General features: G+C 44.3%; 2 protein-coding genes across 6 annotated transcripts in view; both read left to right on the top strand.

Annotated features, from left to right (window-relative positions):
* SORT1 (sortilin 1) overlaps window positions 1-9,458 on the top strand; it is a 117,473-nt gene extending 108,015 nt beyond the window's left edge. Inside the window, exons 18-20 of the mRNA XM_068269510.1 lie at window positions 526-632; window positions 2,194-2,314; window positions 7,380-9,458. Coding sequence (XP_068125611.1) covers window positions 526-632; window positions 2,194-2,314; window positions 7,380-7,394 — 243 coding nt within the window. The 3' untranslated portion in view covers window positions 7,395-9,458. The remainder of the gene's footprint in view (window positions 1-525; window positions 633-2,193; window positions 2,315-7,379) is intronic.
* A 7,089-nt stretch (window positions 9,459-16,547) lies between these two features.
* On the top strand, window positions 16,548-53,851 carry NFYA (nuclear transcription factor Y subunit alpha). 5 transcript variants are annotated; one of them, XM_068265531.1, is made up of 12 exons: window positions 16,548-16,661; window positions 31,804-31,900; window positions 33,594-33,677; window positions 35,444-35,587; window positions 35,720-35,851; window positions 38,141-38,246; window positions 38,471-38,631; window positions 38,712-38,885; window positions 44,128-44,235; window positions 50,142-50,223; window positions 52,698-52,738; window positions 52,825-53,851. In XM_068265531.1, the coding sequence occupies exons 2-12, from the start codon at window positions 31,829-31,831 to the stop codon at window positions 52,882-52,884; spliced, it is 1,164 nt and encodes a 387-aa protein (XP_068121632.1). In that variant the 5' UTR covers window positions 16,548-16,661; window positions 31,804-31,828; the 3' UTR covers window positions 52,885-53,851. The 5 variants fall into 5 exon arrangements, with proteins under 5 accessions (XP_068121632.1, XP_068121631.1, XP_068121634.1 ...); XM_068265530.1 differs by having other exon boundaries at window positions 38,465-38,631; XM_068265533.1 differs by lacking the exon at window positions 33,594-33,677.
* Window positions 53,852-72,089: the final 18,238 nt, after the last annotated feature.

The following is a 72,089-nucleotide window of genomic DNA, read 5'->3' as shown; positions in this document are numbered from 1 at the left end:
AGCACACATCAAAACTAAGAGAGATTTTTAACTTCAGTATTGCCTTTTTGGCTTCCTTCTAAACTGTTTAACACAGGAGAATAGAGGTTTAAATTAGCTTCTGCAGCCTGACAGTTACTCTTTAACAAAAGGTTTACTACACCTCATAATACCAAATTGAAAGAGCATGTTTAAGATCGATCTTAAACAAAGCAGAAGGCTTAAGCCCAATCTACATGATACGATTCTTTATACGATTCGATTACGATTCAATTTACGATCCGATTAAATCCAACATGTCCGATCAGGATTCGATTCAATTCGATTTGCCATTGTTTTGCAATGGCAAATAGTATTAAATCAAATCGAATCCCGATTGGACATGTCGGATTTAATCGGATCGTAAATAGAATCGTAATCGATTCGTATAAAGAATCGTATCATGTAGATTGGGCTTTATAACTTTTAAATTCCTACAGCAAAGAAATATTTTGCCTGCTCACAAAGGTTGTTTTACTTACACTGGACATTTTCTCATTTGTCTAGGTCAACACAGCGAACTCCATTCCTGTCATTTTATCTGTAGTTGTTGTTGTGTTGGTTGCTGTTGCTGCAGTCATCTTGATAATCAAGAAATACATTTGTGGTGGCAGGTATGTATTCTGCGGGTAATCTATGTATGCAGGTTGGGTGGTGGTTTTCAGTAATTACCACCAGAATGTGTGTCCATAGAATCAGCTGTGGAAAGTGAAGTGAGAGTTCTAGCTTGTGTATCTAGGTTCAGTTGCACATAATCCTTTCTCATGCAATCTCATTCAATTAGTCCATAGAGGGATTGCACTGCTGTGCTCCATAGAGACCAATGAAAGTGGTCCCTTGTCAATTTTGTAGCTGTTGAAAAGATCTTGTACCACCTTAGGGGAAGATGCTATCTGTATCCATTTATACTTTGAGGCAGAAAAACAGAGTTAATGAGCATTTAGACAAAGATGACTATTGGAGCAGGGGTTAACATACCCTTGCTGATGTGGTGTTTTGTGTTTTCCAGTTAATCGCTTAAAACTCCTCCTTTCCCTACATTAACCAGCTCTGTGGTGGTCTCCCTACTCCCCCCCCCCCCCCCCCCCTTTCAATGATTCTGTATACTAAGGTTTCCTGACCCCCCCCCTTCCCTGTGAATGGGGCTCATGTGCCGTAGCTCTGGCCTGATGCAACAGTGTAATTGCGCAGCATGGTGCTGGAAGAGATCAAAGTCCACCTAGAGTGACACCATGCTGGACAGGATCTGACACCGGCGCCCCTACTGATGAACCCAAATGCACCCATGTAATATCTAAATTGCATGGCTCAGCTGCAGGGTTGGGGCCAACAGATCATAGGGGTGGATGCTGTGCTGGATTTTATCTGGCAACAGCGCCCCTAGCGGCAGTTATTGTTTGCTTTGTTGGACTATGTCCAATATTGGATATATGCTGGAAAAGACCAATGTCGAACATAGTTCGACATAGGATTGAAAATGGTTAAGTTGCTTCTATTAGTGATGTGTAAGTTCCTTTAGAATGGCATATTTAGCTAGTGGATAGTCAGCTATGTTGCTACAAACCACTGCCAGGAAGTTATCTGTAGCTAATAAAATATTCTTATACATTTGTTATGATTTGTTGCTTTGATGTGGACAAAGGGCTATCACCAAGAGTTTGTCACCAGTATAAATGTACTTTTGCCTATGACAGTTTAGGATTATAGATTACTAGTAAAAAGGCCCGCCCGTAAAACGGGCACTAGGTCACAGCTGCTACCCTCCGCAATGCGCGCACATACGCGTTCCGCTTGCTCGTTCCCCAACACTGTCTGAAGTATATGCACACAGGGAGCTGCTTGCTTGGCAGTTGGAAAAAGCTGTTATTTCCCACAATGCAATGAGAACCTCTGTGAACCACACACAGCAAAATGTCAGATCCGGCCCTGTGTCCTAACTGCCCTGGCTGCGCACATGCTCAGTACAAAAAAGCCAGGGACACACAACCATTCAGTTGATGACGCAGGGACACTTGCATTTTATTGTATAGGATAAGAATTGTTGAAGTATAAAAGCGGCTACCAAGTCTGAGCGCTCAGTTTGTAGTTTCCATGGACTTTTTAAAGCTTCCTGTAAGGTTAAACTTGGCAAATGTCACATTTGGTTGTACTATTTTTTTTTTTCCCCTGTAACAGGTTCCTTGTGCACAGATACTCTGTTCTGAGGGAGCATATGGATACACACGGAGATGAGCGCTTAGAATCAAACATTGGTGAAGTTCGCAGGAGCAGTGGCTACCATGATGACTCTGATGAGGTGATTTGGGGTGCTAGCAAACCTGGTACCTGATGGACATGGGTGGTTGGGTTTACATGAAGCGGCCAGGCGATAAAAACCGCAAAGGAGAGCCACGAGTAACTGGGCAAGGAGACTGAATGAGCTGTGTGAAACCTTATGCATAGCAATAAAATATGAGAGAGGGTGCTTTAGTGGGTTGGGTGGTGGTGGTAGTTAAATCAGAAACCAGTTGGGCATGGCAGACCAGGATGAAAAGCCAGGAATGGTGTAGGAAGGTGAAATTGCACAGAGATGGGTAACCTCTTCGAAGAGAATCTGTACTGTCCAATTTGTACAATAAAAAAACATACCAATAGTCACTGTGATCACCTGGATCCCTCTTTGCCATTTCTGCCGCTCCCCGCCGCGATCCTGGCTAAACCAGTTTTTGGCAGTGTTTTACAAACAAAAAAACATGGCCACTAGCCAGGAAGTGGTGTGTGTGTGTGTGTGTGTGTGTGTGTGTGTGTGTGTGTGTGTGTGTGTGTGTGTGTGTGTGTGTGTGTGTGTGTGTGTGTATATGCATATACAGTGGTTTGCAAAAGTATTTTACATTTTGTCATATTACTGCCACAAACATGAATCAATTTTATTGGAACTCCACGTGATGGACCAATACAGAGTGGTGTACACGTTAGAAGTGAAACGAAAATCCTACAAGATTCCAAACCTTTTTATACAAATGAATAACTGCAAAGTGGGGTGTGCGTAATTATTCAGCCCCCTTTGGTCTGAGTGCAGTCAATTGCCCATAGACATTGCCTGATGAGTGCTAATGACTAGAATGCACCTGTGTGTATTCTAATGTCAGTACAAATACAGCTGCTCTGTGACGGCCTCAGAGGTTGTCTAAGAGAATATTGGGAGCAACAACACCATGAAGTCCAAAGAACACACCAGACAGGTCAGGGATAAAGTTATTGAGAAATTTAAAGCAGGCTTAGGCTACAAAAATTTCCAAAGCCTTGAACATCCCACGGAGCACTGTTCAAGCGATCATTCAGAAATGGAAGGAGTATGGCACAACTGTAAACCTTCAAAGATCAAAGGCTAAAAAACAATCGTGCTACAAGCTCACAGTCCCATAAGATGAAGAAAACTTCCAGGTAGTCTCCTAGGACAGCTCCTCCACGGCCACTGTGTCAACACTTAAGACAAAAAAGAGTTCCATAGGGTAGTATTGTCAAACTCGGGCTTCCCCTTCACCAGCAATATGCACCAGAGTGATTACCACATCCAATTTACAGGCACCAAGTGAGTGTAAGGCACCCCCCCAAATAGCCTGCACTCACCCAGTTAACCTCTTCAGCAAGAGGTGTATAATAAGCACTCAGGGGGGATCAGAACATCAGATTCATCAATCAGCCTTATGCTAGGGAGTCTGTTGCTGACATCGATCAAATCCACCACTAGGACTTAAATAGGTAATAATAGTGAAGTACAGTTTTAATAAAGTAAAAGCAAGCGGTATTGCACTTACAAACGCCTGAGGTATAAGAGCATATCACAGATGGTGTACCCGGGAAACCGCACCCAATGCATCTGCCTCCGCCCGTTCAAAAGAAGCCAAACCGCGCTGCCATAGATGATTGCCTCTCCTCGCACCTCTCAAGGCTCCGCCCACAACTGTAAACCTACCAAGACGAGGCCGTACACCTAAACTCACAGGCTGAACAAGGAAAGCGCTGATCAAAAATGCAGTCAAGAGGCCTGTCAGGAACCGACCCGCAGCACGCCTGCGTATACGGTTCCCGACTGCGGGTTTGACCAGATCAAGAGGGGAAGCAGCCTTAGTCGAGCTACCACAAGGCTGTGACCACTCAAACACTTCTCACTGCCACCAATAGCTGTTGCTAGACGCGTCCACTCTGCTGTCGAGTACTCAGCATGCAATCCGCGTTTTCGTATTCGGGTCAGCTTTGCGCTTTAGGCCGAATACGGGAACGCCACACACACAGTTGCAATCTTACACTGTAGTGAAGCAAAACCACTAACAGTCATTCCGAACGATACTGTTAGCCACTCCGAGACTTCCCACTCTGCTGTCGAGTGCGGAAGTGCCCCATACACACAATGCAATTACAATCTTATACAATAGTGTTGCTCAATCATACAATCAGGCATGGACTTCTACACCGTTACACTTCAGTCGCTTCTACTAGGCTATGAGTGTTAGTTTAGTACAGCAGAAGTCAAACTTATTAAATAACTGTTTAATATTCCAGGAAAAAAGTGGAACAATGCAGAAAATAATATAAAGATTTACAAAAACAAAGTAAAAAGTTACAAAATAAAAGTTTACAAGGATACAAGCACAAAGATAAGTTTGCATAAAAATAAAATGGGATAAACGTTAATTGAACTTTGGTAAAAGGTAGAGGAGATGAAGCTTCAGCACTCTCAAGATGACAGCAGGGGACTGGACTTGACTATGATCAGCATGGGACTGTGGCAGTGTAATCACCTCCAAAAGCGTGCACAGGCTATATGGCAGCAAGCAACTAAGTGTGGGAGGGAGAGATGAGGTGGAGCCAGCACTGCGAATCTGGTGATTTATTGATAAATAGGTAAAAACAGATGCACTTACAGTCAGCAAAGTCAGATGCAGAGCGGGAAGGTGGGCGCCAGGTCCGCAGGGGGACATAGACCTGGCGCCCACCTTCCCGCTCTGCATCTGACTTTGCTGACTGTAAGTGCATCTGTTTTTACCTATTTATCAATAAATCACCCGAATCGCAGTGCTGGCTCCACCTCATCTCTCCCTCCCACAGTTAATTGAACTTTTACCAGCGCAAATGTCCAACCGTGGAGAGACACGAGTTTTCCGATTTTCCTCTGGATCATCTCTAGCGATGAGCTACTCTCGGGAGAAGATGATCTGTGACTGTCCTAGCTGCTGTTTTATAGCAAAATGTGTGCCCCGGGGCCACCCCAATGTCCCAGGTCCAGGAATAATCCAATTTCCTGTTTAACGTGCGCAACTTCAAAGCGTTCCTGTGTTAGTTTTTGATCTTTTCAGAGAACTTCCATAAACCCAATTTCCACAGGTAAAACTATAGTCTAGTCCACACATCAAAAGATTGTGAAGTGAGCTTCCTGGCTGTCATATGTAAATTCTTGGCCCTGTGCTGGTTTGAGCTGCGTCAAAGCACACTGCAGCCAGTCCAGGTGACAATTGCTCCCAAGCACAATACACATCTGAGACAGTATTTCCCAGAAGATCAAAAGGTAAGGACATGACTGGCTATGGGCATAATTAGCCATCTCCTAATTAGAGGCTAGGTAGACAGTCCTTACTTGAATGTCTAGGTTCATTTGCCTATTCAACGTAATTGACCTATTCAAATGCAGACAATGGTAATACATGTACATACAGGAACTCCATGAAGCCTGCTGCCAGCCTGGCATACCTACACCTCTGACATAATATACAGCAGATAGAAAAATGAAACATATGGCTTCCATGCGATACCATACGGCTGCTATGTTCTGCATATTACCATACATATCATCACCATCATCGCGTATATCCTCACAAGGCTCGTGGTGACTCTGGACGAGCCGCAGAGATCTACAGCTCAGGTGGGGGAATCTGTCCATAGGACAACTATTAGTCGTGCACTGCACAAAGTTGGCCTTTATGGAAGAGTGGCAAGAAGAAAGCCATTGTTAACAGAAAAGCATAAGAAGTCCTGTTTGCAGTTTGCCACAAGCCATGTGGGGGGCATGACAAACATGTGGAAGAAGGTGCTCTGGTCAGATGAGACCAAAATGGAACTTTTTGGCCAAAACGCCATGCGTGGCGGTAAACTAACACTGTACATCACTCTGAACACACCATCCCCACTGTCAAATATGGTGGTGGCAGCATCATGCTCTGGGGGTGTTTCTCTTCAGCAGGGACAGGGAAGCTGGTCAGAGTTGATGGGAAGATGGATGGAGCCAAATACAGGGTAATCTTGGAAGAAAACCTCTTGGAGTCTGCAAAAGATTTGAGACTGGGGTGGAGGTTCACCTTCCAGCAGGACAACAACCCTAAACATAAAGCCAGGGCAACAATGGAATGGTTTAAAACAAAGCATATCCATGTGTTAGAATGGCCCAGTTAAAGTCCAGATCTAAATCCAATCGAGAATCTGTGGCAAGATCTGAAAACTACTGTTTACAAATGCTGTCCATCTAATCTGACTGAGCTGGAGGTGTTTTGCAAAGAAGAATGGGCAAGGATTTCAGTCTCTAGGTGTGCAAAGCTGGTAGAGACCTGCCCTAAAAGACTGACAGCTGTAGTTGCCGCAAAAGGTGGTTCTACAAAGTATTGACTCGGGGGGCTGAATAATTACGCTCACCCCACTTTGCAGTTTTTTGTTTTTTTTTTAAATGTTTGGAATCCTGTATGATTTTTGTTCCACTTCTCATGTTTACACCATTTTTTGTATTGGTCTTTCACTTGGAATTCCAATAAAATTGATTCAGGATTGTGGCAGTAATATGACAAAATGTGGAAAACTTCAAGGGGGCCGAATACTTTTGCACACCACTGTGTGTGAGAGAGAGGGTTTCTCAGCATGTGCAAGGCAGCTCCCTGCTCTCAGCCTCACAAACTGCAGCAGAGACTGTCTGTGAGGGGGCGTGCATAACTTGTATGTATTACAAGAGAGGCAGCCCATTCCTCTCTGGGTCGACAAAGAAAAGAAGATTAGATATATTACAGAGACAGTGCAACTAGAAAAGGCTGCAGTAATCCAGACCACATTAGAACAGGTATAGGAACTTATAGGATAGAAGAAATGAGGCTGAAAATTTTGTTACAGACCTAATCCGTGTGGACATTTGAAGTGTAACTAAATAACTTGGTCCTGGTCTATGCGATTTCTCAGAGGCAATGTTTTACACCTTATCAATAACTTACATGTACCATTCTCAGCTAGCTGAAAATAACTCTCAATAAGTTGTCCCAAATAAGTTTGGTAAGACTTTTTTTTTTTTTTTTTTTTTTTCCCCTTATCGGGAGAAAGTGTCTTACCGGTCTGTCTTTACCTTTCAGGATCTTTTGGAATGATTTGTTCAAGTTTTGGGGTAACATGGTAAGAAATGATTAAATACGGAGTCCTCCGGAGGTTCCTGGCTATGTTTTGAATGATCTGTGAGATGAAGCTCCAGTGAAATGAGGTGCACAGAACAAGGATCCTTCCCTCTGCCGGGGACAATGGTGGTTGTGCTGTTTCAGGACTACCCTCTGACGATGAACAACTCACACTGACTTGATGGAACTCTGTAATACCAAGTTGGGGAGCTGTACTTGTGCAAATCTCCCTTATCCATTGTTCTTAAATGGCTATTTTTTTTTTTGGGGGGGGGGGGGGGGGAGATCTATTTTTAGCAAGAATTGATTGATTTAAGTATAATCTATGGAATGCAACAGTTAATGATTGTAGTAATTTTCATGCTGATAACGTCATGCCGTTCACACACCTGAGGGGTCATCTAACTCAGGAGGGGTCATCTAACTCAGAGTTCCCCAACCCTGTCCTCAAGGCCCACCAACAGTACATGTTTTGCAGAATACCACTCACATTCACAGGTGGGGTAATTAGTGTCTCAGTACCTCAGTGGATTTCCACAAAACATGCACTGTTAGTGGGCCTTGAGGACAGGGTTGGGGAACACTGATTTCTAACTACGGTAACTAAAATACAATGTTGATTACTGCTAGATTCCAGTGAGTTGGATACACCCTCTGTTCACTTACCATAGTTCCCGTTACAAGGAAGTCTCACATATTCTACTGAATTAATTCTAGTATAACTGCAATTAAAAAAACAAAACTTTTATAATGGCCCCAATATGTAGGCTGACTTTATAAATTCAGAGCTTTTATTCACAGTTGGAGAATCCATTATACCATATGGCATTTTCATATAAAAAATATCCTAGTAACTGGGTAGGGGGTCTTATTTTGTCCTATACCAAATAAACGGCTGTTGTGTTTTTTTATCTGGATTACTGATTACCGCATTTAACTGATTTAGCTACCAAATCACTGAGCCTGTCTAGTTTTTTTGTAATTTTATCTTGTTCATATATTATAAACTTTAGCACTTGGAGCAAGCAAGATCTGTTTTATCTGTATATTTTTTTTTGTTTTATCTGAAATAAAATAACTTGCTATTGCCTTGGCCTATGCAGGCCACAAAATCACTGGCACATAATGCATAAAGCAATACAAATGAAGGTGAAAGAACAGCGGATAGCATTTTCCTTTTTTTATATTTAGCCATTAGTAAATGCTTTATAGCTGATCACTTCGAGAACATTAACTGTTTTTAAAAATGAGCAACTGCTATGTGTAATATATAAAATTGCGCAGGTTTTTGTGTACAGGGGATAAATTAGAAATTTGTATTTAAATGGAAATGATGGTAGCTTGCTATATTTCAGAGCAATCTAATATATATATTCTTATTGTTGCAGATTTTTGTGGCTTGTAATTAAGCTCTTTTTTCCCTTACTTTTATTAATGAAAATTTCACTAAGCCATGTAAAGTCAATAAAAAGCAATATTAATAGAGTGCTCAACATTGCTGCTTCTGGTGTGGTAAAATGGTATTTCTATGCTGTGGTATGGCCTCCGTTTTATAATCTTAAGATTGAATCTTTGCATGTGGGCACTATCCATTTTACCCACTTGGTGAAATAGTGCTGAGCCCCTGTTGCAACTAATTTTGAGATGGCAGTCATGTGATTGCTGTGGTTTTTGGGTAAAATAGTGCTGAGCCCCTGTTGCAGCTGGATTTGAGATGGCTGTCATGTGATCGCTGTGATTTTAGGGTGATGTCCAGGATCTTAGGATTGCAGGCTGACAGCATGTGGCCACTTTGTCCCCTAACACTGGCAAAAAGACTGACCACAATAGTAGATAAAGCTATTGTAAGCACAAGTTGGGGAAGGAATTCTATGCTTGAATAAAGTCAATGAGCTGCTTACATACAAGAATACTAATCATAGTAGGGATACACTGGGTACAGGTTTGCTTTAAACATTTTATTTCCTACTTGTTCTCTGGAGCTGTATTATGTATATTGTATGTGTGTATATAGAGGAGAAATAAAGCCTGCTAATAACATGTAAAGTGTTCACTTCTCATGTGTTCCCGAAAACCTAATATGCATGTAATGCAAGTACTTGTAATATTTTATACTTTTTAAATTCTAAAATAATTTTTTTGATCATGCAATTAAGGATTGAGTACATAGGCCTTATACATGATTGGGTGTAAAAAGATGCATTAAAGTACACCTGAACTGAAAGGGATAGGGAGGCTGCCATATACAGTATATCAGTTGCCTTTCTGTCCTGGTGCTCTCTTTGGCTGCAATAGTGTCTGAATCGCACACCTGAAACGAGCATGCAACTATTCCAGTCAGACTTCAGTCAGAAACATCTGATCTGCATGCTTGTTCAGGGTCTATGGCAAAGCAGGATCATCACCAGGCAACCTAGGCATGTGCTTGGGGCCTAGTGGATGTCAAGGGGCCCACCTACCACCTTCTTTGACCTCTCTCCAGTTCAGCTTACCAAAAGGACCACAAACCGGACCCAAATCTACTACCTAATCCATCTCTGGTCTATGGCAAAAACTATTTAGAGTCAGAAGATGAGTAGGACAGGAAATAAATATGGAAGCCTCCATATACCTCTCAGTTCAGGTGTACTCTCGTAAAGGATGCCTGTAACCACCAGGAGAAAAAAGTTACACACTCCCCTAAGAATAGGGAAGGTTCTGGACCCCTTAGTCTTCCCAGTCCTCTCTGTATTCCCTCCTTCTACCGCTGGGCCTGGCTCTGTCAGAGAAACCTTCAGGGCTCCTCGGAAGGCTGTGGAAGTTCTCTGATCTCTGAGTACCTCTGAAGATGAACGGCTCTGTACTGCGTGAGCATGGACTTGCGCATGTGCAGTATGGAGCCGCTAGTCTTCAAAAGTACTTAGAAACAGAGTTCTTCCGTAGCCTTTTGTGGAGACCCTGAAGATGGCATCCTCCTTCTCCATATAATACTTAACGGCTTGGACTCCTAAGTCATGCTTAATATTTGTGTACAAAGAGGCTACATCGGCCGTCACCATAATATCATTTTCTCCCATCTTTTGTCCCTCAATTCTTTGTAGCATATGCTTGGTATCTTTAAGGACATTCGGTAAGTTTGCTACCATTGGTTGCAGGTACTCATCCAGATACTGTCCCAATCTGTGTGTCACCGACCCTATATCACTTATTACTGCTACTGCCAATAGAGCGCGCCCTAGTGGCTGCTGCTCTGCTCTGGCGCTTTGAGTCCGCAAGGAGAAAAGCGCAATATAAATGTTATTTGTCTTGTCTTGTCTTATTATGGGTCTCCCCGGTGGGTTCACTTTATCTTTGTGTATCTTTTGGACCTGGTATATTATTGGGATGCGTGGACTGTCTGGGATAATACATTTAAATTCTTCATCTGTCACCAACCCTCTGTCTAAGCCTTCCCTAAGTATTTCTCTCAATTCCTTCATATACTTACCAGTCGGGTCTCCCTTCAGCAGGGTGTAAGCTTCCCTATCTGCCACTAATCTGTCCATTTCTTTCTTGTACTGAGTCTTAAGGTCCGTACACACGCCGGACTGGAGGCAACGACGGGTCTGTCGTCACCTCCCGCTGGGTGGGCGTTCCAACGACAGTCCGGCGTGTGTACGCACTGTCGGCGGACTGATACGGCTGTTTCTGAGCGATCCGCCGTTTCCTGGCAGAGGGAAGGAGGTTGTCGTTCAGGATTTCACGATACATGGCTCCGTCCATTTTCCCGTTAATGCGATTAAGTTGTCCTGTGCCCTTAGCAGAAAAACACCCCCAAAGCAAAATGTTTCCACCCCCATGCTTAACGGTGGGGACGGTGTTTTGGGGGTCATAGGCAGGATTTTTCTTCCTCCAAACACAGCGAGTTGAGTTAATGCCAAAGAGCTCTATTTTGGTCTCATCAGACCACAGCACCTTCTCCCAGTCACTCACAGAATCATTCAGGTGTTTATTGGCAAACTTCAGACGGGCCTGCACATGTGCCTTCTTGAGCAGGGGGACCTTGCGAGCCCTGCAGGATTTTAATCCATTGCGGTGTAATGTGTTTCCAATGGTTTTCTTGGTGACTGTGGTCCCTGCTAATTTGAGGTCATTCACTAACTCCTCCCATGTAGTTCTAGGATGCTTTTTCACCTTTCTCAGAACCATTGACACCCCACGAGGTGAGATCTTGCGTGGAGCCCCAGAGCGAGGTCGATTGATAGTCATTTTGTGCTTCTTCCATTTTCGAACAATCGCACCAACAGTTGTCACCTTCTCTCCCAGCTTCTTGCTAATGGTTTTGTAGCCCATTCCAGCCTTGTGCAGGTCTACAATTTTGTCTCTGACATCCTTGGACAGATCTTTGGTCTTTCCCATGTTGGAGAGTTTGGAGTCTGCTTGATTGATTGATTCTGTGGACAGGTGTCTTTTATACAGGTGACTAGCTAAGACAGGTGTCCTTAATGAGGGTGACTAATTGAGTAGAAGTATCTAACCACTCTGTGGGAGCCAGAACTCTTAATGGTTGGTAGGGGTTAAAAAACTTATTTCACTCAATGAAATGCAAATCAGTTGCTATCTTTTATTTAAAGGATACCTGAACTGACATGTGACATAATGAGATAGACATGTGTATGTACAGTGCCTAGCACACAAATAACTATGGTGTTCCTTTTTTTCTTTCTCTGCCTGAAAGAGTTAAATATCAGGTATGAAAGTGGCTGACTCAGTCCTGACTCAGACAGGAAGTGACTACAGTGTGACCCTCACTGATAAGAAATTCCAACTATAAAACACTTTCCTAGCAGAAAATGGCTTCTGAGAGCAAGAAAGAGGTAAAAAAGGGGAATTTCTTATCAGTGAGGGTCACACTGTAGTCACTTCCTGTCTGAGTCAGGACTGAGTCAGCCACTTTCATACCTGATATTTAACTCTTTCAGGCAAAGAAAGAAAAAAAGGAACACAGCATAGTTATTTGTGTGCTAGGCACTGTACATACACATGTCTATCTCATTATGTCACATTTCAGTTCGGGTATCCTTTAAGGTTATTTTTTTCGATTTTCCTTTTGATGTGCTATCTGCCACTGTTAAAATAAACCTACCATTGAAATGATACTGTTCTGAGACTTTTCATTTCTTTGTCATTGGACAAACTTACAAAATCAGTGAGGGGTCAAATAATTATTTCCTCCACTGTATATGGAGGGGGGCTTTCTGGCTACCTATACTGATGGGAGTGGGGGCTCTCTGGCTACCTATACCGGAGGGTTGGAATTTCAGATGCAGGCCAACTCAGTATAGGTAGCAAGATGCAGATCCCCCTTCCAAGCATGGGTAGCCACAAAAGCCTCCAGTATTAGGCAGTCAGATACAGTTCCCCCAGTATAGACACCCTGAGAGTTCCCAGTATAGGTAGCCAGAAAACTCCTCCACTGTATAGGTAGCCAGTGAGCCTACCCACAGCATAGGTAGCCAGAGTTGCTCTCCTCTTAAGGGGCCCATACACTTAACAATTTTCCTGCCGATATACAGCAGATTCGATCACTGTGATCGAATCTGCTGTGAAATCGTTGTGCAAACGCTGAGAACGATCAATTTCCGTCTGAAGTCGATCGTTCCCGTCGATCCGTCCGTGCGGAAGATTTTTCTCGATCGCCAGCGGGTCGGGAGTGCGTCGATAGCGGCGTTCAAATGTCCGACCGACGCTAGCGGCAATACATTAGCTGATCCGGCCAGCGCGTATCCCCGCTGTCACCGCTGCTCCTTCTCCGCTGAGCTCTGGCAGGCTTCACTTCTTCCTTTCCCGACAGGAAGTTTAAATAGTAGAGCGCCCTCTACTGTTTAAACTTCCCCAGACAGGAAGTACAGTGAAGCTGCAGCCCTGGAGCCCGGAGCAGAGAAGAAGACAGCGGGGACCAGGGGACTCGGGCCGGCCGGATCAGGTAATGTATGCGGGGGGGGGGCAGCAGCGTCACAGATTGAATCGATTTCATGCTGAAAACGATTCACAATCTGTTTGCAGTAAAGGCAGCCATACGATTCCTCTCTCATCAGAGAGGGATCTATCTGTTGGTCGATCTGATGGCAAATTGACCAGTGTATGGCCACCTTTAATATAGGTAGCCTCTCCTTCGTACAGGTAGCCAGAGAGCCCCCTACTCAGTATAGATAGCCAGAGAGCTCTACGGCATCCACACACTGCCTATCTTCTTCCTTTTTAGGCATCCTCTCATTGGTAACTGATTGATAGAATCGTTCCGAAAAAAACTGAACCTTTCCCTTAAAGGATACATCCAGGGTGTTAAAAATAAATCTACTTACCTGGGGCTTCCTCCAGCCTCTGGCAGCTTATGTGCCCCTCGCCGCAGCTCTGCTCCCATCCGGTGGCCCGGGGTCCCCTCCGTTGCAGCAGCCGACCGGGGTAGGCAGCCTCTATGCCTGCCACAGGAACACCCCGAATGCATCCTTTTAAAGTATACCAGAGCCAAAAAGATGAGAAGCATTCTCATTCGTTCCCCTCCTTTGCCTGCTAAATGCCCCCGGCAACCTCTTCCGGGTCGCCGGAGTCAAGCACCAGTGTGCAGGCGCTGGCCTGGCTGTGTGCATCCAACAGCGTTGGACGCAAATCGTGATATGCACAGAGCGCTCTTGCCCGTGGTCAAGTGCTGTAGGGTGCCAAGAAAAATTGCATGCCAGACAAGCATGCCTAGAAAAAAAAGAGCAAAAGACATACTTTTTTATTTTTCACACATTGGTCCTTCCTTCCACCTCTAATCTTGTGTTTATTTATTTGAAGATAAGTAACATAACAATTTACAGATTAGACATAACATTGTGCACAATGAAATGAGGTTTTTTTTGCAGGTCAATATAATACACACTAGGTGATTTATGTCCGTTTAAAAACGGGTTCTAGGTCTCTTCAAGCTGCCACCACCACCAGACAGTACGCATGCGCGCGCACCTGTCCGCCTGGCTCCCTGACCCCATCCTCCTGTCCCAACGGCTATCCGTGCTGCGCAAATGAGCAGTAGCATAAAAACACTGACACAGGGACAGGATGACGCAGGGACACATAGGATTTTATTATATAGGATTAAGATGCACATTCAGGCTGGGAACACACTAAGCAGAAACGTTAGCATTGCGTAAAATGCAACGTTATTGCGTATAATGGTAAGTCAATGGGATGCATGAAAATACACGTGTATGTGTTTTTTAAAGAGACTCTGTAATTAAAAAAAACATTCCCTGGGGGGTACTTACCTTGGGAGGGGGAAGTCTCAGGGTCCCAATGAGGCTTCCCCCATCCCTGTAGCTGCAGGAAATCCAGCGCTGGCTCCCCACGTAGCATCCAGCAATCCTCGCTCAATAAGCCTGACAAGGCTTGATATGTTTACCTTACCTGGTTCCAGTGGGTGGTGCTGTTGCGGATCTCAGCATGGAAATAGACGGAATTGGCCGATTCCAGTCGGGACCGCTCTACTGCGCAGGTGTCTTACGTCTGCACAGTAGAGCGGACCCGACTGGGATCGGCTCCTTCCGTCTATTTCCGTGCTGAGATCTGCAACAGCGCCACCCGCTGTTGTGGTGGCTGGATGGTGTAATGGTTAAGGGCTCTGCGTCTGACGCAGGAGACCAGGGTTTGAATCACGGCTCTGCCTGTTCAGTAAGCCAGCACCTATTCAGTAGGAGACCTTTGGCAAGTCTCCCTAACACTGCTACTGCCTATAGAGCGCGTCCTAGTGGCTGCTGCTCTGGCGCTTTGAGTCCGCCAGGAGAAAAGCGCGATATAAATGTTATTTGTCTTATTTCCGAGACAAGAGCGGCAACTGCGCATGCGCTGAAGCTGGAAAGGTAAATATTTACATGCTCGCCGTTCCTGGACCCGCAGCGAGATCATCATGAGACAGAGGAGGACAAGGGAAGCCTCGATAAGATCCAGAGGCTTTCTCTCCCAATGTGATACTCCCCAGGGGCATATTTTTTAAATACAGATTCTCTTTAATATAGGTCTTTAAATGCTGGTTTTGGTTGCATATTTTCAAAAACGCATAAAAAACGCACATAATGAAAGTCAATGGTGACACAATGTATTGCGTTTTGTATCTGTTTTTGTAAAAAAAAAATAAAAAATATATATATATATATATTTTCCGATGTATATCTGTTTCCTGTTCACTTTCTAGTAATTTGCATAAAATGCATATGAAAAACACACGTAAATGCACAAACGCACATGACAGAAAATGTGACCTTTCACACACTGCGAAGTGTGCACCCAGCCTCATGCTACAGTTTTTTCATCAGATGCGTTCTTTTAATGCACTTTTTACAATTGTAAGTAATCAGAAGGTAATTGATTGTTCAAATATCTGACTTTCGGATGGATTATATTTTCTGTTTCAATCGATCGTAGCATTGTTTACATCAATTTGCACCACACACTGCAGTTTTCTGTGCAATTCAATTGTAAAAAGTGTGTTGAAAGATCGCATCTGATTAAAATATTGCACCGTTAATGGGCTCCTTTCGCATAACCAACAGATTTATAAAAAAATCACATGCACTCTAAATTTGCCTGTGTACATGAGAGGAATAAAAAGTACTGTGCCAGACGGTTTATCAGTTAAAAATCAGTGAGGCCGTCTCCCTAAAAATTCCCTCTCACGGTAAAGGGCATGTGTACAGTGAATTGTATATATGCCTTTATTCATGTATATTTGCATTGATTACACTGTGCAAGTTTTTTTTTACTGTCTATAGATGCACGTTTTCAATACAGAGTTGTTTATGCTATTTAGTAACTGAACGCCACGATTTGCGTTTACTACACAACTTCCGCTTTCATATCACTATGATGCTAATCCTTTCAGCATGCTGTTGACAACGGCCGTACGTCCGCAGTGCATTAGGTATCAATTATTATATCATGAATGATTGCCCAATGCCCATACCTACAATAAAGGCGAGAAACACGCCTTCCGCCACGCCCTACAAGTTGCTCAGGCGTCAGCACTCCCAGGCGCATGCTCACAGGAACACCAATGGGGCGGGCTGTTTAGAAATGTTAATTGCGCCTGCGCCATCTGGGACGCGTTTCATTGGGCATGCGCAGTTTGTATAGGTTTTCGGCGCCTTTGTCCATTCGCCATTTTGTGTATCTAAGCGCTGATTGGGCTCAGTCCTCCGGTTCTGGAACCAATCAGATCGGAGAGAGGAACCGAGACCGGGAGAGGTGGTGAGTAGGACCGGGGGAGAGAGCCAATAACACAACGGGGAGGGAGAAACATGACCTGAGCCGCATAGCCAATAACACCCTTGTATAGGGCAATAACATAAATAGCCAATCGGTGATGACTAAAGGGCCAACATTTGTCCAAAGCATGAGAGTCACTGCTCAGTGATTGCTGTGCTAAGGCAGCTGCTTGGCTGATGGGCAATCTATGTAGCTGGGCTCTCAGCTGGGGGGATTCGGGTGATCTGGACATACGTGTGATTAGTATTGCCTTCCACCCACATACATGTCCTATACAGCCATAGCGAGCTGATATGCTTCTGATGGGGATTCTGCAGACGGTCATACTGAGATCATATGGCGCTATTACACGCAGATTGTCTTCCTTCATATAACAAAGACATTTTACTTTGTTTAATGTACAGATTTTTAATAACTGTTAAAGTTGCGTAATTTCAACACGATGGCAGAAATGAGTTGGGGTTTTTTTGCTGTTTTTTTTTACTGGAAATGATCACGCAAATGCATTGTGTTGCAGTGTGTGCTTTGATTCATAAATATTTTCCCCTCTGATTAGATACAATGCTGAGATGTAAGGAGTACAAATGCCTGTGTTTAGGGCTCCTCAACACTTTTTGGATGCACTGCTTATGTAATGGCTACATGAATGTCCATTGCCTTTCATACTATGTTATATAGTGCAGTTACGCATTGTGGTGTATATATATATATTTCTAAGCAGGGAGCACATTTGCTTCCTGTGTTCGCGTGCTGCCCATCATCCCTCCTCTCTCCTTCAGAGTGGCACATGCACCTAGTAGCATGTCTCTACAGCGCTTGTTAAAAAGGATCATTAAGCAGGACAGAAAATTTGAAAGTGTAGGAGACAGCAGTCCATAAAGTTGGAAAGTCCTCAGCCAGTTGTTAGTTCACCTGCTTCACACTTTCTCAGCCACCTCCTTCCCTCTTTGTAGAACAGAACATACTGATGAGGGACAAATAATGTGCGCCTTTTCCCACTAGGTCTGTGGGTGGCAGTGGACATGTAGACCTGATCTGTGCTTCCCTATGAGCCTGTTCACAAAGTCTGAAGCACTGAACAGGGGAAAGTCTGTCTGCGATGTGGCAATGAACTTTTCTGACCTGCACAATAATCAGTGGGAAGCAAATACATTGCTATATGCTAGGATGTGACACGCTACTGCTATGAAGGCAGTGCGATCTTCACTCGACCACTAAAGCAGGTTCATTGCATTGTGTGTAACCAGCTGCTCTGGCATAGTATGCACTGACCCTATGTAGTCAATATTTCTGACCATCATTATTATTTTTTTTTTATATAGCGCCAACATATTCCGCAGCGCTTTACAAAGCACAATAAGACGACAAGGGGAACATAGATACAACTAACAAATGTACAGCAGAGTTCCAAGCAGCACAAATATTGTTACAAGAACAGTAAACATTAGGAGGATGTATTCATACCTGGGGCTTCCTCCAGCTCCCTTCAGGCTGATCAGTCCCTCGCCATCCTCCTCCACCGCCTGGATCCTGCGCTACGGTTCCTGGTAATTCAGCTAGCTGGGGTGTAGTGTGTCATCTAATGTTCATTAACCACTTAAGTACCAGCATTCTCTGACCCCTTAAGGACCATCCACTGCTGGTACAAAAAACACGACTTACCGCACGGATCCGCCTGTCATAGTGATCACAGGATCAGGAGCCAATGAAATCGTCTTCTGACCGGTTCACAGAGCTCTGCTGTCATAGCGATGGCAGGGCGAGTGGGCTGCACCAGCGGGATGGTGTCATGATCAGTGGTAGCGGTGAGTCCGTCATTGCGCTAATTGAAATCTACGCCCTGGCAGGGTAACAGGTCCCAAACAGTGTAAATTTCAATTAGGCTGGTCCAGAAGCGGTTAATTTACTTTAGTATGTTTGTAACAATTTTTAACAAAGGTTAGTTTAACTTTGAAGGACAACTGAAGTGAGTGGTATATAGTGGCTGCCATATTTATTTCCTTTTAAAGGATACCCCAACTGAAATGTGACATAATGAGATAGACATGTGTATGTACAGTGCCTAGCACACAGATAACTATGCTGTGTTCCTTTTTTTCTTTCTCTGCCTGAAAGAGTTAAATATCAGGTATGTAAGTGGCTGACTCAGTCCTGACTCAGACAGGAAGTGACTACAGTGTGACCCTCACTGATAAGAAATTCCCCTTTTTTACCTCTTTCTTGCTCTCAGAAGCCATTTTCTGCTAGGAAAGTGTTTTATAGTTGGAATTTCTTATCAGTGAGGGTCACACTGTAGTCACTTCCTGTCTGAGTCAGCCACTTGCATACCTTATATTTAACTCTTTCAGGCAGAAAAATAAAAAAAAGGAACACAGCATAGTTATTTGTGTGCTAGGCACTGTACATACCCATGTCTATCTCATTATGTCACATTTCAGTTGGGGTATCCTTTAAGCAATACCAGTCGCCTGGGTGTCATGCTGATCCCCCTTCCTCTAATGCTTTAAGCCATAGACCCTGGACAAGCATGCAGCAAATCAGTTTCTGACATTGTCAGATGTGACAAGATTAGCTGCATGCTTGTTTATGGTGTTATTCATACACTTCTGCAGCCAAATAGATCAGCAGGGCTGCCAGGCAACTGGAATTTTTTAACAGGAAGTAAATATGGCAGCCTCCATATTCTTCTCACTTCAGTTGTCCTTTAAAGTGTACCTTAGATGTAATAAAAGAAGAAATTTATACATACTTGGGGCTTCCTCTCAGTCCTCCGCCACGGGTCCAGGTAATTTGGCCAGTCGGCACAGCCCGGCTGCGAGCACTTCCGCGACCAGGAGTGTTCTGCGCCTGAGCGTTTGTACTGCACAGGTGCTGAAAGCACATGCACACTATACCCCGGCTGGCTGAATTACCAGGAACCGTAGCACAGGATCCAGGCGGTGGAGGAGGATGGCGAGGGACTGATCAGCCTGAAGGGAGCTGGAGGAAGCCCCAGGTATGAATACATTTCTTCTTGTATTACATCTCGGGTTACTTTAAAGCCTTAAGGCATCCTCCTTTTTTTGTTGTTTTTTTTTTGTGTGGTTTTTGGTAGCAAGGGTAATCTGTGACTGAAGTCATTACTTACGCAATTTTCCTGTTTGATGCAGTTGTTCCAGAGATGGGCTCAGCCCACACTTGTCTGGTTGCAGATCAGAATGCATTTTAAACGGATCAGTTTTTCTAAAAACTTTTTGTAGCATACGTTTCCAGTCCATTTAAACATGTCAAACGTGTTCTTCCTTCATGTTGTTTGTTTCTATTGGATAAGAAATCCGCAAAGATGATGCTGAGGGGAGGAACAGGAAGTAGGCAGTTCGTTTTGGCTCCCGTTTTGTGTGGAAAGTTCTGTGTGTGAAGGGAGATCCATTTTTGTGTTGCCTTTCGTTGCCTTCGTGGGCATCAGGGCTCCGGGAAAATGTGCACAGTCCAGACTCACCGCTCAGTTTTCATGCACAGATCCGTTTTTTGACCAGAGTGAAGAAGGCTGCTATTTTTAACATTGGGATCTGTGGCTCCATTTTTTGTCCGCTTCAAAAAATGTACAACACGAATACAGTTCCTGAACAAGTGTGAGCCGAGCCTAATTCCCTGTGGAACAGTCATTCAGATGATTCAGAAAAACTAGGAAAAGTAATTGAGATGGAAATTATTACGAGTTCACTTGCAAGTATGGAAATTTTGTACTCAAACCTATGCAACTTAAAAATGGATAGATAAATAGATTACAGTAGTCCTTTATGTAAACATTAGTAATCATTAACCACTTCCCGACCGCCGTATGTACAATTGGCGGCCGGGAAGTGCACCCCGCAAGGACCGCCGTATTGACAAATGGCGGCGGTCCTTGTAGGGGCATGGGCGGAGCGATCGCGTCATCAGTGACGCGATCCTCCGCCGGGAGTCGGAAGCCCGGCATTTTGCCTCTGCTCGCCGGCCACTTAGCAGAGCCGGCGAGCGGAGGAATCCAACAATGTAGCCAATCAGGTAGTATAAGGCACTTTGTTAAGTAAACAAAGTGCCTTATACGTGCTTCCTCCTCGCCTCGTGGTCTCATTGTTGCAGAGACCACTAGCGAGGAGGAAGCACTTTGTAAGTATCAGCACACAGCCGTTTTTTTTGCCTTACAGCCCCCTGATCACCCACCCCAGGCCTCATACCCCCCCTGATCACCCCAGCAGACCCCTGCCTAGCACCCTTGCACCCCTGCAAAACCCCCACCCCCCCACCTGCCACTAACTAGCGACGCTGCCCCTTAGTTTAGGTCCCTAACTGCCTCCTAGTCACCCCTGATCCCCCCCCCTACCTTTAGATCACCCCCAGACCCCATCCCAGACTACCCCCCTGTATACTGTATACATCTGTATACAGCTACCTTACCCCCTGATCCCCCTCTGATCACCTGTCTATCACCTGTCCATCACCCCTCAGCACCCCCACCCATCAGAGCAGACCCTAACTGCCCCGCGGGGGTAACCGATCACCTGCCCAGGCCCTCGATTGCCCTCATACCCCCCTTCTGATTACATCCCCTGCTCTTTGTTTACATCTGTCCTCCCCAGCGATCACTAACTGATCTTTGATCAGTAACCCCATGTGTCTGCCTCTCATCAGATCAGGACTCAGTCTGCCCCGTGCGGGCTCCTGATCAACCCCCCACCCCCTCAAATCGCCCTCAGACCCCCCCCCCCCCCCCTAATCACCGTCCAAATGCATTGTATTTGACTGTGCTGCGCTTGTATTCGATTGTGCTGCGCTTGTATTTAATTGTGCTGCGATTGTATTTGATTGTCCCGTGATCTGCTTCGATTGCCCCGTGATTGTTTGATTGCCTGAGACCCCACTTCCCGCCACACCCAATCCCACCCTCCCCCCATCACCTTCCGAGTGCATCAGATTTGATTGGGCTGTGATTGGATTCGATTGTGCTGTAATTGTATTTGATTGTCCCGTGATCGGCTTCGATTGCCCCGTGATTGTTTGATTGCCTGAGACCCCACTTCCCGCCACACCCAATCCCACCCTCCCCCCATCACCTTCCGAGTGCATCAGATTTGATTGTGCTGTGATTGGAGTCGATTGTGCTGTAATTGTATTTGATTGTCCCGTGATCGGCTTCGATTGCCCCGTGATTGTTTGATTGCCTGAGACCCCACTTCCCGCCACACCCAATCCCACCCTCCCCCCATCACCTTCCGAGTGCATCAGATTTGATTGTGCTGTGATTGGAGTCGATTGTGCTGTAATTGTATTTGATTGTCCCGTGATCGGCTTCGATTGCCCTGTGATTGTTTGATTGCCTGAGACCCCACTTCCCGCCACACCCAATCCCACCCTCCCCCCATCACCTTCCGAGTGCATCAGATTTGATTGTGCTGTGATTGGAGTCGATTGTGCTGTAATTGTATTTGATTGTCCCGTGATCGGCTTCGATTGCCCCGTGATTGTTTGATTGCCTGAGACCCCACTTCCCGCCACACCCAATCCCACCCTCCCCCCATCACCTTCCGAGTGCATCAGATTTGATTGTGCTGTGATTGGAGTCGATTGTGCTGTAATTGTATTTGATTGTCCCGTGATTGTTTGATTGCCTCTGAGACCCCACTTCCCACCAACCCCAATACCTCTCAAATACTCCCTTTTTGCTAGGTAGGTGCTCTTTTTTTCTGGGTAGTCTCGGAGGAAAACCCCATAAATTTAGCAATCCAAAATGGCAAGAAGGGGGCTTTCCGATGACGAGGTATACAGGTACATGGACCAGTCGGATGAGTTCTTTTGGGAAGAATCATCCGTCGAATCTTCCGGGTCCGAATTTGAACCTGTAGAAAGCAGTGGTTCCCTGACCGATAGTGATGACGAGGCTATGGTCCCGGCTAGAGCCAGGCGTACCAGACCCCAAGTCGTTAGACCGCAGGTGGCGCAGGATCCGCCTCAAGGGCAGCAGGGTGGTGCTAGCGCTGTTGATAGTTTTCTTGGTGAGGCAGGCACCAGCAGCGCAGCATCTCCTGGACTTAGTGCCAGTGCTTCCGTAGACCCTGGCGAAGTGGTGAGCGTCAGCATGGAAGTTGAAACTGGTACGGTGGCAAGTGCAGTAGTACCCCCGTCGCAGCCACCAAGAAGAAGACGGGCCCGTAGTACCCATAGACTCCCAGAGGTGCTGGCACAACCAGATTGGCAATCCCCTGATTCCGCCGCACCCGTAGTGCCCCCTTTCACCGCCCAGTCTGGAGTCCAGGTGGCGACAGCTCATCTAGGAACGGCCCTAGAATTTTTGCAGCTGTTCATCACCCAGGTTCTCTTGGACTTAATTGTGGTTGAGACCAACCGTAAAGCCACACAATTCATCACCGAGCACCCGGAGAGCATGTATGCCCAGCCTTTCGGGTGGAAACCAGTCCAAGTTTCCGACATTAAAATCTTTTTGGCCCTTATCCTTCACTTGGGACTAATGAAACAGAATGTATTGCGGTCGTATTGGTCTACGAACCCAGTACATCATGTTCCCTTGTACCCTGCTGCCATGTCCAGGACACGATTTGAGTCCATCCTGCGCTTCCTGCACTTCAACGACGACGAAACCTGTCATGAAAGGGGAGACCCTGCTTATGACCGGCTCCACAAAATTCGGCCCCTCATAGACCACCTGTCCTCAACATTTGCAGATGCTTATATCCCTGAACAGAACATCTGCGTAGACGAGTCCCTCTTACGCTTTACCGGGCGCCTTGGCATCAAACAGTACATCCCAAGCAAGCGCGCCCGGTATGGGGTGAAACTGTATAAGCTCTGTGAAAGGGCCACAGGCTATACATGTCGTTTTAGGGTCTATGAGGGAAAAGACTCAAAATTGGAGCCGGTCGGATGCCCTGACTACCTGGGGAGCAGTGGAAAGGTTGTGTGGGACTTGGTGTCACCCTTGTTCCAGAAGGGGTACCATCTTTTTGTGGACAATTATTACACAAGTGTGGCCCTCTTTCAGCACTTAAAGTTAGAAGGAATCCGATGCTGTGGCACTGCGCGGCCTAGTCGCCAGGGGTTCCCCCAACGGCTCATTACCACCAGACTTGAACGGGGGCAGAGGGCCGCCTTGCGTACTGAAGACCTGCTCGCGGTGAAATGGAGGGACAAGAGGGACGTTTACTTTCTGTCCACCATTCACACAGACACGACAGTCCAAATTCAACGGGCAACTAAGGTCATTGAAAAGCCCCTTGTCGTCCACGAATATAATGTCAACATGGGAGGGGTGGACTTCAATGACCAGAGGTTAGCGCCCTATTTAATGACCCGGAAAACAAGACGCTGGTATAAGAAAGTGTCTTTTTATCTGATTCAATTGGCAGTTTACAACAGCTTTGTTCTCTACAGTAAGGCTGGGAGAACTGGATCTTTCCTCCAATTTCAGGAACAGATCATTCTGGACATCCTGTATCCAGGAGGTGCCAGGCCCCCCCCCCCCCCCCCCAGATGCAACTAGCCGACTGCATGGTAGGCATTACGCCTATCAGATTCCGTGTGCCCCAGGTCAACGCATCCGAAGAAAACGTTGTCGTGTCTGCAGCAGGACTGGAAGAAGGAATGACACCAGTTTTTATTGTCCCCGCTGTCCTGACCAGCCTGGTCTATGCGTAGGGCCGTGTTTTGAGAGGTACCATGAGCAGGTACACTATTAGAACCTAGGGAACTCCAGACACAGGAGTAGGCACACTCAGTGGTCTTTCGCACATTGTCGCAGGGAGAGGAGAGGTAAGCTTGAAGACCAAACGGGTAAGCATAAAAGTGGGAAGAAGGATCGGTTTCCATGCTTGATATTGCTGATCTGTCCTGGGTTGGCGATATAAGACGGCATGTTTGAATTTTCCACTAACTTGTGACAAAAAATAAAATCTTCTATGAACTCACCATACTCCTAACGGCATACCTTGGGGTGTCTTCTTTCTAAAATGGGGTCATTTGTGGGGTTCCTATACTGCCCTGGCATTTTAGGGGCCCTAAACCGTGAGGAGTAGTCTGGAAATCAAATTCCGCAAAATGACCTGTGAAATCCTAAAGGTACTCATTGGACTTTGGGCCCTTTAGCGCAGTTAGGGTGCAAAAAAGTGCCACACATGTGGTATTGCCGTACTCGGGAGAAGTAGTACAATGTGTTTTAGGGTGTATTTTTACACATACCCATGCTGGGTGGGAGAAATAACTCTGTAAATGGACAATTGTGTGTAAAAAAAAATAAATAAAAAATTGTCATTTATAGAGATATTTCTCCCACCCAGCATGGGTATGTGTAAAAATACACCCCAAAACACATTATACTACTTCTCCTGAGTACGGCAATACTACATGTGTGGCACTTTTTTGCAGCCTAACTGCGCTAAGGGGTCCAAAGTCCAATGAGCACCTTTAGGCTTTACAGGGGTGCTTACAATTTAGCACCCCCCAAAATGTCAGGACAGGAAACACACCCCACAAATGACCCCATTTTGGAAAGTAGACCCTTCAAGGTATTCAGAGAGGGGCATGGTGAGTCCGTGGCAGATTTCATTTTTTTTTGTCGCAAGTTAGAAGAAATGGAAACTTTTTTTTTTTTTTTTTTTTTTTTTTTTTTTGTCACAAAGTGTCATTTTCCGCTTACTTGTGACAAAAAATAATATCTTCTATGAACTCACTATGCCTCTCAGTGAATACTTTGGGATGTCTTCTTTCCAAAATGGGGTCATTTGGGGGGTATTTATACTATCCTGGAATTCTAGCCCCTCATGAAACATGACAGGGGGTCAGAAAAGTCATAGATGCTTGAAAATGGGAAAATTCACTTTTTGCACCATAGTTTGTAAACGCTATAACTTTTACCCAAACCAATAAATATACGCTGAATGGTTTTTTTTTTTTATCAAAAACATGTTTGTCCACATTTTTCGCGCTGCATGTATACAGAAATTTTACTTTATTTGGAAACTGTCAGCACAAAGTTAAAAAAATCATTTTTTTGCCAAAATTCATGTCTTTTTTTGCTGAATATAATAAAAAGTAAAAATCGCAGGAGCAATCAAATGGCACCAAAAGAAAGCTTTATTAGTGACAAGAAAAGGAGCCTAAATTCATTTAGGTGGTAGGTTGTATGAGCGAGCAATAAACCGTGAAAGCTGCAGTGGTCTGAATGGGAAAAAAGTGGCCGGTCCTTAAGGGGTAGAAAGCCCTAGGTCCTTAAGTGGTTAAACGGTACCTGTAACTTTGAAAAAAAAAAAGTTACATTCTTACCCATGTAGAGGAAAGCTTCTAGATGAACTTCAGCATTGCTGGTCAGGACCTTCTAGTTTGCAGCGGTGCTCTCCTCCATGTGACGGAAGCAGGAGCATGCACAGACCGCATGACCCGACTTCCGCTTCCGGGGTCAACGCACGACTTTGCTGAGATTTGCTGGCCCAAATGCAATTTACACTGGCCGGACTCGGGGGCAGAAAGCTTTACATCACTGACGGTGAGTGAGGTGTATTCCCAAGTATTCGTGGGTATGCTTAACCACTGGTCCCCAGGCTTAACACCACCCTACCCCCTTAACGACCAGGCTCTTTTTTGCTCAGTTGGGCTGTGCAGTTTTTTCAGCCTGCTGCGCAGCCCAGCTGTGGAGCCCAGCGATCAGACTCACTTCCTTGTTCTGTCCCTAAGGGGACATGCTGCCGGAGGTGTCCTATCGCTGTGGCAGTTGTGTGTTTTTTTTTTTTTTTTTTTTTTTTTTAATTTATTTTTTTTTATTCAGCCTGTATGCGCCTGTTTCTCCCTCCTCCTTCCCTCCTCCCCTCCGGGTTCTGTATGGAACAGGACGGCGATCCGTCCTGTGCCGCCTCTCATGGGCATCAGCCTATGAGAGCGCGACGATCCCAAGCCAATCAGAGGCCGGGGATCGCCGATCTCGTACACCGCTGCCGGAGACTGCAGCGCTGTACGGATTTTAACAAAGGTGATTTCTTTCCCCTTTCATTTACAAACAGCCTGCTAGCTGCGATCGGCGGCTAGCAGGCTGATCACGAAGCTCTGCTCCGTGAACTGGCAGGGAACAGTCGTGCATGCACGCGGCCGTTCCCTGGGAAACTGCGGCTCCAGGACCTGACGCAATCGGCGCTAGGCGGTCCTGGGGCTGCTGCCACAGTCACGCCTATCTCGCCGTGACGCGGTCGTTATGTAGTTAAAGAGAACCTGAGGTGGGTTTTAAGAATGCTATTAGGACACAGAGACTGGTTCTGCATACAATGACCAGCCTCTGTTACTATACTGTACCCCCCCCCCCCCCCCCAGGCCAGAGACCCCTGTGCTCTGCTGTCCCCCAGAAAAAAAAAACGCTGTGCTAGCGACATGCAGCTTGATGCTAGCCGGCTGTTTACATTTACCGCCGCTCCCCCGCCTCCTCTATATCGCCGCTCCCCGCCTGCGTCCCTTCCCTCCCCGCTATACTGTGCCCTGCTGTCCCCCAGGAAAAACAAAAAACGCCATGCTAGCGACATGCAGCTTGTCGCTAGTAGGCTGTTTACATCCAGGCTTTCATTTTCCGCCGCTCCCCGCCTGCGTCCCTTCCCTCCAATCAGCTTACAGAGGCGGGGAGGGAAGGGACGCAGGCGAGGAGCGGCGATATAGAGGAGGCGGGGGAGCGGTGGTAAATGACAGCCCGCTAGCATGGCGGTTTTTTTATTTTCTGGGGGACAGCAGAGCGCAGGGGTGGGGGGGGGGGTACAGTATAGTAACAGAGGCTGGTCATTGTATGCAGTACCAGCCTCTGTGTCCTAATAGCATTCTTAAAACCCACCTCGGGTTCTCTTTAAGTTCATACCCACATAGTCTGCTCAGGGTGCCTTTAATAAATCATGAGTAAAAATATTTGCTTTATGTTGCTTTTTGGTGTAACAATATGTAATTCGACCTCCTGGCTTTTCAGCTTGGTTTAAATTTGAACATGTTTATGAAATGTAAAAACCATAAAACCATAGCATTTTAAAATATGGTTGTGGTCTGAGTATTTTGTTAGTTTGTTAGTGTGGTTTTTTTTTTTTCGTTTTTTTTTGATTTTTTGTTTCCCAAAGTTTGGGATTTTGGTGAATCATTACCAGAACCATGACGAAATGGGTGCTGAAAACTGCTAGGCCCTGCTCAAGCTATGAAACGTGTTTGCTATTTCACAATTTCTCTGGGAAGTTCAAAACACTTGGCACATTGTTTCTAATGTTACTTTAAAGCTTCCAAAATGATACTATGTATGGAAGTTTAGTCTTCGTTAGTAAACTATGCCAACTTTTGCCTCTTGTTAAACAAAATGTGTAATGCATGTATTGGTGTTATGCTAGGTAGACACGATACAATTTTCTGGTAGATTTCTTGCCAGATCGATTATATCCAACCTGTCCGAACTGATTTTGATCGCTTTTTTTACATTCACTTCTATGGAAATTGATCGGAAAATCGATAGCTGATTGGACAGGTTGGCTATAATCGATCTGGCAACTTAACAGAAAATTGTATCGTGTGTACTAGGCATTACCACAATTCATTTTGTAATTGTATTGTAAGCTAATATTCCATTTATATCTGTAGTGACTATAACTTTGTAATGCAAATGGCAATTTCATTGTAAAGTTGATGCAAATTATATTAGCAGTATGCGATTCGTATGTAGACTTTAATTTTTCTGCTTGTAATATTTGCTTGAGGAACACCTACAAGAACTGTCGTTCAGAAGAAATTGGCTAGTGCCGTGCTCTGTTGCTATGCGGTAAGGTGAGAGGTGACGGAGTGGCACAGGAGGAGTGTCACTGAGAGGCGTGAACAATGCGTTAGATCCGTTGGGCCGATTGCTCCCCGAGCAACCTTTCACATACTACTTGTGAGATTTTCCTTCCGCTTCGTACACATGCTAGATTAAACTCAGCCTCTGCTGAGTATCTAACATGTGTTCAGTGGCCTGTGATCCGCCTGGCAAATCAACTCAGCCAAGAGCATTGTTCTGCCCACTCACTCTAAGCAGTTTATGCTCTTTATACACTGGTGTGTTGGCATAGCAACAGAGGCTAGGCATGTATCTGTACAGCCTCTGTTTTTTTTTTTTGGGGGGGGGGGGGGTTAAGGTTCCCTTTAAGCCTTGCATCCTGGCCAAGGCCAAGTCTTCCTATTCAGTTTGGTAACATGAACTGAAGGGAAATCCTCTGTTTCGAGTTGCCATTATATGCTGTCACTTACCAGTTCTTAGGGAAGTTTCTGCTGTAGTCTTTAAGTTTGCTGCTTCATATGATAGTAGCAGGCAGGTGCATTGTTACGAAGTGGACGCTTCACACTCCACATTAGTGTAGCATGAGATAACCACATTGCATTTGTGTTGAGAGGGAGATGGGACAGGGTTCATAACAGCTGTGCAGGCTGTTATGGATATATTTCAGTGGTCAGGGCTATTTTACCTTTCTGTTCACTTAATTTTTAGGTTATGATTTACCCTAATTACACAACCAGTCCTATATCTATATATCATGAGTATATAGTTGTAGATACAGTGGTCCAGTAGCCTGCCACAACTTCTCATATGTAACCAGCGAGAACAGGACCCTGGCCAAACTGTAGGGTTTGTTCAGAAACGCACAGTGCTGAGTGGTGCACACAGCTCTGCACTGCCATGAGCCGGCTGTGTAGTACAGAATGACGCAGTCTTATTCATTTCACTGTGTACAAATACACTTGGAATGCATTTTTTCCCGGACAGGTGGTTTAAATAACCTCATAGCAATGAATGGGGAATTTAAGCAACAGCAGGAGAGGGCAGGGCAGTGAGTACCACTGTGCACCTGTTTTGGTGTGAACATTGAGATTTTCAACAAGCTCAGCGGAAGCTAGCAGGAGAACCTGTACTAAATCACACTAGTATAACCTGTTGTTTCGTTATCGTCAACAGAGACTTTTACCATTTTAGACATCAGTGAGATTTGGTAACGATAGCATTGTAACTTATTCCTAGTAGTTCTGGAAATGAAAACTTTGAAAATGACAAGGCTCCAGAAATTTCTTCCCACTTTCTGAAGACAAACTGAGTTTCACCTTTTTTTAATCTAGACTGGCCACAACTGCAGCGTAGAATTAGACTGGGTTTCCATTTTTGCGAATACGGGCCAATTCTCCGGCCACTAATTCAGGTGGAATTTGGCCTTTAGAAGTTAATGCAGAGCATCCAATTTTGTGGCTGGGGAAAAATCGGGGGGGGGGGGGGGGGGGGTTTGCATCTGTCCATCATAGTTGCCTGACTGGTGAAAGGGAGCAGTTGACAGGCAATGAATTAACTGCCTTCAGCTGCTCATGGAAAAGAGGCCTCGCATATACGTGTACAGAAAATTCCCTAACTTTGATCTCTAGTCTTTTTAAGTCTCCCTGCAACCCTTAGGCTAACATTATGTGGGCATTTTAAGTACATTTGTATGAACTTGGGTGCATAAAGAAAAATTGAGGGTGTGAAATGTTTGTTGCACCTGGAAAGATATAGTAAACAGTGCATTCAGGCAACACAGTAGGAAAACACACACGTAAACATCCCCATTGAATAACATGAATAGTGCATTCACACCAGTGTTCACATCTAATAAAAATGCAAAGACAAGTAAACTGTGTGTGAATTATGCTGGGAATACACGTTTCGTTTTTGCCTTCGTTTTAGCCTTCGATTCGTTCAGTAAACGAATCGAGTGTTGAAAACGTATGTGAAAATAGTCATAATCTCATTATAGTTTCGATTAATAGACCCCAAAAACGAACGACTAGTGATCGAACATGTTTGATATTATCTCTCTTTATCCATCTAATCGAGCCATTGGTAGGCTTGATGGCTGTTCAGATCGATTATATGTTCGTTTATGTTAGTCCGTCCCTGTAAAAAGGGATTTTCGTTTCGTTTCTTTGCAGCCTTCAATCATTGGAAAAACAAAACCATCAGAATCGAAAAAAAAAAACGAAACCATGGGTGGTGATATTAACCGTGCGTTCGATTATTTCGGGAACGAAAAGGACAAAAGGCACAATCGAAACGAAGGCTAAAACGAAGGCAAAAACGAAACGTGTATTCCCAGCATTAGTCTGCCTTCCTTCTGTTACCCAGAGCTAACTGCTCCCTAGCACAATACCTGCATCTCCACCCACTGCCATCAGTATGCAAGCCATCAAACTCTGCTTATTCATCTGATTATACTAAATACTGTATGCCAATTTTGAGTTGCTGCCTGCTACAAGCATAAGAGTAATACAGAGGAGCATTTTGGAAAATACAGAGAGGTCCTACATAGTTTCAAAAAAGCCCCAGTGGCCAACAATCATATTTCTCATCTCTTTACTAGTCTGCTATTCTAAACAGTTGTTCTTTTATGTTTTCAAAAACGAAAACATCAGAAACAGATCTTACAGCATGATTTGTCTTATATTAAATATCATATCCCCTCTCGCCTCATTGCTTAGCTTTCATCTTCCATGTGGATATCACTGTAGCACTGGACCCAAGTCCCTAACAAAAAATGTGACATCACTGTTCCATGCACAAAATTCCACTGCAACATGTTTCTTTGATGCACACCTAAATAAAAGGTAGTCTATGGCCTTTCCGGACAGCACTGCATATGGTATGCAATCGCTCCATGGAAACTGCCCTTGTCCAATTAATCAATGACTTAAGTGAAATTAAGTCTACTATTTATACTTCTTTAGTTTAATCAGCTTTTGACACCTTGAACTATTCTGTGCTCTTCCAAAACTTCAGTTGGTTGGTCTCTCTTGGCTTTCCTCCCACTTTGTTACTTGGAATGTAACTTTACTCTTTCTCCCCCTGTCCCCTTTGTGATGGTACAGCAAGGTTCAGGTCTCAGACCCCTTCTCTTCTCTATTTACACCTATAGTCTTGCTCAGCTTATCAGCTTGTTAGGCTTCCACTTTCCCCTATATGTGAATGATACCCAAAGCTCTAGCAACTGGCATGGTTTTTGAAGGAAATTAGTATGCCTCCATATTTCGTTACAGAGTCACTTTAACTTGCAATTCCCCACATTACTCCATTAATGGACATGTCTTTTAACATTTACAGGTAAAAGTAGGCTGCATACTTGCAGATGGAGCAGTACGCAAGCAGCAATGGTTCACCAGAGCAGATTGTGGTGCAAGCTGGACAAATCCAACAGCAGGTGAGATTTTGAGATTTCATTGCATGCAGGCCATGAAAGGTTCAGTCAAGATTCTCGCTCAGCTACTGAACCCATATTAATATGAAATGATTTAAGGCCCTGCTAAACTTTGGCAGCAAGAGCTGCCTTACTGTCATCTCTTCACTGCAGCTGCTTCTCTCTCATCTGTTGGGGTCCTCCACGGCCCCCCATGTCTTGTGATCATATAATGCTGCAGGTCATACTCTGAGGCTGTGGGCAATTATGCCCCATTCTCTGCACCATTCCAGAATGCAAGCACTATGCCACCAGGGGAAATGTGCGGTTAGTAACCTCAGTAATGTGCGGTGAGAGAGGCTCAGCAGTTCTTTAACATGGCCCTTTCTGGGAACTGGTACTCCTGGACCTCAGGGAGGAACCATGGCATAAAAATCTATTGTATAAAATAAGTATACATTTGTTGTGTAGACCTTCAATGAGGATGAGGGGTTGGTACCCTGTTTTATGTTCAGGGATGGAGCTGTGCTGCCAACTCATCCCTTTAAAGGGATACTGTAGGGGGGTCGGGGGAAAATGAGCTGAACTTACCCGGGGCTTCTAATGGTCCCCCGCAGACATCCTGTGCCCATGCAGCCACTCCCCAATGCTCCGGCCCCGCCTCCGGTTCACTTCTGGAATTTCTGACTTTAAAGTCAGAAAACCACTGCGCCTGCGTTGCCATGTCCTCGCTTCCGCTGATGTCACCAGGAGTGAACTGCGCAGACACAGACCATACTGGGCCTGCGCCGTGCGCTCTTGATGACATCAGTGGGATCGAGGACACAGCAACGCAGGCGCAGTGGTTTTCTGACTTTAAAGTCAGAAATTCCAGAAGTGAACCGGAGGCGGGGCCGGAGCATTGGGGAGTGGCTGCGCCAACACAGGATGTCTGCGGGGGACCATTAGAAGCCCCGGGTAAGTTCAGCTCATTTTCCCCCGACCCCCCTACAGTATCCCTTTAATTACTGACACATTTAAGTTATACAGGTTCTGGGGCTACTTACACATAATCAGTGCCTTAACTGCATCTACCTAACCATGAAACCTGTATAATTCATATGTGTCAGTAATTAAAGGGATGAGTTGGCAACACTGGGATGGAGACAATAAAGAGATGGCCAAGAAAGTGTTCTGTTCATTGGTGTGTTATGGATTATTTTACCTTGAAATTTAAATTCCATTTTCTTCAGTATGCATACATATATTTAGTTTTAGAAAAATAGTAAAGAAGGTGCGCTGGATAGATAGATAGATAGATAGATAGATAGATAGATAGATAGATAGATAGATAGATAGATAGATAGATAGATAGATAGATAGATAGATAGATATTATTATTATAATCTCCAGCGCACCTTCTTTTTGGAAGTGTCGTTTTGGTAGGTGGGGAGTAAGGGGGAACTCCGTCTAGAAGGTTGCTGCAGGACGAGAATTTTCTTGAATCTTAACCCTGTAATTGATATAACTCTCTCATAATAGATAGACTATTAAAGGGAGAGTGTACAACCAGTTAATAAGCAGCGCACCTTGTAGAATATCTGTGTCATATATTTAGTTTTAGGGGTTTTTTTTGGTTTGTTTTTTGTTTTTGTTTTTTCTTATAATGGCAAGTGTACAACTCCTGGCAGACTCTCATGGTCAGGCTGGCTCTTCTTCTTCCTCTCCTTTTTCTTAGCCTGGTGCTGTCACTGCTGTCCAGTTACAGACGGAGGCTCAAGTGGGAGCAGCCTCTGGACAGCAAGTTCAGACCCTCCAGGTAGTTGTGTCTGGCAGATAAATGTAATCAACACTCCATAAAGTTCACCATTGCTTACTTGGTCATGTGACGTCAGCATGGGTCAGTTACATTGTCCAAAGTATCTCTTGCATTTTTCAACTGTAGCATGATATTGTAGACTGAAGCATGTTTCCCAGCTGTTGTGTGTGTGTGTGTGTGTATATATATTACTTTTTACATGATTTTGAGTACTGTAATTGTTTTCAGTCCTTTTTATTGTTGTCGGTTCTTTTTGATCCAAATTTTGGGGAAAGCATGGCTAAAGCATAAACCTATCTACAACATTCTTTTTGGTTCAAATCTGTGTTCGATGCAAAACTATGTGTAAATATTTAATGTACATGAATAAAAGGTTAAATGGGTTTTCCAGGCTCATGAAGCTCTTTGTCGATATGAATCATTTGAACTGCAAGTCAGCGGCCTTTTTCAAGCACTACTACAGATCGATCCTTCAATAGTGAAAATTGCCATAGAATGGAGGGATGCATCCTCCTGGACTTGGCATAGGGAAAAGCAATGTTGCTGCCAGTGTAGTGCACACACATTTCCAATAAATTTCAGCATGAAACTTATTGGATATCTGTGCCGCTGCATCCTGGGCCCCCAGCTCTTGCCCCCCCCCCCCTCGGGCCTCTGGGGAGTATAGAAGCTATTGAAGCTCCCCATCTGCTAGTACACACCTCCTGTATCATTTCTCTATCGCTGGTGGACATACATGCTGTCAGGTCACTTGGTACAGTCACCCGCCCGAGGGCAAGTCGGTTGTTCGAAAATCGAAACAACACTACTGCAATGCACCCAACTGAGGCCTTTTGAGTGAGATTTTTTTATTTTATTATTTTTACAAAACAATGACTTAATTATTTGCATTGATTTTTATCAGTTTCAAAAAATGAAAATAAATGGATGTTTTTTGCAATTCTCTCCCTTTAAAGCTGGCCATATACATAGAATTCTTTTCAATGTTCCAAAACAATCGACTACTTTCAGAAGGAATCGATTCCTACCATACACTGCGCATCAGTTTTTAAATAGATCATACCTGGGAATCTATCGAAGATTGATTGAACTGCAGTGGACCAATATAGACGGTCAATCTACCACGGCTCTTGCCTCACCCCCAATCGATCCATCCTGTCCGATTAGTATGTTTGATCGTTTTGTGTTCAAAATTGATCGGACATTTTGAAGAATCGATTTTCCCTGCAGATGGATTGAATCTGCAAGGAATTGAACTGGAAGTGTATGGGTACCTTAATCCTATTCCCAGCTGACTGCAAAGGTTTGTAAAGGTACTTAAGGCTTTTTTTTTTTTTTTTTTTTTATAGACTTTGTGACTGACCATCTCCTATAAAACAGAAATTTAGAATGCTTAAAAAATATTTTTTTATTTCCTGTCCAAAGACGTAAACTGCTGTTTAGTTTTTTCACTGAGAAGATTGAAAAAAACATGCCCTCTAAATGAAAATGTTGACTCCCAACAGACCTGTTTAAGCAGGTGTTCCACTATTTCTCCAGACATGTCTGTGGATTAGTCTGCCAGTGGTTGGCTGGCTATAGGAGTTCACTAGCTGGTGTATCTGTAGACTGGAGAGTATCAAGTCTATGGCGAGATTATTAGACCACTCTTGGTAAAACTGAAACTGGAAAACCCTTTAACATAACTGTTTAGTTTGTTAGGAGAGTATATATATTTAACTTGCTTACACTTTTTTTTATTTTTATTTATTTTTTCTTCATTTCGGTAGGTACAAGGTCAGCCACTAATGGTGCAAGTCAGTGGAGGACAGCTAATTACTTCCACAGGCCAGCCAATCATGGTGCAGGCAATGAGTGGACAAGGGCAAACTCTAATGCAGGTTCCTGTGACTGGATCCCAAGGCCTCCAGCAGGTAGATGTTTGTAGATCTCTGTAATTTTCTCATTGTCTTTCTTTTGTTGGTTTGTTTGTTTGTTCCTGCAGGTTTTCATTATCTGCTTGAGCCAACATTTCCTGCTGACGTAGTGTTTGTTTTCTTTTACAGATCCAGCTGGTCCAGCCAGGGCAAATCCAGATACAAGGAGGACAAGCTTTACAAGTTCAAACACAACAGGGGCAGCCTCAGCAAATAATCATTCAGCAACCACAAGCAGCAGTTACTGCAGGACAGAGTCAGGTATGGAGTGCAAATGTTCACTGAACCCTTAATTGCTTGGTTTTAAATGTCTGTCGACATATTCATTCAACAAAGAAATGATGGCTGCACACTTCCAAACAGCATTTATTGGCTAAAAGAGTTTCTCAGTATTATGTCATATTATGAATTTCCCACCCTCATCTGCACTTCTGTAAAGTTCACACTGTGTACAGGGAGCTGGACTTGTGTACTAATTGATGGGGAATTAAACTTCAGAAATCAAGCATTGCAACAGCTAAGCACCTCATACATGCACCTCATCTTCTTAACTTAGTTCACTCTTTGTCACATCATGGCTGGAGTATTGCAGTTGCCTTTACACAGGCCTTCCAAGTAAAGACCTGCGCTTAGTACAGAACGCCGCTTCCAAGTTGGTAACAATCCAACTCCATCATTGCCACATAACACCGATTCTTTGCATACTAGACTGGTTTCCTCAAGATTAGCCAGCGGTCACTCAAATCCTTACATAATTTAAAGTGACACTGGAGCACAAAAAAAACCTTCTGATATGAATTGGATGTGTAGTACGGATAAGGAATAGAACATTAGTAGCAACTCTAATGACCCTTTGAACTTTGAGCAGTAAAAACTTCATCTGAAGCTGGCGGTCACTGTTTTTTGATGTATAAATGCTCCAGAAAAAACATCAAGCTCAGGGAAGTTCTTTTGCATAGATAACTGAAGTTTAACTCTTCCTGTACTGGAAACAATATGAGTTGTCTCTTTGCTAATAATGATCTATTTCTTAGCTGTACTACTCATACAATTCATTACTGTATCTCATAAGTTTATATTCGCTTCAGATTCATTTTAACCACTTGACAACCACAGTGTTCACCCCCCCCCCCCCTAACGATCAGCCTCTTTTTTGTTAAGCTGGGCTGTGTAGGCTTTTCAGCCTCCTGCACAGCCAGGCTATGGAGCCCAGCGATCGGACTCCCCTCCCTTTTTTTTTTTTTTTTTTTTTTTTTTTTGTTGTTGTTGTTGTTGTTGTTGCTGTTGTCGTCCCTAGGGGGACATGCTGCCTGAGGTGTCCGATTGCTGTGGCCTTTTTTTTTTTTTTTCTCCTAGCCTCTACGGGGCTCTCTCTCCCTCCCTCCCCTTCCCTCCTCCCCTATGTGTTCTGAATTGGAACAGGACGGCAATCTGTCCTGTTCCGCCCCTCATAGGCATCAGCCTATGAGAGGACGGCGCTCCCCGGCCAATCAGAGGCCAGGGATCGCTGATCTCGTACAGTGCTGCCGGAGACTGCAGCGCTGTACGGATGTAAACAAAGGGGATTTCTTTCCCCTTTCATTTACAAACAGCCTGCTAGCCGCGGTCGGCGGCTAGCAGGCTAATCACGGAACTCCGTTCCGTGAAGTGGCAGGGAACGATCGCGCATGCACGCGGCTGTTCCCTGGGAAACTGCAGCCCCAGCACTTGACGCAATTGGCGTTAGGCGGTCCTGGGGCTGTCGCCACGCCAATCGGCGTTAGGCGGTCCCCAGGTAGTTAAGCTCAGGCTACTTCAAAAAACATGTTGCCATTTACCAAACCTCCCACAACTTAAGGTCAACAGATCTAATACTGTGGTAACCCTCTATCTACTTAAAAACATTTGGCATTTGAGCCTAATGTCATGCTGCCATTACCCCTTGTAACTCCCTACCCCACTCAGAACAGCACCAACCGTGGAGATGATTAAGTCCAGATTGTGAAACCACCTGTTTAGTCTGGCATTTATAGACAAATGCTATATTTCTCAGTAGCACATATCACCCCATATCTAATTACTGGTCAGGGACATATCTATGTGCTTTAAATTTTATAGGAGAAAAGCTGTTTACAAATGTTATTGTTACAACTTTTGCTCTGTTTGTGGGCAGCGCGGTGGTGTGGTTAGGACTTGCCGGGTCCCCGGTTCGAATCCCAGCCAAAAACATACAAATTAATTAATTGGCTCCCCCCAAGATTGGCCCTAGACAACAACTCATATACACTACACGATACATACAAAAACATATGTCTGATAGGGATTAGATTTTTTTTTTTCAGCCCCTCTGAGGGACAGTTAATTGACGAGACAATATACTGTGTACAGCACTGCATGAGATGGCACAATATATCAATACTAAATAATAATGTGGGATGTTCTGTGACTGCCTGCTTCTCTTAATACCTTTACGCAGTGGGCCACAATCTTCAGATCAGTAATTTATTCAGACTGAAGTATTTACATGGTATACATCTTTACACCATTTTCATTTATTGTCCACAATTTTAGAGTCAACCACAAATTGCTGTTCAAGGCCAGCAGGTCGCACAGACAGCTGAAGGACAAACCATTGTTTACCAACCAGTAAATGCTGATGGGACAATTTTACAGCAAGGTAGGTCTATATTGTATCAGTACTGCTATGTAAATGCAGCTTTACCATTCCTTCATGCCTACTGCTCCTCAGTATGTCTCTTGCTTATTTATTTGTTTTTGTAATAGCTTTTACTTCTCTATATACAATGTGTTGTAGGATATATACTTGCAGTTTCAGAAAATAAAACTACTCTTGTTGTTTTTATGTTTTTGTTTTTTTTTTGTTTATTATGTAAGTTACAGTTCCTGTGACCGGAATGATAACTATACCTGCTGCCAGCTTAGCTGGAGCTCAGATTGTTCAAGCGGGAGCAACCACCAACACAACTAACAGTAACCAAGGGACCGTAACTGTCACCCTTCCGGTTTCTGGAAATGTTATGAACTCGGGGGGCATGGTAATGGTATGTATATAAAACCACTGTATATACTCAAACCTATTGATATGTTTTGTTCTTCTGTAAAGCATTCTTCCTTCATCTAGATGGTTCCTGGTGCTGGTTCTGTTCCAGCGCTGCAAAGAATACCACTTCCTGGAGCTGAGATGTTGGAGGAGGAGCCACTGTATGTAAATGCAAAACAGTATCATCGAATTTTGAAAAGAAGACAAGCAAGAGCCAAATTGGAAGCTGAGGGCAAAATTCCCAAAGAGAGGAGGGTAAGTACCCGCATCACACTAGCTATCAGAGTAATACACAAAGGGCTTAATTCATCGCGCAGCTTAATGAGAGGAGCTCAAGCTCGCTGTGCTGTGGCAGTGTAGGCTAGTGTGCGCTGGTAACTTACACACCGCTTCTCTGAACCCGCCCTGAGCCCTGGTGGGTCCAGTGGCTTTATAGGATGTGATCTCCGCAGGTTGATTGGCCCAATCACAGGCAGCCTACTGGGCCAATCAAAGCAACGGGATAACGTCCTAGAAAGGACCCACCGGGGGTCAGGGTGGGTTCAGTGGAGCGGACGTTGGTTGCAAAGAGCGCATGTTAGTTACCAGCTTATGCTGCGCTGCCGCAGCATAGTGTGCCCTGAGCTCGCGCTCCTCTCATTAACCTCCTTAGCGTCCATTACCGCCGGAGGGTGCCGCTCAGCCGATTTTCGTCAAGTAAAAAAGTGCACACGCAGCCGTCACTTTGCCAGTCGCGTGTGGTACCTGATCGCCGCCACTCTGCGGCGATCCGCTGCGAGCAGCGGCGAAAGAGGGTCCCCCCAGCCGCCCGAGCCCTGCGCAGCCGGACCAATCAGTTCCGGCCAGCGCTAAGGGCTGGATCTGAGTCGGCTGATGTCAGGACGTCGGCTGACGTCCATGACGTCACTCCGCTCGTCGCCATGGCGACGAGGAAAGCATAACAAGGAGGGCCGCACATCGCGGCCTTTCTTGTTACTTCTGATCGCCAGAGGCGATCAGAAGTACGCGTCAGGAGCGCCCTCTAGTGGGCTTTCATACAGCAAACTTTCAGTTGGCTGCATGTAATAGATTTTTTTTTTTTTTTTATATATATAAAAAGAAAAAACCCTCCCGCAACCGCCCTGGCGATCTTAACCACTTGAGGACCCACCCTTTACCCCCCCCTTAAGGACCAGCGTTATTTTTTGTGATCTGTGCTGGTTGGGCTCTGCAGCCCCCAGCACAGATCATGTTTCATGCAGAGCGATCAGATCGCCCCCCTTTTTTCCCCCCTATGGGGATGATGTGCAGGGGGGGGTCTGATCGCTCCGGTGGGCGGGCATGTTGCGGGGGGTGGGGGCACCTCAAAGCCCCCCTCCGCGGCGAAATTCCCCTCTACCTCTCCTACCTGCTCATCCCCGGTGATCAGGGATGTCCCTTGTCACATGGCGGCGATCCCCGGCCGCTGATTGGCCGGGGATCGCCGATCTGCCTTACGGCGATGTCTCCTACGTTTACATTTAGTCTGCGAGCCGCAATCAGCAGCTCGCAGGCTATTCACGGAGACCCGCTCCGTGATCTAACAGGAAACGGCCGCTCGCGCGAGCGGCCTTTCCTGATTAATTAGGGAGGCACCTGGCGATGCACAGTTGCGTCGCTGGTCCTCCAGCTACCACTTTGCCGCCGCACGGTATGAGCGTGCGGTCGGCAAGTGGTTAGTAGAACGCCAGGGAGGTTAAGCACCGCAGCTTGATGAATCAAACCCGTAGTCCCTTACTTCCAAAGCCCATGGTCCCTTACTTCCAAACACTAGAGTTACAAATGTCCCATACATAAAAATGAAGTTGTCTTCATGTGCAGAATTTACTGCAGTATTTTGTTATTAAATTTTATAGTATTGAAGAAACCCCAAGAGCATGGTTTATACTGTATGTCCAAAAATGTGTCTGAAAATAAAAATATAGCCCCACGTACCAGTATGTATTATACCTGACTTGACTTACAAACCACCTCCCAGAATGAAAGAAGAAAGGTCTCAGGGCTGGAACCCATTAGAACGATTTATTTTTTTTTTTTAACATTTAGGGAGCGCTTTAAATCGCTAGCGCTTTCCCTAAATGCTCTGCCACTGTAAATAAATGTAACAAATTCCAAAGTAGCGATTGTGATTAGCAAAATCGCAATTCTAGGGCATGCAGCATTTTGGGAGTGTTTGCGCTTCAATGTAATGTATTGAAGCGCTGGCAAATCACTCATGAATCGCTACACATAGAGATTTGAGTGCGATTGCAAGCTGTAATAAAATTCTGATACATTGAAAGGACCAATCAGAATTCTAATCGCAAATCGCTACACAATCGCTGGCAAAAAGCTTACACTTTTTGAAATCTCTCCCAAAAGCGCCGGAAAACGCTCATGAAATCGCGTACAAAACTCTGAATAAAAACGCTAGCGACAGCGTTTTGCGATTTGTAGTGGGTTCCAGGCCTGAGGCTTTGTCCACACTTGGCTTACTGCCCTGCATTTTACCACAGTAGGCAGATGGACACGTCAAAAGGACCCATGCTTTCTTATGGACCCATTTACACATTGTGGCAGACACAATAGAGCAACTCAAAAGGCAGACTGCATTCAGATGAATGGCAAGCATCTGTACAATACTGGTGTGCCACTATTCCAGGATAGTGGGAACCAAGGCTCATTTCCGGTTTATTGCAAATTATATTAATTTCAGCCAGAGTCAGAACTTTAAAACCATTGATGGGTTACATACATTGATTATCGCACTACGTTGCCACTTGAAAAAGGATGGGACATATTAGGCAATAAACATAAATGGTCCATTCTTGAAGGTGATAAAAATGACTATGCAAAAGGAATTTTGAAAGGGTCATGTTTGGATGAGTCAGTTTTCGGTACAGCAGGTCTTAAGAGGTGTAAAATAATATCAAAGCGCTATAGCTGACGCAAAATCAAAACGTCCCAACGGAGTGCGCTATCACAAGGTCCGGCAAGACCTAAAAACTTGTACACAATCGCTTAAACGCACATCCTACTTCATATAAAAGTCCACATAAACATCAATCAGGAGTTTTCATATGCCGTTCTTATATGCAGTTTCTTGATCTCTTGTGCCACCATCACCATGGACACCCAACAGTAAACAGACTCACCAGATGTATTGGCCACTGCTAGACTGGCCAACCATGCACAAATCCAGGAGCCTCAGTGCTTCAGGATCCTGGTACCGCTGTGATGCTGTCCTTATAGACCACCATCATTCTCCACATTATCCATGCAAAGTACCTCAAAGAAATAGCCTGCATAGCGTAACTCCGTATAAAAAAACTTAAAACTTTAATTATAAAATTGCATTTACATGCTCCAAAAGGTATTGCACATATAGAGTTTTACGGGCTCTTCCCCGTTGCCTGGCAGGGCACAGCTTGTGCATCAGAAAAGAAAACAGTTGAGTCAGGCACTGCAGTGATTACTGTTTTAATGGTGTTCCGAATTGAAGTGAATCACCATAGTTGTATCAAAAATTGTGACATTCAATAGGTAGGTACAAAACCTCATCATCAATGAAAAAATCGTCATGTGCAAACATCTTGTGCATTCAAACAGTTGCAAAAGGGGGATGTCCTACCATATCAAAGGTGGCGGTGGTGGGTGCAGGGCAAAAACGGTAGCCTATCCAGTGGATCAGCCTTGGAAGAAGCACCGCCGTGCGAAACGGCCGTTAGGCTACCGTTTTTTGCCCTGCACCCACCACCGCCACCTTTGATATGGTAGGACATCTTCCTCTTGCAACTGTTTGAATGCACAAGATGTTTGCACATGACGATTTTTTCATTGATGATGATGATTTGTACCTACCTATTGAATGTCACAATTTTTGATACAACTATGGTGATTAACTTCAATTCGGAACACCATTAAAACAGTAATCACTGCAGTGCCTGACTCAACTGTTTTCTGATGCTGATCCTATGTGTATACTCCATTTATCAGTTATGAGCACTTAGTATTTATTGCAATAAAAAGGTGGCCTTTAGAGCATCTCTCCATCCTCATACCCAGTGATACGGCTACAGACTTTGTAGTGCCGGCAACCCTTCACTCTTTGAATTGATCTGCCAGGGCACATCTTGTGTTTGGTCCTCCAGCTCCTCCTCCACTCAGCTTGCAGACACCACCGCCTCCACCGGCCGTTCACTTCCTGGTATGTCCAACCTCCGGCCGGCCGGAGGTTGGACATACCAGGAAGTGAACGGCCGGTGGAGGCGGTGGTGTCTGCAAGCTGAGTGGAGGAGGAGCTGGAGGACCCAACACAAGATGTGCCCTGCCAGGCAACGGGGGAGAGCCCGTAAAACTCTATATGTGCAATACGTTTTGGAGCATGTGAGTGCAATTTTATAATTAAACTTTTTTTATACGGAGTTACGCTATGCAGGCTATTTCTTTGAGGTACTTTGCATGGATAATGTGGAGAATGATGGTGGTCTAAAAGGACAGCATCACAGCGGTACCAGGATCCTGAAGCACTGAGGCTCCTGGATTTGTGCATGGTTGGCCAGTCTAGCAGTGGCCAATACATCTGGTGAGTCTGTTTACTGTTGGGTGTCCATGGTGATGGTGGCACAAGAGATCAAGAAACTGCATATAAGAACGGCATATGAAAACTCCTGATTGATGTTTATGTGGACTTTTATATGAAGTAGGATGTGCGCTTAAGCGATTGTTGAGAGGTGTTCCTTCTATCCAGTGGTTAGTATCTACTAAAAGTAACATAACGAAGGACAGCGAGTGACAGTGTGATGGCCAACTAAGATGCATTCATTTGTGTGGAGAGCTACATATGGTGTGATAGTTCCACATAACTAGTGCAGATTTACGATTTGCTTAAAAAATAATGCTGGCCATGAGAGATGGGTATCAGAACACATCGTTTGCCACACCTTGCTGAAGCTAAGAGGCTGCATTGCTGCTGAACAGCCAGAATGTCGTCACTAAGAAATACAAACCGGACAAGGCAGCCTAGCCTGGAGCCAGAGGAATCAGAATCAGAAAGTACATAAGAAGGCAAATAGCATATTTTGACAACGAAGCCACCAATTGTATGCTTCAAGTCATATCTGTTATTTGGTCCCACATGCAATCTGTTTTGACCACACCCCCATTGTGCAGCAGCACACATAGCTCTGCATGTTTTCTCTTTTTTTTTGGGCTACACCCTGTAGAGGACATGCAGACTTGCATGTATGGTGTACAATTTATTTTATGTGGAATGAGTTTTAGTTGACAAATTAAAATAGGCATAGCAATCAGGAAAAATGGTTTCATTTCCCTAGTTTTGCCTACCGCAGTCTCCAGAATGATGATCTAGCCCCTGGTATAAAAATTTGGAGACTTTTGACATCTAGCATATGATTTTTTGTTGTTGTTGTTTTTTTTTTATAATTTGTATTTATAATAATTTGCATTTGGAGTTATTTATTTCTTAATTACTTACTAGAAATACTTGCATGAGTCAAGACATCGACATGCCATGGCCAGAAAGAGGGGAGATGGCGGACGATTCTTTTCCCCAAAAGAAAAAGAAGGTCATCACTTACAAGTACAGGTATGCTTTAACTCCATAGAACAAAAATAATCTTACACGATTCTTTAATGTAAATGGTCACTTTTTATAACAGGACACATGCAAAAAAATTGTTTCATGACAGCAAAAATCTTATGCTGGGCATACACGGACAGGAGGGAGGCTGTTCAATCAAGCCTGATGGTTCGATTGATAATATCCGAAGTGTCCGATACCCCGCCGGATCGATACTGCGCTTGATACAGGCGGGGAGAACAATGGCAAGAAACGAGCGGCTCAATAGCCTCTCCCGCGGGGACGAGCGGCAATCGATCCGCGCGGACAAGCGGTGACGTGTCTGCATCGAGCCGCTAGCTCGATACCGGCGCAAAAACTGTCCGTGTATGCCCAGCATTATGCTAGGTACACACCATACAATTTTCTGTAACATTTACCTGCCAGATAGATCATTTCCAACATGTTGGAAATGATCTATCTAACCATCTATCTGCCGAGCAATTAGGCATCGTTTTACTCAGCAGGAGATAACCAGAAGACAATGCACCAGAGATAATGACCAGTCTCTACAGAAAATAATCCAATGCACAAAATCTAACAGAAAATTGTATGGTGTGTACTAGGCATTATGCTGGGCATACACGGGTCGATCCGGCAGCCGATTAGCCGCCGGATTGACCCGCGACCAAACCCCCCCCCCCCCCGATCAATTCCTGCTCGTCCCCGCCGGCGCTTCTTATCACCCGCTCAATTTCCCACTGTTGTCCTCGCGGTGATCGGACATGTCGGATATTATCAATCAAGCCATTAGGCTCGATTGATAATCCTCCCCTCGACGCCGTGTATGTCCAGCATTATGCGCCCTAAATTGGGGACTAAAATTAAAATGAGGTGTACAACTTTCTAGGCAGTGTTAAAATCTAATTTGTGTGCTTTTATCACAGATCAGTGTCTGTAACACTGATGAATGGCCACTTAGATTATCAACCAAGGCTGACAGGCAGATAATTATTTTCTTGATGCAGCACATTACTATGTAAGGCACACTTATTACTTTGAAGTATAATATACCTTCTAATAATGAAACATATTTGCTTAACAGTGTCTTATAACTTCACTTACAGTACAGCACGATACCTTCGCTCACCTTTGAATCTCTATCCATGATTTTTTTATGCCCCTTGAAATTGCCACTTTAAAGAGACTCTGAAGTCTCAAAAAAAAACACGTTTTTACTTAAGTAACTTCATTAGCACTTATGCCCTACCTGAAACGCTGCATCCCCGCGGCTGAAATCGCTATTAAACCCCCCAAAATCCCTTGGGGGGAGATTTGGGCAGCGCTTCCTAGTAGAGGCAGAGCTGTGGGCTGTAGCTCTGCCTCTACTCCCGTCAATCAGCGTGATGGCCGCCTCTCCCCGCCCCTCTGTCTTCTTTCACTGAGAGGGGCAGGGTAGAGGCGGCGATTAGCGCTGATTGACGAGAATGGAAGCAGAGCTACAGCCCAAAGCTCTGCCTCCCCCAGCAGCAATATCCACAACCAAGTAAGGTGTGGATTTTTGCCCTGGGATTTGGGGGGTTTATTAGCGATTTCAGCCACGGGGATGCAGCATTTTAGGTAGGGCATTAGTGCTAATGAAGTTACTTAAGTTAAAAAAAAAATGACTTCAGAGTCTCTTTAAAGGGAACCAGAGCTAAAGTAAAGAAAAGATTCTATACATACCTGGGCCTTCCTCCAGCCCCATATGCGCTGATCGATCCCACGTCGCCATCCACCGCTACCAGCATCTATGAGAACCTGCTCCTGTCACTGACGTCATCGGAGCCGGGCTACGCTGGAGAAGTGCGCCCTCTACGTATTTCTCCAGCGGCTGCTGCAGAGATACGCATAGAGTGCACTTCTGCTACGCTAGACTGGCTCCGACTGACAGCAGAGCGGGGAGCCGGTTTTCGTAGATGTGGGCAACGGTGGATGGCGGCGTGGGATCGATCAGCGCGTATGGGGCTGGAGGAAGCCCCAGGTATGTATAAAAGTGTTTCTTTACTTTAGTTCTGGTTCTCTTTAAGTACTGATGATAAAGGAAGGAAGGCTTTGGGTCAGAGCTACTTTGCTCTTCTAGTTAGGCTGCTTCCTTCACAATGTTAAAGGGGAACTTCAGCCTAAACAAACATACTGTCAAGTTACATTAGTTGTGTTAATTAGAATAGATAGGTAATATAATCTCTTACCCACCCCGTTTTAAAAGAACAGGCAAAGGTTTGTGATTCATGGGGGCTGCCATCTTTGTCATGGGGGCAGCCATCTTTTTGGTTGAAAGGTGGTGACAAGGAGCAGGAGACACCGTTCCAACTGTCCTGTGTCCTGATTACCCATCCCAGCTGCACATGCTAGGCTTCAAATGTCAAATCCAAAATGTCAAAAAAAAAAATGCACCAAAACAGCAGAACGAGAACAACAAAATCAGAAATCCCATCATGCTTTGCACAGCATCAGGGGATAACAGCCCGGGCAGTTTTCTTCTGTGCAGCTAAAAATGAGGCTTCTTTAAGAGAAACAAAGTTCTGATGCTGTGAAACTGTTAAAGAAACACCAGGCCTTTCCAGTGCTGCTGAGTCGATTTTTAGTCCGGAGGTTCACTTTAAGGGACTGAATGGTGCTTACAGAAAAGTTCATATCTCAGTTGGAGAATGATACCCAGCCACTATGCAGGGGAACCTTTGCCATCTAGGAGCAAGTCAAGGTTAATGTCATCAGAAAAGAAGATATAGAAAATGGTTAACACAAGAATTTGTGCCTAAAAGGAATGCCTTAAGTTTTTGAAATAATATCTTCTTACGGCATTGAGGCATCTAATCCAGCATCTGTAATTGAAAGGCTGCTCAGTATCCTCCCCATGAACCTTTCTGTCTGGCTCATTATCACACACTTTCAGCAGAAAGTTGTTAAATTATACACACAGGGATACATTTGTGTTGTGGTTGAAGGTGGGATTATTGCTGTTGGAAACGCTTCTATCTCACTCCTGACTTTGACTTTAGTCTCACACTTCTCTTTGAGGAGTTACATTCAGGAGTATAAACTCACCCACTGCCATTCCTAGCAGTGAACTTTACCCTTGATGGTGAAGCTCATGCACTGCACCTCTTTGGCCATCATTTATTTGTCAAGTCCTCCTCATCACCAACTCTTATATGCAGTTTCAAACTGTGGTTATTATGCAACTATGCCACTAGATGGCATCACTGCTGCAGGATATCCTTTATATGTAAGTGTGTCCATTAACCGAACAGGTTTTATTCAATTATCGTTTTTTCGATCAGATTATTCAGTGGTATGGTATGGCAGATTTTTCATAGACTCAATTGTAATTGGTTTAGATATGATCTCAAGTTGGTTTCTTTAGTGCTGTAAATCAATTATGATCTTTTCTTTTTATCTAAAGGAACTTATCGAAAATAACATTTACCTAAAAATCTGGTTCATGGCCTCTTTAACTGAGTTAAGTGGGGGTGTGTGTATGTGTGTGTGTGTGTGTGTGTGTGTGTGTATGTATATATATATGTGCGTGTGTGTATGTGTGTATGTATATATGTGTATATATGTGTATATATGTGTATATATGTATGTGTATATATATATATATATATATATATATATATATATATATATATATATATATATATATATATATATATATATATATATATATATATATATATATATATATATATATATATAATTTCATCTAAGTAGAGGTTGCAGATTGCGGTGCAGCACTTTGTGGGTTAACTCATAGATATGAAAACACATGAAACGGGACTGACTACTATGCTGCACAGGTTGTGCTCACCAGGATACAAGGAAGAAAGGGAGGAGAAACAGGTGCACCAACCTGTATTTCTATGTATGTTTTTTCCATATTGTGCATCACAATACACAGAGAGCAATGGTCACTAATTAGGGGTGCCCAGGCAGGTGGGTAACTGGAGTGCAGTCGGTGCGCATACTGTTTGTTGAAGCCAATGTCCTCCTTTACTGTACCTGTTTGCAATGTAAGTTGTGTAATTTGCTGTATTTTGAGCTCTGCAGATAGTCAATTTGGGTGCAGTCTGTGTCTGAAAGCGCTGCCAATATTTCCTGCTGTACAGGGTAACTAGAGAAGCCACACCAAACTACTGTTCGATTAGTTATCCACTAGCCTGGGCCCCCTAGTTTATGATCACCACTTATTATGCATTGTGGAATAAAACATACATAGAAATACAGGTTGGTCCACCCGCTTTTCAGTCTTTCCTTTATTAAAAATCAGCCTGATAATATTAGTTATTTTCCGCTCAGTATGTGTCAGATTCCTGCTAATATTATCAGGTGGAATGCTGTCACTGCTAGCTTTGTATTGCTTGATGTAGTATGAAGTCGCGTGGCCATTCACCATCCCTTGCTTGCCCCACTAGCACACTTGACTAATAAAAGAATATGCATCCCTAGTCAATTCTTGATTTAAAATTTGAATGAAAAATCAATTGAAAGTGCTCTAGTTTTGCATTCTTTTTTGCATACAATTTATGCAATTGTTTTTCATTGAATCTAACATTCATTTAAAAAACAAACAACTAATTGTGTCTTCCTGATTTGTACGTGCTGCTGTGAGTTTACATTACAAGTTATGCACTTTTATGACACTAAAATTTGATCATTAAAGGACCACTATCATGAAAAATTGTAAAATACATGTGAGCAAAACGTACATTTATCCCACACTAAAATGCACTATAAATTTACTTTTCTCCTATGTTCCTGTTGCTTACAGTGAATGGTGAAAAGCTGACAGATTTAACAGGTTTTGGATTAATCCACCTCCTCATGGGGGATTCACATGTGTGTTTTTTTTGTTTTTTTTTCAAAAGTACTTATTAAATAGCAGCTGCTTGGTCCAACTGCCAAAATAGCCTACATACTGTAAAACTGGTGGTGATTTGTTGTCTCACCCCCTCCCCCATGTACTTTCAGTGTTATGAAGACCGGCCTCTCCCACATAGCCATATATCTTTAAAGGACCACTATCACACAATTACAAGAATTTGTCAAAAAATAAATCACCCTGCTGTTTACACATTCACGGCAGCGTGCATGTGACAGCTCTTTACCGATGGAGGACAGCTCGTATCTGCCTGGCTAAGATTATTAGACTGTACTGCGGCTGCGAACAGCATTTCAGCTAGTAGTAAAACTGACTCCTCCTGATCTTAGCCAGGCAGATACGACCTGTCCTCCATCGGTAAAGAGCTGTCACATTCACGCTGCCGTGAATGTGTAAACAGCAGGGTGATTTTAATTTTTTTTAAACAAATTCTTAACCCTTCACTATCCTTTCTACTAGAATTCTTTCCAGTATAAATCTTTAATAGTTTTATTTTTTTTAGAAATTTTGCGATGGTGGTCCTTTAAGCTATGCTTTATAACCTGGCCTGGATAGACCTACTTCTGCATAGCTACTTCTTATTCTGAATGTATGTTTAGTAACTGATATTTACATGCAGTACACTGTGCAGTTAGCAAATATTTTTCCACATCCTAAATACTTAAATTACTATCCTGAATTGTAAGTTTTGCATTTTCTACTTTGTACCAGAGATGTTACTAGATACATATTTGGCCACTAACTTTGCTTAATGGTAATCTGTAGGTCTCACCTCCCCCTTTCCCATATATCTACCTGTAAGAATTCATCCCTTCTGACTTGGCAATGCCTGTGAGCTGGAGGACTTGCTTCAGAATAGATGGGTGAAATTAAAACTACATGTTTTTGATTTGTTTTTGTTTTTTTGTTTTTTGGTTATACTGTGCTCTGTACGAAAGCCTTTTAGTAAAACGTGATCCTGCATTACAAACGTATTTAGACTGTACCCTCTCCTAAACTTGCTTTTCAGCAATTTGAGCTGCTAGAGTCACCTTATACCACTCAAGAGATCGAGGATTCTAAAGCATTGTTTCACTCATCTAAAGTGCCAGGTACTTACAGGATAACTATAGAATTTTACTATCAATTTGCATCATTCTTGTCCCCTCATCTCCTGGAGATGTTTAATTCTGCTGCTTGTCCCACACAGAGAGGCCCTAATTACATTGGTAAATAAAGTGAACTGTGCGCCAAATTTTTAAAACTTCTCAAACGAACCTCCTAAGGGAGGTAATTGTGTGGGCATGGGTGGGTGCAGCAGGCATTTGCTTACCTCCGGGGGGCTGCTCAGTAGCCCCCCTATCTATGTGGAGGTCTCCATTTTTCTATATTCCTGTGCCGCAGAACCACAGTGATGCCCTATGTACCTGGCGGCTTCAATGCATGCCGGGAGATGTAGTTCCCACTGATGTGATTACATCTCCAGGCTAGGAGATGGAACTACAACATGCATCACACATCCCCGGCATGCATTATGGCAGCCAGGCACACAGTTTATTACCATAGGAATAGAACACTTCCATATAAACTGGGGGGCTATGGAGCAGTGGGTACTAGAACTGTGGTAGCACTAGTCAATGCCAAACATTTGATCTAGTTAAAGAGAGTCTGAAGCCATATAAATTACATCTTTTTATTGCCCAGTTATGTTAAGCATTAAGATCAAAGCTGATTTGCCGCATCCCCGCGGCAGAACAAGGTATTTATACCCCCAAATCTCAGGGCAAAATTCCATGACTTTCCAAGTCGTGGATTTTACTGCCTGGGGGAGGCAGAGCTTTGCGCTGTAGCTCTGCCTCCAGTACAGTCGATCTCTGCCTCTCCCCGCCCCTCTGAGTGAAAGAAGACTGAGAGGGGCGGTTAAAGGCGGAGATTAACTGGAGCAGAGGCAGAGCTACTGCATAAAGCTCTGCCTCTACCAGGAAGGGATTGCAGAATTGCCCCGGGGATTTCGGGGGGATAAATACCTCATTCTGCTGCGGGAATGCGGTGAATCAGCTTTGATCTTAATGCTTAACATAACTGGGCAATAAAAATAGGTAATTTTATATGGCTTCAGACTCTCTAAGTGGCGATATCTATTTGCTGTTCTGATGCACTTTGGCAGTAATTTCAGTACCTTGGCCAAATTGTTGTATCCTGTCTCTATAGCTAAGGTAAGGATGAGTGCATGGATTGCTGACTCTCTTAGCTCATACAGAGGTGCTAAACAGCTTGGACTCCTCTGTCACCATTACTTTTTGTTCTCTTTACCAGAAAAGAAACTCCTGGCCATTTTCTTAAGAAATGCTACTGAGCTGTTTTATGCAAGTGGTGGCCTGTGTAGAAAAGATGAACCCAGTCACAGAGTACATTATTTTTTTTTTTTACCTGGCAAGTTTGGGTTTCTAGTTCAGCACTGCTAAAACTGTTACAACAGAATTTGATGTGGTGTTTTTTATTTCTTTATTTCCTGGTGAAAGGGGGGGGGGGGGGTCAATGTGACAGGACTGATTGATTTATGATTCATTTACTTAGTGATAATATTTCCTAAAACCATTAGCATTAGTTGACAATCTCCTAGATACATCAAGCTATCAAGCTGGAAGACATAGGTTACTGAAGCTCTATCCAGACTCAGAAGTTCTGAGCATCTTTACTGGGCTAGACCCCATACCAACTAACCTCTGTGCTTTATAAATGCTTAGTGATCCTAGCGATGCACATTTGGCATTTAGTAAAAGAAGCCTGGGGAAACCTGATGTGGGTGGAATTCATAATGGGGAATGGAAGGATGTCTTGTCAGATCTTTACAGGTCATTGTCAAGATCACTGAGGTTACCTTTATACAACATAAGAACTTATGCCCACTAGACTGAGTCCAGTGATAGTGCCTCTTACAGGAAGGTACTTTTTTTCACATACTATGGTTGTGTCACATATATGAGTGTTGGGAACAGTTTAGAAGTGACACACATTCTTTTTACTGTTTAAATCTTTTTATGGGGCTAGAAAAGTACTAGCTAGACACTGGAGTTCAGCATCTATGCCCAACCTACAAGAATGGATTATGACTATTAACAACTTTTCTACTGTTTTTAAAGAGATACATGGAAGTGAATTCTGGTCCATGGGGCACCCTGTTTGTTCAGTACAGATCTCTGCAGTTTGCTGCAGTGTAACCTAAGTCTTTGTGGGGAAAACTTACCAACCAAACGAAGGGCTGGAAATGGCCTTTTCAGCAACAATCTGAGATCTCAGCAGTAAGACACCAAGAGCCATATGCAATTAACATTTTCTCCTAGGAGACAATTTTAATTTTTTCTCTAAAATAATTTTTCAATGTAGGTGAAAAAGTACTAGTGAAATTATTTTGAGTATTTTCTTGCTTGCCGGTGGTTTAAAGGGCATTTAATTAACGAGTTTTGAAAATATCACCTACACCTACTGTTATTTAAATGTATATTATATCTGCTTATATAAGTAATTCAACAGATGCTTCATTGATTTTTTTTGTTTTTGTTTTTTGTTGTTGTTGTTGTTCCAGGAAGTGGAATTTCATTAACACAAGATGGAACTGTTAAGATGGTAAGAGTTGCTGGATATAGCTTACCGTAGTTGGCACGTGTTACGTTTTGTGCAGGAGCTTTGTCTCATTGTCTGTTTCCCCGCAGGATTCATCTCAGGGAAGAGATGTTTACACATATACTGCAACCACTCTGGCCGCATCCTAAACACAGTGGAGGGGACAACTGAGCAGCCATCTTCTAACTTCAATTACCTGTCAGACTTATAACTTTCCTCCACCTGAGACTTAAGAAAATGGACTTTGTTATATTGCACCGGCCACCGGGGAAATGGTGGGAAATCTACATCATGCTAATAGTTCTATCCTCGCTCCTTTTTCTTCACAGGAGACAGGTTTTGTAGTCATTCTAGAATTTAAAAATAGAAAATATTTTAATTGAAGGCAAAACAGTGACAGCACTCCTTTGAGTTCTGACTATTTGGTCAGCATTCACATAGGGTTTGAAAACTGGTACTACTTTTTTTTTTTTTTTTTTTTTTTTTTAAGATCCCAAGTTTTGCCACGGTGATAACTAGAATCTTCATCTGAGATCACAAGTACACATTTTAGTGATCTATTTTTATGGGTTATAGCCTCCTGATCCATTAAGCTCATATTTGTGCGAAGAGAGTATAGGAAGCACTGTGCCCATATATATTCCATATTTTGTCACCTTTTTATTAAGCCTAGGTCTTGTTTTTCTATGTATGTCTTAAGTCTCATTAGGTTTAGGGGCCATCTGGGTTAAGGCGGTAATTTGACTTTTGATGTGCTAAAGTGTGTGAGGGAAGGGGGCGTGTTTAGAGGGAGCGGGGAGGGAAAGAGGACACGAACGCTTAATAACTATATGTTCATGCTCTTCACTGAACAAGTACCGTGAAACTACTATAAAATAGCAGTTTTTAATATATCAGAGGTATTACTATGTGCATGCAGGAATGTTATATTTCTGACGTTGTTTATGTCTGGTCAATTGGAGCAGACCTATGAATTGTGAATTTGTTACTTAAGATATTTGTACATAATTTTTTTTCCTTTTATGATACAGTTTTTTCAGACTTTTTTTTTTTTCTTTTTCGATTAGCTGTATTTGTAAGTACTGTGTACCTTGCCCAGCTAATAAAACATTTATGATCTGGTTGATTTTAATTTGGTACCTCACATACAGTAGTATGTTTTAGCTAGTCAGTATATTTACGGTATGTATCACGCTTCAGAATTCAAATGTGGTTTGGGGAAATCACTGCAACTGTTTACACTTAATACATACATATATATATATCTATACCTGGTGCATCCATGGTGAAGGGGTATCTTGTGGATTATGCCCCCTTGTACCTCTTGTGTCTCCCTTTGTCCTCCTTGTGTCCTCCTCTATGCCCCTTTTTTGTCCTCAGTTTGTCCTCTTCTGCATGGGCACAGTACAGGGAGTCTGACGGGTTGGAGGTTCGTATTGGCAGGTGTTCACAAGTCAGGAACTGTCTGTATTTGGACTATAAGATGCAGTGACTTTTTTTTTCTTTTGGGGGAAAAAAAGTGAGTTTTATAGTCCCAAAAAATACAGTATGTCAATCGGATTCATTGGTTTTAAAATGTTTCTGTTATGCGGAAAGTGAAATGCAGAGTAATGGAAACTGTGCAATGGAAATGCCTAGTTGTACAGAGTTCCCAGTTTCAATTATTGTGGAAAATGTTAAAATGCATACACATAAATGTACATTTCGCCCAGAGTAAAATGCACTATAATTTTTTTTTTTCCCCATTATTATTTTCTTATTGTATTTGTAAAGCGCCAACATATTACGCAGTGATATATTGCTGTTACTTACAGTAGGAGGCAGTGAAAATCTAACAGATTCTGGACTAGTTTATCTGCTTATGGGGGATTCTTGGTTATATTTACAAAACCACTTGCTGAACTGCAATTGCTCATTCCTACTGCCAACATAATGTTCAAACAAGTAAAGAAGCTATGGGTAGATTTCGATCATCCTTGTAGTAGCCACATACTTAGGAATACGTAACCCCCCTCCCCCATCCTTCGGCGGTAAAGATGTTGCTTGTTCTTTACACACCATCCAATTTTTATGCTGCCGGAAGCGATGTTTCCTTGCAGACATGAGTGTTAGCTTAGACCTGCAAAGAGCAGGTCTAAACCAGCTAACGCACGTTGTCGCCACTGCATCTGATGGTCTCCTTTAAGAAGAACACCAGAGCTCTCTGTCCAGCCGACGCACATCGCTGAAGCCCCCCCCCCCCCCTTCCCGCAGCTGCACAAACACCACTCTGTAACTACAGTGTGTCTGTCACTGTAATAATTACTGTTATCAGAGCCCTGGCAAAGCATCTTCGCTTCTCCCACCGGAGCTCCCCATTGGTCCAATGTCTGGACCATTTTCATTCGCTCAGACAGTGGTTCACTGGGTAGCCCCGGCAGGAGCTTCAAGGATGCTTTGCCGGGGCTCCAATAACAGTAATTACAGTGACACACTGCAATTACAGCGCCATTGTGGCGAGAGGTGGTGGGTGTCCAGTGGCGGTAGATAAATTACTGAGTGGTGATGGCGCAGCTGCGGAGGGGGCTTTGTTGATGTGCGGCGGCCCGACGGGGGTCTCCTTATTAAAGGAGACTACCAGATAGAGCGGCGAAAGATGGCGGTGGACGTTCAGCGGATGCGTGCAAATCTCTGGGGACCGAGGCCTTGGTGCTGAAAGACGACACCACAGTGTAAAAACTCTCTCCCCATTGCCCCGTAAAAAAGGAGCATTGTTCAGGCTTTCGCCTGAGTAATGCTCCCTAACGATAGGTCATCGCAAGAAGGAAACCAGCAATAGAAAGCCTAGTATTGGCCAATCCGTAGGGAGCGTTACTCAAATGAAAGCCTGAGCGATACTCCCTTTTACAGGGCAAAGGGGAGAGATGGTTTTACACTGGTGGTAATATTACTCGCGCAATGGCAAGGTGATAAGCAGCTTGCATTTGCAAGCTACTTATCGCCTTGAATTGGATATGGCCTGTAATCTTACCTCTCCAGAAGACACCAATAGTACTGGAAAAATAATTTATTTAAAACACAAAATAGACCATGAATTTTGCGGGTGCTGGCCTGCTTTCTCAGGTCAATACACAGTGCCTTGCTCCATGGGTGCTCCTAGAATGCTTACACTTGGGTGCCTCCATCTCTGAGTATTTAAGTAGTAAGTAAGGAAGCTGGCTTACATCTTTGTATAGATCCTTTCAGGGAATATCTTTGTAAAGAATATTATTTAGTATTTAAATAGCGCCGACATCTTACGCAGCGCTGTCCAGTGTATATATATTGTCTTGTCCTTAACTGTCCCTCAAAGGAGCTCACAATCTAATCTCTACAATAGTCATATGTCTGTATTGTGAATGTATTGTAGTCTAGGGCCAATTTTACGGGGGAGCCAATAAACTTATCTGTATGCTTTTGGGGTGTGGGAGGAAACCGGAGTGCCCGGAGGAAACCCACACAGACACGGGGAGAACATACAAACTCCTTGCAGATAGTGCCCTGGCTGGGATTCGAACCGGGAACCCAACGCTGCAAGGCGAGAGCGCTAACCACTACGCCACCATGCTGCCAAAGAATAAAGATAATACTGAGAATCTCCTATGAGGAGATGGACTGGTCCAATATTTGTCAGATCTGTCAGCTTTTATTAACTACAGTAAGTGAAAGCAACATTAATTTTCTATGGGCACTAAGTTACTGTCAGCCTTGGTGAGAAATCATCGCACCTTGTCTATTTATCAGCTTGGATATTCACACAAATTTTTAGTTGATCATGGATGTTGAAGCAGTTAAAGGACAACTGAAGTGAGAGGGATATGGAGGCTGCCATATTTATTTCCTTTTACACAGGACCAGTTCCCTGGCAGTCCTGCTGATCCTCTGCCTCTTCTATATTTAGCCATAGACCCTGAACAAGCATATGCAGATCAGATGTTTCTGACAATATTGTCAGATTTGATCAGATTTGCTGCATGCTTGTTTCTGGTGTGATTCAGACACTACTGCAGCCAAATAGACCAGCAAGGCTGCCTGGCAACTGGCATTGTTTAACCTGTGTAACCTCTTGAGGACCATGGGCTTAACCCCCCCCCCCCCCCAAAGACCAGGCCATTTTTTACAAAATGGGCCACTGCAGCTTTAAGGCCAAGCTGCAGGGCTGCACAACACAGCACAATAGCGATTTTTTTTTTTTTTTTTTTTTTTTTTTTTTTTTCCCCCTGCCCCCAAATGCTCTGTACTGTAGTGATACTGGAGAAGTCTGCGGAGCCATTTCTGCTCCATCAGGACAGAAAAAGTGTAATAAGCTGAGGCTGGGAGCACACTTCTTGGTTGGTTTTCTGTATGGTTTCTGCACACCATGTGTGTCTGGATGTGTGAAAACATGCACGTTTTATCACTGAAGTTAATGTGATCGATAGAGAAAATGCCTGCAGCGCTTCACTTCTCTCTGTTTTCCCTTGCATGGGGAAAACCTATCCAAGTGTGCACTAGCCATTTGAATAACATTGGTTCCCAGGTAACCTCTGCAGAAAGCAGTTGGAAGAGGGGGTGGGGAATATGGCAGGAGGGGGCTCCATCCAGAGTTTCGCAGGGGGGCCCAGTGATTTCTAGTTATGCCCCTGGGTACCCCCTTTCTAATAAGAATTGTTTACCTTTGTGTAATAGTTCATCAGTGACATCTGTGTGCCTTATACTGAGGTGAAACCCCCTTCCTTGTGATGTTTTAGCTATGGCTATGACAGTTTCTTGGCTGTTAACCTTGTTGCATAGTGGGAGATGATGTGCTGTTAAGAAAGCAGTAGCTTCCTCTGCATAAAAAAAAAAAACCCCTAAACCTTTTAGGCCCCGTTCAGACTGCAGAACGCAGACCGCAACGCATGCGGACCGCAACGCGTACGAACACACGCCATCCGCGTTCGTATGCGTTGCGTGGCTGATCCCATCACTGAAAAGTGAATGGGACAGCCATGCGTTTTTACAAAAAATGCGTGCAGCATGCGTTTCCGGACCGCACAGGTCCGGAACGCATGCAGTGTGAACATCAGACATTGCACTCTATGCAATGTCTGATGTCGTGCGTGTCGGCCACCTGCACGCGTTTCCAAAACGCGGCTGGAAACGCGTGCAGTGTGAACGGGGCCTTAGCCTTTCACATGGTTAGTGGCACCCACAGTTATTAAATAAGGGTAGATTGTGTTGTTTTGTTCTGTTCATTCCTGCAAGCATTAAGATGCTAACCTCACACAGGATAAAGCAACATGGCAAAATACCATGGTGATTATTAATAATTTGTTCATCTATCTTCTATTTATTAACTTGTCACTTTGCTATGTTGTGATTTGTTTTCCTATCTTTCTATAAAGCTACAGTTGGAGGGAGCATGCAGATAGGTGGTAAGCATGAACAAAGAGTAATTATCTTTGAAAGTTCGCCTGACAGACATTCAAAAGGGGGAAAGTTCCTAATGGAATGGTTGTGTTTATTACACTCACCTGTGCCGTGATGTTGCATACAGGACATATGCAGTGACAGCAGTTGGGTCAATGCAAGCAAAAACTTTGTCATCAGTCTCACAGTGAACTTTTGTTCTGGATAAAGCGGATCTATATATGTGTCTTGGTTATTGTATATAAGCATTGCTCCCAACTGTCCCTTTTTCAGAGGGACAGTCCCTTTTTGGGAGCCCTGTCCCTCTTTCACCCTCATTTGTCCCTCTTTTTATGTAAATATATATATTTCTATACTACAAATGTGTTTGATTGACTCTAAACTTTATTCCCATCCTTTAAATTAATATATTACTAATTTTAAAATGTTACTGTGAAGGAAAATTATCCAGGATAGAAAGGACCAGTGTGGTTTGCATTATAAAACAACATATTTTTCTTATGAAATTTTTATGGTATGCGTGACTAGATGCATGGTGGGGGTGTGACCAGGGGTGTGGCTTAAGTGTCCCCTTTTCTCATCTCAAAAAGTTGGGAGGTGTGTATATAAGCTTGATTTTAAATACAACAATTTTCTTTAATGGTGTATGAAGTCTGTCCAGTCACGTTTTAACTGGATTTACAATATCTCCCCATCACCCAGAGTTTGTTGTATGTTCTATTTTAGGAAACTTATCTATATCACACACATGCATTATCGCATTGTAGTTTTCTGCTCCATCAAAATCAACTCCCCACACAGCCATTAAAGGACTGCTACAGCAAAAAAAAAAAAAAAAAAAAAATTAAGCAGTTAAATCTGATAGAACCGACAGGTTTTTGCCTAGTCTATCTCCTCATGGGTTTTTTTTTTTTTTTGCAGGGTTTTCTTTGTTTTCAAAAGCATTTCCTAAACAACAGTTCCTAAGTCTTAACTGCCAAAATAGTGTGCAAGGGACTAGGGAGGCTGGCTGGTATCTTACTATTTTGAGAGTTACAATGCTGTTCAGGAAATGCTTTAAAAAAAACAAACCTGAAACTACCTCATGAGGAAATGGACTAGTCCAAAACCTGTCAGATTTTAACTGCTTACTTTTTTTTTTAGCTGTAGCGGTCCTTTAGGCCTCTTTTCCACGGACTGTTGATAGGTAGTGAAATGCATCTCAAACTCTCACAACTGCTCACTGCTGCCTGACACCTGCTCACTGCTGCCTGGTAACTACTTGCTGAGGACACAATCCAACTGTTCATGGAAAAGAGGCCTAAATGTCTAAACTACTAGTAACAGAAGTGAGTACACCTCTAAGTGACAAATGTCAAAATTATGCTAAATTAGATATTTCCCCTCCCCTGTTGCTGTACATAAAGCTGGCCTAGGCTATAAGAAGTTTGCCAACACCCTGAAACTGAGTTTCAGCACAGTGGCCAAGACCATGGGTTTAACAGGACGGGTTCCACTCAGCACGGTCAACCAAAGATGATGAATGCATGTGGTCAGCATCATATCCAGAAATTGTCTTTTGCAATTAGATGTATGAGTGATGGCACCTTTGCTGCAGAGGTGGAAGGAGTGCTGGTCAGCCTGTCAGTGCTCAGACCATACGCCTCACACTGCATCAAGTTGGTCTGCACGGCTGTCATCCCAGAATATAGTATTTTCTAAAGATGATGCACAAGAAAACCTGCAAACAGTTTGCTGAAGACAAGCAGACTTAAACTTACTGGAGCCATGTCCTGTGATCTGACGAGACCAAAATAAACATATTCACATGCTGTCAAGCATTTGTCACAGCAACCGGGTAAGGATTACAAGACAAGTGTGACTTGCCTATAGTTAAGCATGGTGGTGGAATATCATAGATTGGGGCTGCAGGAGGGCTTTGGGCACTGGGGAGCTACAGTTTATTGAAGGAACCATGAATGCCAACATGTATTGGGACATACTTAAGCAGAGCATGATCCCTTCTCTTTGGAAACTGGGCTGTATTCCAACATGATAATGACCCCAAGATGCACCTCCAAAATGACTGCTACCTTGCTAAAGAATGTGAGAGTAAAAATGCTGGACTGGCCAAGCAGGTCTCCAGACCTAAACTCTATTGAGCATCTGTGGGGCATCCTCAAGCGTAAGATGGAGGAGCACAAGGTCTCTTACATTCACCATCTTCATCATGGAGGAGTAGAAGAGGATTGCAGTAGCAACTTGTGAATCTCTAGTGAACTCCAGTGCTGAAAATGATGGGCATACAAAATATTGACACCTTGGGCACAATTTTAAGATTCTTCAAATAGGGGTGTACTCACTTCTGTTGGTTGTGGTTGAGACCTTGGCTATGTGTTATTTGGATGGGACCGCAAATGTACACGGTTTCACAAGATGTACACTGACTAGGTTACATTGTTTCAAAGTGTCTTATCTTCAGTGTTATCCCACCCAAAAGATAAATAAAATATTCACAAAAATGTGAGAGGTGTACTCACTTTCATGAGATACTGTATGTATAGCAGTCTGAACAAGCTGGTTTCCCACTTAGGTTTTTTTATTTGGTTTTTGAAGTTCTTTTTACATTTACATCAGTTGTTTTTTTGATTTTTACATACTGTACATGGTGTAAAAGCTAGTAATCACCCCTATCTTCACTGAAGTCCTTTTTATTCCCCTTTTCAACTACAGTGGGATGCGAAAGTTTGGGCAACCTTGTTCATCGTCATGATTTTCCTGTATAAATCGTTGGTTGTTACGAAAAAAAGTCAGTTAAATATATCATATAGGAGACACACAGTGATATTTGAGAAGTGAAATGAAGTTTATTGGATTTACAGAAAGCGTGCAATAATTGTTTAAACAAAATTAGGCAGGTGCATACATTTGGGCACCATAAAAACATTAAATCAATGTTTAGTAGATCTTCCTTTTGCAGAAATGATAGCCTCTAAACACTTCCTGTAGGTTCCAATGAAAGTTTGGATTCTGGTTGAAGGTATTGTGGACCATTCTTTACAAAAAATCTCTAGTTCATTCAAGTTTGATGGCTTCTGAGCATGGACAGTTCTCTTTACACAGATTTTCAATTCTATTCAGGTCTGGGGACTGAGGTGGCCATTCTAGAACATTGTACTTGTTCCTCTGCATGAATGCCTTAGTGGATTTTGAGCAGTGTTTAGGGTCGTTGTCTTCAGCCCCGGCGCAGCTTCAGCTTTGTCACTGATTCCGGATAGCTGCTTGTACCATAATGCCTATAATTTAGAATTACAGTCAGATCTTGGCATCTCAATAAAATCATAATCGCATTAACCATACAGGTAGGTAAGAGACCTCAATGCCTCACCAAATGCTTAACCACTTCCCGACCGCCTAACGCACAGAGGCGGCCGGGAAGTGGAGCCCGCAAGGACCAGCACATGCCCAAAGGTGGCGGTCCTTGTAGGGGCATGGGCGGAGCAATCGCGTCATCCGTGACGCGATCCTCCACTGGCGCCTGTCTTCGCTCACCCGCCGCAACATCCCGCCGGCCATACGGAAGCGCCGGCGGGATGTTAACCCGAAGATCGCCGCATACAAAGTGTATAATACACTTTGTAATGTTTACAAAGTGTATTATACAGGCTGCCTCCTGCCCTGGTGGTCCCAGTGTCCGAGGGACCACCAGGGCAGGTTGCAGCCACCCTAGTCTGCACCCAAGCACACTGATCTCCGCCCCCCCCCCGCCCCCTGATCGCCCACAGCACCCCTCAGACCCCCCCCTGCCCACCCCCCAGACCCCTGTTTACACCCAATCACCCCCCCTAATCACCCATCAATCACTCCCTGTCACTATCTGTCAACGTTTTTTTTTTAACCCTAAACTGCCCCCTGGGGACTCCTGATCACCCCCCACCCCTCAGATTCTCCCCAGACCCCCCCCCCCCCCCCCCCCGTGTACTGTATACCTCTATCCCCCTGATCACCTGTCAATCACCCCCTGTCACTGCCACCCATCAATCAGCCCCTAACCTGCCCCTTGCGGGCAATCTGATCACCCACCCACACCAATAGATCGCCCGCAGATCCGACATCAGATCACCTCCCAAGTGCATTGTTTACATCTGTTCTCTACCCTAAACGCCCACTAATTACCCATCAATCACCCCCTATCACCACCTGTCACTGTTACCCATCAGATCAGACCCTAATCTGCCCCTTGCGGGCACCCAATCACCCGCCTACATGCTCAGATTGCCCTCAGATCCCCCCTTATCAATTCGCCAGTGCATTAGTTACATCTGTTCTTCCCTGTAATAACCCACTGTCACCTGTCAATCACCCATCAATCACCCCCTGGCACTGCCACCCATCAATCAGCCCCTAACCTGCCCCTTGCGGGCAATCTGATCACCCACCCACACCAATAGATCACCCGCAGATCCGACGTCAGATCACCTCCCAAGTGCATTGTTTACATCTGTTCTCTCCTCCAAACACCCACTAATTACCCATCAATCACCCCCTGTCACTGCTATCCATCAGATTAGACCCCTATCTGCCCCTAGGGCACTCAATCACCCACCCACACCCTCAGAACCCAGCCCTGATCACCTCGCCAGTTCATTGCTTGCATCTATTCCCCCCTCTAATCACACCTTGAGACACCCATCAATCACCTCCTATCACCCCCTAGCACACCTACCCATCAGATCAGGCCCTAATTTGCCCCGTGTGGGCTCCTGATCACTCGGCCAAACCCTCAGATCCCCCTCAGACCCCCTTCCGATCACCTCCCCAGTGCATTGATTGCATCTATTTTCCCCTCTAACCAGCCCCTGAGACACCCATCAATCACCTCCTGTCACCCCCCTAGCACTCCTATCCATCAGATCAGGCCCAATACAACCTGTCATCTAAAAGGCCACCCTGCTTATGACCGGTTCCACAAAATTCGCCCTCTCATAGACCACCTGTCATCAAAATTTGCAGATGCTTATACCCCTGAACAGTCATTTTGAGGCATTTGGTTTCCAGACTACTCACGGTTTTGGGCCCATAAAATGCCAGGGCGGTATAGGAACCCCACAAAGTGACCCCATTTTAGAAAAAAGACACCCCAATGTATTCTGTTAGGTGTATGACGAGTTCATAGAAGATTTTATCTATTGTCACAAGTTAGCGGAAATTGATTTTAATTGTTTTTTTTCACAAAGTGTCATTTTCCGCTAACTTGTGACAAAAAATAAAATCTTCTATGGACTCACCATACTTCTAACGGAATACCTTTGGGTGTCTTCTTTCTAGAATGGGGTCACTTGTGGGGTTCCTATACTGCCCTGGCATTTTAGGGGCCCTAAACCGTGAGGAGTAGTCTAGAAAACAAATGCCTCAAAATGACCTGTGAATAGGACGTTAGGCCCCTTAATGCACCTAGGCTGCAAAAAAGTGTCATGTGGTACCGCCGTACTCAGGAGAAGTAGTATAATATGTTTTGGGGTGTATTTTTACACATACCCATGCTGGGTGGGAGAAATCTCTCTGTAAATGGACAATTGTGTGTAAAAAAAAAAATCAAACAATTGTCATTTACAGGGATATTTCTCCCACCCAGCATGGGTATGTGTAAAAATACACCCCAAAACACATTATACTACTTCTCCTGAGTACAGCGGTACCACATGTGTGGCACTTTTTTACACCCTAAGTACGCTAAGGGGCCCAAAGTCCAATGAGTACCTTTAGGATTTCACAGGTCATTTTGCGACATTTGGTTTCAAGACTACTCACGGTTTAGGGCCCCTAAAATGCCAGGGCAGTATAGGAACCCCACAAGTGACCCCATTCTAGAAAGAAGACACCCAAAGGTATTCCGTTAGAAGTATGGTGAGTCCATAGAAGATTTTATTTTTTGTCACAAGTTAGCAAAAAATGACACTTTGTGAAACAAAACAATTAAAATCAATTTCCGCTAACTTGTGACAAAAAAATAAAAACTTCTATGAACTCACCATACTCCTAATGGAATACCTTGGGGTGTCTTCTTTCTAAAATGGGGTCATTAGTGGGGTTCCTATACTGCCCTGGCATTTTAGGGGCCCTAAACCGTGGAGTAGTCTTGAAACAAAAATCACCTGTGAGTTATTTCTCCCAGCCAGCATGGGTATGTGTAAAAATACACCCCAAAACACATTGTACTACTTCTCCCGAGTACGGCGATACCACATGTGTGGCACTTTTTTGCAGCCTAACTGCGCTAAGGGGCCCAAAGTCCAATGAGTACTTTTAGGATTTCACAGGTCATTTTGAGAAATTTTGTTTCAAGACTACTCCTCATGGTTTAGGGCCCCTAAAATGCCAGGACAGTATAGGAACCCCACAAATGACCCCATTTTAGAAAAAAGACACCCCAAGGTATTCTGTTAGTAGTACGGTGAGTTCATAGAAGATTTAATTTTTTGTCACAAGTTAGCGGAAATTGACTTTTATTGTTTTTTTTCACAAAGTGTCATTTTCCGCTAACTTGTGACAAAAAATAAAATCTTCTATGAACTCACCGTACTACTAACTGAATACCTTAGGGTGTCTTCTTTCTAAAATAGGGTCATTTGTGGGGTTCCTATACTGTCCTGGCATTTTAGGGGCCCTAAACCGTGAGGAGTAGTCTTGAAACGAAATTTCTCAAAATGACCTGTGAAATCCTAAAGGTACTCATTGGACTTTGGGCCCCTTAGCGCAGTTAGGGTGCAAAAAAATGCCACACATGTGGTATCGCCGTACTCAGGAGAAGTAGTATAATGTGTTTTGGGGTGTATTTTTACACATACCCATGCTGAGTGGGAGAAAGATCTCTGTAAATGGACAATTGTGTGTAAAAAAAATTAAATTGTCATTTACAGAGATATTTCTCCCAACCAGCATCGGTATGTGTAAAAATACACCCCAAAACACATTATACTACTTCTACTGAGTACGGCAATACCACATGTGTGGCACTTTTTTGCAGCCTAACTGCACTAAGGGGCCCAAAGTCCAATGAGCACCTTTAGGCTTTACAGGGGTGCTTACAAATTGGCACCCCCCAAAATGCCAGGACAGTAAACACACCCCACAAATGACCCCATTTTGGAAAGTAGACACTTCAAGGTATTCAGAGAGGGGCATGGTGAGTCTGTGGCAGATTTCATTTATTTTGGTTGCAAGTTAGAAGAAATGGAAACTTTATTTTTTTTTGTCACAAAGTGTCATTTTCCGCTTACTTGTGACAAAAAATAATATCTTCTATGAACTCACTATGCCTATCAGTGAATACTTTGGGATGTCTTCTTTCCAAAATGGGGTCATTTGGGGGGTATTTATACTATCCTGGAATTCTAGCCCCTCATGAAACATGACAGGGGGTCAGAAAAGTCATAGATGCTTGAAAATGGGAAAATTCACTTTTTGCACCATAGTTTGTAAACGCTATAACTTTTACCCAAACCAATAAATATACACTGAATGGTTGTTTTTTTTTAATCAAAAACATGTTTTTCCACATTTTTCGCGCTGCATGTATACAGAAATTTTACTTTATTTGAAAAATGTCAGCACAGAAAGTGAAAAAAATCATTTTTTTTGCCAAAATTCATGTCTTTTTTTGATGAATATAATATAAAGTAAAAATCGCAGCAGCAATCAAATAGCATCAAAAGAAAGCTTTATTAGTGACAAGAAAAGGAGCCAAAATTCATTTAGGTGGTAGGTTGTATGAGCGAGCAATAAACCGTGAAAGCTGCAGTGGTCTGAATGGAAAAAAAAGTGCCTGGTCCTCAAGGGGGGTAAAGCCCACGGTCCTCAAGTGGTTAAACTCACAAGTTTATTAGCAGCATTTTATTTCAAATACTGTACTGTATGTATGACCTCTTTAAGTACATCAGAAACCTTACATTTTCCTGCAATACTGTTGGTTCCTGGGTACAATTCATCCTCCTTTCCATCTTCAATAAACTACATATCACTTAGTTGACATGATGATCTGATTGCTTTGCCAGCAAAAAAAAAGAAAAAAAAAAGTGTAAAAGCATAAATTGAAAAGCATAAATTGAAAAAAATGGTTAGAGGCGCCCCACACAAGATGGTCACAAAATCTTGCTGACTAGCAACCACCTTTGCTGCTGTGACAAGGATAGATCCTCTTCACCTTCACAGAACATACAACGACACAGCGCCAGGTATTATGTTGCCACAAGCATATACAAAATCCAATCCACCTCCAGAGATTCTGCCTTCAGTCTGCGTTCTTACAGTGCAACTCAGTGCACCCCCCAAAAAAAGCAGAGAGGGATTTCTCTCAGTGGATAAAGTATGTCAGCTATATTCATGCAAGGCACATCAGGTATGTAAACAAATCACTCACATAGTGAGGGTCCTATAGGGTCTCCGGAAACAGTGCTTCCCACCCTTGTGGTACTATTATTAATGGAAAGCGATCAATGGTGTCCAGCCCACTCTCGTCCCGACTAGTTTCGGCCTTTCGCCGTCATCAGGGCCGGATTTGTACTTTCCAGTGCCCTAGGCTGCTGTCACCAAGCGCCCCCCTCCCCCCACCACCAAAAAACATTCTGTCCAACAATGACTAGGGATGACTGGTTTGAATGACTCATTTCAGTTGTGCTGCTCTGCCCCCCATTCAACAAATAATTCCTGTAATTTGCGCTCCTGCCCAAATGTGCACAGCAGCCGATAGTGTTCTGGGCATGCATACTTGAGAAATGATGCTGATGTATGACCGGTACTTGTCAAGAATGGATAACACTGTACCGGCCTCGGTTGCTGTGCACATCTGGGCAGGAGCAAGAAATTACAAGGAGCGTGAGTGACCAGAGCATGCGCTGCTTCTTTGTCCTCTGTGCGACTGGCTGCAGCCCGAGCCACAAACAGGTGGCAGGACAGTGCAATGGAGAGAAGCACATCCGAAATAGAGAACAGGTAAGTAGCAAACATCCTGTCAGGACCTACTTTGGATGTTCTGTTGTAATTAGAGTGGACCTGAACTCAAAACTTCCTCTCTGCTCTAAAAGATAAGGCACAACATAACCTTTAACCACTTGCCGACCGCACGCTTATACAGTGCGTCGGCAAAGTGGCAGCTGCAGGACCAGGGTGCAGCCTACTTAACGAGCGATCGCGCGGCTACAGCCGCGCGATCGCTACGTCACACTCTTCGGCCCCCATGTGACTTCAGCCCGCCGGCCAATCAGCAGCGCCGGCGGGCTGTAAACATTCAAATTGGCCAATCGAACACGTATAATACAGTTTGTTTACGTAACAAACTGTATTATACTGCCTGCCTCCCGCTGGTGGTCACACTTAGCGATCGACCACCAGCGAGGAGAGCAGGCACAGTAAGAACACCCACACACTTTAGGAGCCCCACAGACCCCCCGATCACCCATCAGACACCCCCCTGTACCCCCCTGCAGCACGCAGCTTCAACCTAACCACCCCCCATATCACCCATCAATCAATCCCTGTCACCACCTGTCACTCCTATTGATCAGATCAGACCCCTAACTACCCCTTAGGGTTATCTGATCACCCCCCACCCCTTCAGATCTCCCCCCCTGTATACTGCATATCTCTATCTCCCTCTAATAGCCCACTGATCAGCTGTCAATCACCTATCAGTCACCTGTCAATCATCCCTTGTCACCACCTGCCACTACCCCACATCAGATCAGACCCCCCCCACTGCCCCTTAGGGACTTCTGATCACCCACCCACCCTTTCAGATCCCCCCGAGACCCCCCCCCCCCCCCCTGATCACATCAGCAGTCCATTGTTTACATCTTTTTTTCCCTGTAAAAACCCACTTATCACCCATCAATAACCCATCTATCACCCCCTGTCAACACCTGTCACTCCCATCCATCAGATTAGACCCCCAACTACCCCTTAGGGGTATCTGATCACCCACCCACCCCTTCAGATCTCCCCCACCCCTGACCCCCCCCCTGTATACTATCTCCCTGTAATCGCCCACTGATCAGCTGTCAATCACCTATCAGTCACCTGTCAATCATCCCTTGTCACCACCTGTCACTGCCCCACATCAGATCAGACCTCCAACTGCCCCGGGGCTTCTGATCACCCACCCACCCTTTCAGATCCCCCGAGACCCCCCCCCCCCCCCCCTGATCACATCAGCAGTCCATTGTTTGCATCTGTTTTTCCCTGCTGTAAACACCCACTTATCACCCGTCAATAACCCATCTATCACCCCTTGTCACCACCTGTCACTCCTATCCATCAGATCAGACCCCCAACTACCCCTTAGGGGCTTCTGATCACCCACCCCCTCAGATCCTCCCCACACCTTACTAGTGCATTGCTTGCGTATATTCTCCCCCCTGCCATTGTGTATCTTATCTCCTGTCTGTAAGGCTTGATTGTGCTTTGTTTGGCTACAATTGTCTCAATTGCACTGTGATTGGCATCGATTGTCGTGTGATTGGCTTCGATTGTCTCGTAATTGGGCTTCGATTGTCGCGTGATTGGCTTCAATTGCCCGTAATTGGTTTTGATTGTGCCAATTGCCCACTGATTGGCTGTTTTGCCCTGTGATTAGCATTGATTGTCGTGTGATTGGCTTCAATTGTCACGTAATTGGTTTTTGATTGTCGCGTTATTGGATTCAATTGGTCCGTGATTGGCTTTGATTACGCCGATTGCTGTAATTGTGTTGTAATTGTCTCGTGATTGTTTTTGATTATTTGTGATTGCTCTCTGATCCCCAACCCCCCCCCTCACTATCACTATCCTAGTGATCTAAAAACTTTTTTAGTATCACTAGTGGTAACAAACAGTTAGGCCAGTTAGCTAAGCAAAAGGGTTGTTAGTGTCAGTTAGTGCTCAGCCCACTGCACCACAGTCACTAATTAGCGTCATCACTGTCGCTAATCAGCATTGGTACTATATAGTATCTGTAAGTGATTATTAGTGATCACAGTCAGATCTATATTAGGGTCTCTAGGATCCACAAAAAAACGCAGTGTTTGCCCGATCAGACCTGATCGTTCGCCTGCACTGCGTTCAGCCCGCCCCACCGCAGTGACAGAAATTTCTTTTTTCTGATCACTGCAAAAAACACTGTACACAAGCTGTGGCACTGTAAACATCAGTTTTGATTTTTTTTTAATCTAAACTCAGTGACCACAGCTTTCTACCTCTCAAGTACTCCCTTTCGCTAGGTAGGTGCTCTTTTCCTGGGTAGTCTCAGAGGAATACATCCTAAATTTAGCAGGCCACCATGGCAAAAAAGAGGTTTTCCAATGAAGACATCTACAGGTACATGGACCAGTCGGATAAGGATGATTGGGTCGACTTATTCGACGAATCTTCGGGTTCAGAGTACGATCCTGTAGACAGCAGTGGCTCTCTGACCGATAGTTCCGATGACGAGGTTGAGGTCCCGGCTAGAGCCAGGCGTACCACACCCCATGTCACTGGACTGCAGGTGGCGGAAGATCAGTCTCAAGGGCAGCAGAGTGACGCTGATCTGATTTTTCTTGGTGAGGCATGCACCAGCAGCGCAGCATCTCCTGGACCTATCAACACCAGTACTTCCGCAGAAGACCCTGATGAAGTGGCGGACACCATCCTGGAAGTAGAAACTGGTTCGGTGGTACGTGAATTAAGATCCGATCCGCAGCCACCAAGTAGACGGGCCCGTACTCCCATTGGTTTTCCAGAGGTGCTGGCAAACGCTGATTGGCATTCCCCTGATCCCGCCGCACCCATACTGCCCCCTTTCACCGCCCAGTCTGGAGTCCAGGTGGAGACAGTTGAACTAGGATCGGCCCTAGACTTTTTTGAACTGTTCCTCACCCAGGATCTCCTTGACTTAATTGTGGCTGAGACCAACCTATATGCCACACAATTTATAACCGCCCATCCGAAAAGCTGCCACGCCCAGCCTTTTCGGTGGAAACCACTCCAAGTTTCCGAACTTAAAATTTTTTTGGGCCTTCTCCTCAACATGGGTATTACTAAAAAAATGTATTGCGCTCTTATTGGTCTACACGCCAAATACATAACATGCCCGTGTTCTCTGCTGCCATGTCCAGGACGCGATTTGAGATCATCCTGCGCTTCCTGCATTTCAATGACAACGACACCTGTCATGAAAGAGACCACCCAACTTATGACCGGCTCCACAAAATTCGGCCCCTCATAGACCACCTGTCATCCACATTTGCAGATGCTTATACCCCTGAACAGAACATCTGTGTAGATGAGTCCCTCGTACATTTTACCGGGCGCCTTGGCATCAAACAGTACATCCCAAGCAAGCGCGCCCGGTATGGGGTGAAACTGTATAAGCTCTGTGATAGGGCCACAGGCTATACATCTCGTTTTAGGGTCTATGAGGGAAAAGACTCAAAATTGGAGCCGGTCGGATGTCCTGACTACCTGGGGAGCAGTGGAAAGATTGTGTGGGACTTGGTGTCACCCTTGTTCCAGAAGGGGTACCATCTTTATGTAGACAACTTTTACACAAGTGTGGCCCTCTTTCAGCACTTAAAGTTAGAAGGAATCCGATGCTGTGGCACCGTGCGGCCTAGTCGCCGGGGCTTCCCCCAACGGCTCATTAACACCAGACTTCAAAGGGGGGAGAGGGCCGCCTTGTGTACCGATGACTTGCTCTCGGTGAAATGGAAGGACAAGAGGGACGTTTACCTTCTGTCTACCATTCACACAGACACGACAGTACAAATTACACGGGCAACAGAGGTCATTGAAAAGCCCCTCGCCGTCCACAGCTATAATGCCAACATGGGAGGGGTGGACTTCAATGACCAGATGTTAGGGCCCTATTTAATTTCCCGGAAAACCAGACGCTGGTATAAGAAAGTGTCTGTGTATTTAATTCAATTGGCGATGTACAACAGCTTTGTTCTCTACAGTAAGGCTGGGAGAACTGGATCTTTCCTTCAATTCCAGGAAGACATTGTTTCGGCACTCCTCTATCCAGAAGGTGCCAGAGCCCAACCCCCAAATGCAACTAGCCGGCTGCATGGAAGGCATTACGCCTACCCGATTCCCAGTACCCCAACTCAACGCAACCCCAGAAAAAGATGTCGTGTCTGCAGCAAGGCTGGAATAAGGAGTGACACCCCCGTTTACTGTCCCCGCTGTCCTGACCAGCCTGGCCTATGCCTAGGGGAGTGTTATGAGAGGTACCACGAGAAGGCACACTTTTAGAACCTAGGGAACTACAGACACAGCAGTAGGCACACAAGGGTCTCTCAGTGCTATTTCACACTGGCGCGATGCCTTAGGGCAAATTGCCTAGCAAAAGTCACACTTTGCGGTCCCCCCCTACGCCGGAAGTGCTTGACTTAACGCTAGTGCATGCCTACGTTACTGCGTGGCTTCTGCGGCAATTTGGGTCGGCCCGGAAGTCATGTTAGTCTACGGCGACGCAGTTAATTACTAGGCCGAATGCTACTCTTGTGGTATTCCCTGAAGATCTATTTTGGGCGAGACGGTGCGGCGGGCTCGACCGACCGGATAGGCCAGTATGCAGTGTGAACCCAAACATCAGGTTTTGAGAGATCCAAATACACTGGCCTGCCAGAAACCTCTCCTTTCACTTGGGACAGAATGCATAATGTACTTCGCCACATATCTGTGCGATTTGCACTTTGCACATTGACCCATGGGGGAGGAGAAGTTTATCCTCAGCTCGCAGGTAAAAAAAACAAAAAAAAACAAAACAGGTAAGCAAAAAAGTTAATATTTGGTTACCAATGTTATTGTTTGGTTTGAACATATTTAATAAAGTTTAAAAAGTTAATGTTATTGAAGTGCTTTGCTGCTTGCTTTTTTTTTTTCTTCTTCTCTCTTTTTTTCCAACCGACCAATCAGCTGCAGCACTGATGATGCATCCTGACAGAAGCAT

The sequence above is a fragment of the Hyperolius riggenbachi genome, chromosome 2 (assembly GCF_040937935.1).
Source record: "Hyperolius riggenbachi isolate aHypRig1 chromosome 2, aHypRig1.pri, whole genome shotgun sequence".
NCBI lineage: Eukaryota > Metazoa > Chordata > Amphibia > Anura > Hyperoliidae > Hyperolius > Hyperolius riggenbachi.
The sequence above is the reverse complement of the archived record's forward strand: the minus strand, read 5'-3'. Positions and strand labels throughout refer to the sequence as shown.

Excerpts from the sequence above, each read along its gene's own strand:
- NFYA (XM_068265530.1), top strand. The coding sequence starts at position 31,829 with ATGGAGCAGTACGCAAGCAGCAATGGTTCACCAGAGCAGATTGTGGTG. Across the intron at positions 35,852-38,140 it reads TTACTGCAGGACAGAGTCAG|AGTCAACCACAAATTGCTGT; the intron begins GTATGGAGTGCA and ends CCACAATTTTAG. Across the intron at positions 52,739-52,824 it reads AAGATGGAACTGTTAAGATG|GATTCATCTCAGGGAAGAGA; the intron begins GTAAGAGTTGCT and ends GTTTCCCCGCAG.